This window comes from Netta rufina, assembly GCF_964035555.1.
Source record: "Netta rufina genome assembly, chromosome: 1".
Taxonomy (NCBI): domain Eukaryota; kingdom Metazoa; phylum Chordata; class Aves; order Anseriformes; family Anatidae; genus Netta; species Netta rufina.
The window spans coordinates 110,857,565-110,916,669 of NC_140123.1; the positions used below are offsets into that span (position 1 = coordinate 110,857,565).

General features: G+C 41.8%; 3 protein-coding genes across 4 annotated transcripts; 2 read left to right on the forward strand and 1 right to left on the reverse strand.

Moving 5' to 3' along the window:
* Positions 1–2,481: 2,481 nt before the first annotated feature.
* On the forward strand, positions 2,482–13,153 carry MAEL (maelstrom spermatogenic transposon silencer; the record flags this gene model as incomplete). Its single annotated transcript, XM_084293074.1, is given in 12 exon segments — positions 2,482–2,613; positions 3,254–3,337; positions 5,367–5,469; positions 7,316–7,471; positions 7,984–8,025; positions 8,613–8,740; positions 9,727–9,781; positions 10,309–10,450; positions 11,641–11,703; positions 12,560–12,692; positions 12,958–13,067; positions 13,069–13,153. Coding segments are annotated over 12 exon segments (1,233 nt in total).
* Positions 13,154–24,894: 11,741 nt separating this feature from the next.
* On the reverse strand, positions 24,895–36,741 carry GPA33 (glycoprotein A33; the record flags this gene model as incomplete). The annotated part of the gene is made up of 6 exons (XM_084282328.1): positions 24,895–25,022; positions 27,847–27,960; positions 30,297–30,455; positions 31,023–31,233; positions 32,116–32,267; positions 36,708–36,741. 6 exons carry the CDS (start codon positions 36,739–36,741, stop codon positions 24,895–24,897), a joined length of 798 nt encoding a protein of 265 aa, XP_084138454.1.
* A 2,058-nt stretch (positions 36,742–38,799) lies between these two features.
* On the forward strand, positions 38,800–55,148 carry STYXL2 (serine/threonine/tyrosine interacting like 2). Of its 2 annotated transcripts, none has more exons than XM_084306463.1 (6): positions 38,800–38,937; positions 39,512–39,641; positions 41,772–41,866; positions 42,437–42,668; positions 43,391–43,608; positions 45,772–55,148. In XM_084306463.1, the coding sequence occupies exons 2-6, from the start codon at positions 39,529–39,531 to the stop codon at positions 48,597–48,599; spliced, it is 3,486 nt and encodes a 1,161-aa protein (XP_084162589.1). In that variant the 5' UTR covers positions 38,800–38,937; positions 39,512–39,528; the 3' UTR covers positions 48,600–55,148. The 2 variants fall into 2 exon arrangements, with proteins under 2 accessions (XP_084162589.1, XP_084162590.1); XM_084306464.1 differs by having other exon boundaries at positions 38,823–38,937; positions 39,509–39,641.
* The last annotated feature ends 3,957 nt before the right edge of the window (positions 55,149–59,105 follow it).

Consider the following 59,105-nt stretch of genomic DNA (forward strand, 5'->3'; position numbering starts at 1 on the left):
CATTGACTTTACCTTATGACTTCATATGTTTTTAACAATGTGATTGGCTCCTCCTGTAAATTTAACAGCAAATTCAGTAAGTAAGTGCTTCATAGGCAGCATAAAACAAATTGTTTCATTGGATTTGAGCAAGACAGAAAAGCCTCCAGAAGACTAAACTGCACCAGCATTTTTTAACCTTCAGAGGAAACCAGCCACCAGTAAGATGCAAGAGCTATGTGATCTGACCTTACCTGCCAGTGGTTCCAGCAGTGACAAACATAATTAGCTGAGCCAAAGATCTAAGCCTACACAGCAGCTACCTCCTTTGGAGATAAAGACTCACAGTTACGTAACCAGAAGATGACGAAGGCAGACAGACTGAAGGGAAAAAGCAGTTTTCCAATGAAATGCATTGAAGTCTTTGTCACTGTTTTATATCCTCATGTCCAAATTTACAGTAAATTCAAAAGGACTCTGGAATAGGGGATGGGAAAGAATCTTCCAAGTCAAGGCTGTACCATCCATCTTTATTGCGATTGCTGGGGTAAATTCACTGAAGTTAGCTGAATAAGCGTAGTGTGCTGGTTCATGTTCTGCTACATCATGCAGGCTCTGTAGGAACTGCAACCACATACTGAAGATGGTCCCCCATCAAGATGGCCCCCAAAGACAAAAGGAACAGTGAGGAATGTGGGAGATATCACACACCTGGGGCAAGAAAAACCTGGCCAAAATTTAATCTGAGCCTTTGCTGACACTGACACATTGGCAACCCTGCTTCAGGTTGAATTTTGGGTCCTCTGCTGCAGGCAACCACATTTCACAATCCCTTCTGTAAACTGATTAAACTATCTTCTGTGGCCAGTTATGGATACATATACATATAAAATTAACACACTAAGACAAGTCACGATCACTTACTTTTTGAGAGAGATTGATAGAAAGCTTAAGGAGGGAAGCAACTCACCCTGCCTATCAAGATGATGCAGATCACCCTTTATTTTATGTGAACTGTGGCTCAGTATGCAAACTTTCAGTGAAGGAAATGTCAATTATGTCAATGAGATAGATGAAAGTCTGGACAGCTTTCACAGTTTTGCAAAATATGCGCTCCCAAAGTATTTTTTAATAAGCAAGTGCAAGTCTGCCTTTCCAAACATATGCATGCTCCCTCACCTCCTCCACTCTTCTGCTATGTATCTCAAAACTAAACCCAGGCCTCTGGTGTGAAGCCGGTCTTCACTTCTCCCCAACTCCCTCCTGTATCCCTCCTGTGAGGGCCTCCACTCCTGTTATCTGTCACCCCGTATTCTCACCCAGAAATCCGGGCCCTGGCAGAACTTTGAGCACTACTGGATGTGTCAGAGCAGGCACATCACCCTGATCCTGTCTCATGGAGCACCAGCTCCTCCTGAGGTCACTGTCAGGGAGCAGCAAGAGCCAGGCTGCTCCAGAAGGAAAGGCAAGGCAGGAGCTCAGGGTGATCATGGAGGCTGCACGGCAAGCACCTTGTCAGCAGTGCCCATCCCTACAGGACAAGCTGGTGTTCAATGGCAGCAATAGCTTGCACCAAGTTCTTGCAAAAATTCCAAAGGCAGGCTCCCCACCCTCACAAAGTGGCAATATACTGATTTTTCAAATTAAAAATATACCCCTATACCTTCCCACTCTGAATAATGTTACATATTAAATTTAGTAAAATCCTTACAGAGTCACTACGCTCACTTATGAATACAGATGTTTGTACATGTAAACAAATAAAAGAAATAGAAGACTTGAATTACATATCTACAATGCGTGGCACCAGATGTATGTGGGACAGGGTAATATGCAGAGATCATTGCTTACTACTGGTTGCAGGTACTTCCCCCAGGCCACAACAGGCCTCTTACTACACCGTGCTGCCAGGAGCAGCAAGAGTACAGCTCCTCCAGGGGAGTTTGAGCCAAGAGCAGGGGGTGACCCCAGCCCAGGCAGAGCAAAGTGCATCCCGGGGAAGCCTTCGTTTCCACGCAGGAACGCAGTGCCAGGACCAGCCGAGGACCACATGTGGTCACTGGCAATAACAGACTGCATTTTTATTGTGTTTCCATCTCGGCAGATGCCGGAAGACCTATTGAACCGGACATTAGGGAGAGGAATGCTTGCAACCCCAAACAATGCAGCAGAAAACATAACAAAACACACCAAAACGCCACCTGCCACTCTCTGCTGCTGTGGCAAGTCACTAACCCCCATGCTCGCTCCTCGCCCGCTGCCGGCCATCCCGGGGCTGTCACCGCCTCCCGGGGGAGCGGCTGGGCATGACGGCCACCTCCCCTGCCCACCGCCCCCAGGCGGCGCCCACCGCCCCTATAAAACGTGTGTTAGGAACCCAGCCCACTCCCCCAGCAAACGCCGGTTGCCAGCAGCAAGGGCAGGCTAGGAGGACAAGGATAGGCCAGGAGGATAAGGCGAGGCTAGGAGGAGGAGGAGGAGGCCAGGCAGGTGGCGGCGGCCATGTCGTGCTCCAGGGGCTTCCGCAGCCCCTACTACTTGTTTGCCCGTGACCAGCTGCCCAAGCTGCAGCAGTGTGGGCTGCCTGTGGCATGCGTGGCCGACGCCATCCCACATTGCGCCAAGGACTGGGCGGTGAGGGCAAAGGAGCTGGGCCGAGCCCTATTTTTAGGAGAGAAGGGCTTTGGGTTAACGCTGCTTTGTTGGAAGGGGGTAGGAGGGAGGGCAACTGTATGAATTTTGCCCCAGCACCTCTTGGTGGTGGCAAACTGACAGCTATGAGTTGATCGTGGCATGTGTGGTGGTAAAACACTGAGATGGTGCTTGTGAGAGGGGGAGTTAGGTGGTGTCCCAGCTGCTGTCTGCTTAGCACAGCCTTACCTCTTCAGCCTTGAGCAGCTCTATCTGATTTTGGTTAAGAATTACTCCCACCCTGTCCTCCGCAGCTGCAGGGGAGGACATCTGTCTTGTGGGCAATGGGTGGTGGCACCCCTGGCTGGTGAGAGGAGCTTCAGGAGACCTCCATGCTGTGACAGAGCCAGCTTGCCCTCTTCTGAAGGTGCTCTAAGTGCATGTGCTTACCAGGTGCTCTGAATCAAAGCTTAATGGCTTTGTAAGAGACAGAGCTGCCCAAAATGCTTGATTTGATGATACCAGTTAGCAATTTTTGCAAAGTATTGATAGCTTCCTTTTGAAAAACAGTGTAAAACACTTGATTTGTGTAACTACTAGAAGGAAGTAGTAAAAACTTATTAATAATTGGCTTTCTTTCAAGTTGCTGACAGAAGAGGAAAAGATGGCATATAATGAGAGGGCTCAAAAGTGGAAGAAAAAGAAATCACAGAAGACAAAAAAGGAGGTAAATGCTCAGAAATTAACACCTTTTGGGAAGTGAAGTGTTGCTTGGGTTTGGCAAGGTGGGACACTATAGGAGATTACCTGTACTCCTAACCTCAGACTTCTGGAAATTATGGCTTATGTGGTAGCCCTAAGTATTGTGAAATTTAAACAGAAAATTGTTCTGGTATGACTTGCTGGTGGGAGTACTCTGTACCTCTTTAAATAACCACAGCTTGTTCTTCTTACTCTTTTAGCTACTAAAATGTTGTTCTCTAATGGCTTAGTTTTATGTTTAGCAGTATTTTGCAGTGTCTGAGTTAAAATGTGTTTTATTTATAATATGGTAAATTAGCATGGTTTTTAGTCACAGGTTTGTGTTACCTTTGCTTTGTGGATGTCCTTAATTTAGGTCATTCTTGTCTGATAGCCTGAAAGTCAGTACATTTTACAAGCAGCTGATTTGGTGTTCTTGAGTGAGGGGCTTGGTGGTAGACCAGGTCAATGAAATGTTACAGCCTGCACACACACAAAAAAAAAAAATTGCTTGCCATTAGTTTTAGATTGGTTTGATTATGGAGAAAATAGTGGTGAAGGACAAAATCTCAATGTAGGAGTTAGTAGTTAGTTTTCTGACTACACCAATGTTCAGTTTATAGCACTCTCCCAGCAGGTCCCTAAAGTTTTCCTTGGAGTTTGAATTATGTAAGGTGGCACAAAGCTTATTTTATTCCTGTCTTGGTTGTCAGCATAAAAACTTCTATGTCAAAGCAAAGAGCCTGATTCAGTATGTGGATAATAATGCATTTACTTCTTCATTCTGTATTACTGTATACAGGCCATGACTTACTGGTGAGGGTAAGTCTTGGGACATGAAAGTGCTAATGTGACAGAGAGAATGGTAGGATGACTGTAGTTTGGAGTAACTAGTAAATCTGGATTAGTTGAGTTAATTAATTTGGACTAGTAAGAACATGTTAGGCAGTGTCTTCTGATTTGGGGGCCTGCATATATAGGAAAAGACTTAAAATATGATTGTGTTATTTTTAGCAGGTGAGGGGTGTATAATTAATGAAGTTAAATGTTCATACATAATGGAGAGCAACACGAAACAACCACTAAGTCATAAATGGAGATGCATATTTTGTTCAACACGAGGTAGCATTTTAGAATGCTTTAATCAGGAAAAGAATAATTGCTTTACTAAAATAAAGCATATCATCCTCATTGCCTGCCAGTGGAAATACAGGACTGTGCATTTGAAACTGTGATCTTATTTTATTACTTGTACTTGGGTACACAGGAAACTACAGTTATTTTGCATAGTGAAAGGTCTTGGTCAACTTTTGAAGATGACCAAAGCTAACATGGGTGGGACTAATTCCTCCTTTTAAATAGCGTAAACTGATAACTATGAGAGCTTGTCAGGCAAAGATGATTATCTGGAATTTGTGTACCTAGATGTGGATGTTATTCACAATTTGGGCCTTGAATGATTGAATCCTGTAAGCCTGTCATGTGTCTAGGCAGATGCCCAAATCTCCCTGCCTTCTTAAAAGCATGCATGAATGTGCAATATTTTACTTAACAGGCCTGTGAGCCCCTCTTACTTGCTATGTACCAGTCTGATGAATTGAGGCTTTACCAGGTTTTCATGAATGCCATTCCTAGTCAAAGACAAATAATATTTGTGGCAAACTTTTTCATCAAGTTTATGTATTGTTTGAAATTCCAGTTGGAAGACTTCCTCCTGTGCAACAAGTAGTTGAACCTAACAAAATTAAAACTTTTATACTTTTATTAGATTTTAACTAAATAGCTGTGGTTCTTTCCAGTTGTGAGTTAGCCAAGGTATTAAGACAACTATCCTTTGTTGGAAGAGAAATCTTGCCGTCCCAGTCTGCAAGTACATAGGCACTTGTACATAAATGATAGATTTGTTCCACCTAGCCACGACTAGTAATGGACATAAGATCTTCCTCTAATAGAACGAGGTGAGGGATTTTACTGGCAGTTAGTAGACTGATTTTTAATTATTTTATCTTTTCCAGATGCCTAATCTGGATCATCCAGCACCTGGCTGTCTGACCACTGTGGTACACAGAGTTACTTTTTTTCCTGATGCCTCTGCTATGTCGTGGAAGAGTGATCAGGGTATACTAATCTTACAGTAGTTGATTCTGTTTGATAAAAGCTTGCTTTTTATAGATATTCTGAGTGGTACCTATACAAAGGACATTTTAATTTTTTTCAATAGCTCTCCATGTCAAGTGTGTGTTTGTTCTTAAAGTAATGGTGTAGGCCTGCAGAAAAAAATAAAAACTTTTTCATTGCACTGAGAGAAGTCAGTGCAAATGTCCTTCTGCCTTGCCTGAAATAATTCTATCCTCTGGTGTTTTTTTTTTCTTTAGCTTAATGGTTGTATAGCTACTAATACTTTCTTTACAATTCTTTCAAGGCTTTTAAGAAAAAGATCATTCTGACATTTGTAACTTACAAGGGTAACCCAACTTCAGAATGAAGGAATGCTTCTGCCAAGTTCAAAGAGTGAGAAATTGTACAAAGTTTGAGCTTTGATATCTAACAAGTGTTAGAGAAAATGATGACCTGGCCTCTTTGGGAGAAAAAGAGTGGATATGTACTTGGTCAATGCTTTTATAACATTCTGGCTTATTGAAAGAACTCTTGAAACCTAAACTTTTCCTATATTTACCTTGTCTTGAAGTGGATGTTTTGATTGGAATTGAGTAATGAACACATCTGCAATATTTCCCCCAACAAATAATCATTTTTTTCCTCAAAAATGGTAAAATGGTAGTGCTTACAAGGTAAGTTAATCAGCCACTTAATGTAAGCTATTTCTGTACTGTTTGCTTATGTCTCTGCTCAAGCTTTTTACTTAAGAAGCCCCTTGAACTGTTCTCAATATTTTCATGGTTATAGAGGGTCAGGGAAGAGTAGCTCAATTTAAAAAGTATAACACCTGTTAGTTTGCTCTCTGCCAGAATCCATGCTTAATATATATAAGAGCATCCATATATATATATATATATATATATATATATATATTATATATAAATAATATATAAGAGCATAACTGCTCTTATTCAGTTGAAAGTTAAGGGACAACTGAGATGCATTTTATGATGATGCTCCGTAATATTTCTCAGTAAAAATTCTGCATGGTTGTCCATACCTATATCCGTTTTTTCAGAAGGAAAGCAGTTGCACCTAAGAGGTATCTCTCCTGGAGCTTGCAGAGATTAAGACCCATGCAAGAGAGCACCAGAATTCAAATTTAGGACAGATGGTGTCGAATTCCATAAAATCTGACCCACAATATCATTTCTGTGTTTAAAAACACAGATACCTCACTATGATACCTCACTATGTAGTTCTCCCTATATAGTAGAATAAATAACCTTTTTTGGTAAGGGCAGAACGTAAGCGTAGGGATGAAATAAATATTTTAAAAGTTCATTGGGAATGTTACGTGGCATTCATTGAACATTAAGCTTTAGGGTGTATAGTATTTTTCACAGTAGATTATAAATTTTTTCTTATGCTTTCCTCGGGTATTTTTACCTTCTTCAGGAGTTCATGTAGTGAGAAGTGATCCTTAGTAGAATTCTTCCCATCTCCTTGTACTGTAGGTTAGTACCAGCTCACTTAACTGATCTAACTTAATGAATTGAGCTTGCAATGCTGCTTTCCAGTTAGCAACATGATTTTAGGTCTCCTCACCCTGTAGGACAAGAAGACTATCATAAAAAGGAATAGACTACCGATATGCCCAACTCTTGCATAAGTATCAGTTACCTTGTCATCTCACGTGTCTTTCTCCATCTGTGTGCTTCACTTGGTCATTACCGTACTTTACTCAGTTCTATGACAAAGTGCACAAAAGTTTTCACTGGATGAGGTGACTCCAGGATGGCTTGCTGTAACCTCTAGTTACTCTTCTGAAAATGTTTTTTTTTTTTTTTTTTCTTCCTATCAGCTGTGGTTGCAGACATCTTCTATTTCCTGAACATTTACAGTCATGGCAAGCTGCCATCCCACTGTGAGCAGCGCTTCCTTCCTTGTGAGATTGGGTGTGTCAAGTACTCCCTGCAGGACGGCATAATGGCTGACTTCCATCACTTCATAGATCCAGGTGATTTCCAAAGAAGGGTAGACAACAAAGTTCATCTTCTGCATTAAGAGGGAGGCTATTTAATGTCGGTTGCTGCTGCCCAGATTAGATTTCTGGTATTAAGACAGGTTTATTTATTTGACTGTAAGTGATTGGACTTCTACTCACAATATCTGAGCAGTGCTGCTTTTTTCTGAAGATGTACTTAAGTGCTAGGACTGCATGAAGCTTCAAGGAGGGTAGAGTAAATCCATAAGGCACTTCTGATATTTGTGCTCTGTATTTCATGCAAGGAACGTATGTCTTGGACCTAAACATAAATGCTATACAATATATACTTTTTTCTCAGATACGTACAACTGAAAATATTTTTTTCTAAAATAGCTGTGGTACTTGTACAATGCCACAGGGGAAGATGAAGCTGTTCCATTCTCTAAATCAAAATGCGGTGCATAGTTTGGAGTTAAGGATCTGTCATGGTGGTGCTGGATGATGGTTGTTCTTTTTCTCCCCTCCCTTATGCTTTTCTGCAGAAGTACCACCACGTGGTTTTCGGTACCACTGCCAGACTGCTAGTGAGTATCAACAGAGGAAGAGTGGTATGCAAGAGTGTTCAGTTTGAGACTTGGCTTATCTGATCTATATCTACTTGTTTTGTACATCTTCTTCTGGGAGGTTCTTTCCTGGTTTCTCTTTCTGGGAACTTCATCTCAAGTTTTGACAAAAAAGGGGTGATAGAACAGCTTGTTGCAGTCACTTTGCAAGTTTCTTGTATCCACAAATGGCAGAGCTCTTGACTGCCTTGTTTCCCTTGTGCTCTTAAGCAGTGTTTATACATTCCAGGTTGTTTCTGTTAGTACACTTCCTCCCCTTTTGTGCAGAAGGAACAAACTTGGCCCATGTTACCCTATGTCAAATATTTAGATAATGGCCTTTTAAGAGGGAGTAAATGTGCATGTCTGCTCACAGCCCAGACCAACTAGTCTTTTGCTGTTGGAAGCAAGGTTTTGATAGTTTAATCACGGATATCACAGATGCTGCCTGTAGAGAAGAGGTGTGTGTGTGTACATGCATGTATATAAAAAGATACAAAGGGAGGTTGGGTGGGACTGTATCATTTAAAGAATTTCTCGTAACTTCCCCCCCCTTCTACCTTCATTAGGTGATGCCACTCATAAGATCCCTATATCTGGATTTCATCTTTCACGTACCTGTTACCCAGTTGTCTTACGTGAACTTCTCGAGTTTGCCCAGCCAGATGGAGGTGGTTGGCCTCGCTTTTTCTGCAGGGTATGGTCAAGGTCAAAGTAAGGCACTCTAAATTGAAATCTGTAAATTTTCTTCCACTGGACAATCAAGGGAGAGATTTCGCTCTAAACCATAATCAGCTTGTTGGGGCAGGGAGGGGGATTTCCGAGTTCTAGTAGAGGAAGAAGCAGTCCCATTTTAAAAGTTGAGTGATTTTTAACTTTCTTTTAGTGATTCCGGCTTTTTTCATTAACAAAAAGCAATAGGGAGCCTGAATAAGCAGAATTCCTTTTTTGTTTTTTCTCCCACACCCACCCACTCACATGTACTCCCACCCTGTTTAGGAAAAGAAACTAGTGGTTTTATAAATTAGACTGAGTTTTTTGCCTTGTTATTTTCAGCCTACATGTCTGGCTCTAGTGTAGTCTAATGTTTTGACTTAGGTTAAGGGTTTTTAAGACTGTACTTAAATTGATTGTGCTGAATATTAGTCAAATAATCCGGCTTTTCTAGGGCTGTTTTCACATTTTAATGTCTTTTTTTTTTTTGCCATGAGAATACCATAAATCTTAATTTACTTGTTTCACTGAGTTGCCAGTGTGTGAAACAAAACATTGGGGTTCAGAGGAGTTCAAGCTTCATGATGACTATTTTCATTCTATTGAAGCCTGATGCTAATTCATAACAGGAGAAGAGGATCAAGATCTCGGATTCCATCCATAAATACAGGACTCTGAAGAAATGTGCATGCAAAAATACTATACAGCAGTTAGTGGAAATAGCTGTAGCATGGGTTAACTGTTAACTTGTTCCCAGATGTCGGTCAAATTTCTCCTAAGGTTTGGTTGTAAGTCTGCCTTGCTATTAGATTCCAAGTCAAGGGAATTTTCAGGAAGGTTGTACACAAACACGGTCTTTTGTTTTGGAGGTGACTACTTAAGGTGCAGCCAGAGGTGTTGCAGATGTCAAAATTCTATACTTTACTTGTATATACTTCTTGAAAGTGACTGAAATTTTCTTTTCTCTAGTCTGATGACAGATTCCGAATAACCTGGTGTCTTGAACGAATGGCTAGTGTAGCAGGTGGGAAATCAACCTGTTTGGGCCTTATTATGTAATCATGGATTAGGAGTTCAGGTCTCAAAGGTTTCATAAAAGCTGGTACTGATAGCTAGAACTACTTGGTGTGCTACTCCTTCTTTTCCTCCAAATAACTACTGTGTGGTCAGTCAGCTAACTGGGTAATGAGCACATCCACAGAACAATGCACTATTTCTTGCTCAGCCAGTTAAAGGAGCAGCAGTGACAGTGAGATTACTGTGAAGATGTGTGTGGTAATAGATGGGAAAGCTAACAGCTTCTGAGGAAAGATGGCCTGTAGGTAGGCTATATAATTACTGAGGAAGAGAAAATTGTGGGAATACAGGACCTGCTTTGCTAGGAAGCCAAATGTTACTAATACAACTGGTGGAATGAATAATTTGTTGAGGTTTACATTAGCTTTGAGGTTCAGTGAAGAGGCTGAATAGTGAACAAGGACTAGCTGAAAAGTGTGAACATTCTGCTCAGCTGGCTTTTCTGTTCTGACCTGGATCTCCTCTGAGCTACAGGCATTGAGAGCCATCTGGAGCTTCTTACTGTGGAAGACCTGGTAATAAAACTGTACCAGAAGAAATATCAAAAAGAGCCATCCAAGACTTGGGTGTGTAGAGAGCTAGATGCTGTCTTGTGGGATTTTTCCAGTAATACCAGGTATGTTGGCTTTTTTTTTTTTTGTGGAAATGGGTATTACTCTGACATGTCTTGGTGTCCTACATACAGTTTATGCACTACTAGGCTAAAATCTCCAGCAAACTTCTAATCAGAAATGCTTTTTATCACAGTGTGACTGCAATAGGAAATGTGAAATCCATGTTTTTCAAAAAAAAAAAAAAGTGTGAAGATTGATGGCTTTCACATGCTGAGTCTGGGGCCTGGTTAAAAAAGGGAATTAAATATATTGTGATACTTAACTGGAAATCATGGAAGTGAGAATATTCAGAATCTAAATTGTAATTAGGATGGGACGCTAGCTGTTACTACGTACCTCATGCTGCAACTGTGATGAAGGCCTAGGTATGCATGCTAGTGGTAGTAATCAAATTCTTAAGCTTAAGAGTTAAGTGGGATCTTTTCTCCTGAAGGAATGCTCTTTGTACAGCTCTGGAATGCACTTACTTTGTCAGATTGGTGTTTTGTTTCTTTCCCTACATGTCTTGAACAGAATTTTTGCTCCTTTCAGATCCTTGTGTTTCTACGAAGAAACAATATGTAGTTAGTGGTGTTGCAGGGGAATATTTAGCACTGATTTCGTTTACTAAGATACATACCTGAACTTTTTACTCTTACTGTTTTAAGTAAGAACTAGTAATATGATCTTTTTTTTAAACCAACTAAAACTTATTCATAGTCTGTTTACGGTGTGGATTTTGAGATCACTTGTAAATCAGTGTCACTCTTTACATCTGTATTGTCAGGCATTTTTCCATTTCCATGAGTATCATCACAGTAGTGGGAGACCTTTTCAAGAATGGAATGGAAAAGTGTACTTTAAAACATTCATTTGCAGGGGGAGGTGGGGTTGCTCATACTAAGAGGAGCTATCCCACTTTAATGGGAGGCTTCTAATTGTTACTTTTAAATTCCATTTATCTCATAGGATTCTCTCTTCTTCCTTTTCCCTCCCACCCCAGTGTAAAAAGCCACTTAAGCACAGTTCTTGGCTTTACATAAACCAAATCTTTGTTACTGAGTGCTGATCCTACGTGAAATTTAAACTGTATATTTTCACTGAGAGAAAAGATAACATCTTGAATGTTGGCTCCTGTTCCTTCTGACCATACCAACTATTTGCATTGATTAATGGTACTTCTGTAATAGACCTGAACTTCATTTTTATGTAGGTGCAAGTGGCATGAAGAAAATGGTATACTTTTCTGTGCTTTGGCATCTTGTAAGAAAATTGCGTGAGTATTGTACAGGAGTTACCTACAGTATGACAATTCTTCATTTTGTTATAGACATGTGCTTCTTGGCTCTGGCTTTTGTGACTGCTTTGAGCACCATGGTTCTAAATCTCAAGCTTTATTTAATCCTTCTGCCTCCAGGTCTTTTCTATTTGTGGCTTTAATTTTTGTTTGTATGTTTTATGCTGTATTAGCATTTAAATGTAGTGTAATGTCTGTGATAGTAATGTCTATCACTTGGTTTGTATTTGTCCTATCGCTACCTCCACTTACTACTGGAGAATTGGGAGAGATGCTATTAATGTTAAAACTTGCTATTTTTCTTCAGATGTTTAATAAACTTGTTTGGTGGGAAATTCTCAGTTTATTTTAGTCCATCTCTACTTCTGATATTTTCATACTGTTCTACATATAATGTAGAGGTAAGCATAAGCTTACCTAATCTGTTAGGTGGAAGAGGGAAAAGCAAGTAAGTAATTGTGGAAACAAATGCAATTAAAGATCTTGATCAATAGTAATAACACTATTTGTAAGAAATAGTAATAAGTAGTCTTTCATTTAAAAAACCCTCCTGTTATGTATTACTGTGCCTTGCCAGAAACTTTATTTTCACATTAAGTGGCTACATTTGATAGTGTAGGGAAACAGTTGTGTTAATTTCAGGTGTAGTTGTAGAATAGGCTGGTGGTCTTAGAAGGATGCAGGGTCACTATCTAGCTTCTGTGACAACACCCTGCCCTCTGTCATCTCCATACATCAGTCTGTGGCTGTGATGAACTAAGAATGCTGTGCTTCTGTTAAGCACTACATCCCTCTTAACAAAACTTCTCTTGATTTCTTTATTTTCTTGGTCAAGTTATTGCATCAGTAAATCTTTAGCTGGTGTGTATGGAGTCCCACTGACAGCCACTCACCTACCTCTTCAAGACTGCGATTCCAGTGGAAATAGAAATATCAGTAGGGTAATACTGGATGCTGGACGTTTTCAGGTCAGTTTCTTTAAATTAGTTTCCTGTGTTATTTCTAGTTAACTTGGGTGTTTTAGACAGAACAAACTGGCTGATTTCAGAAGATCTGTTTTCATTTTGGATGCTGTCTTCTGTGTAGTGTACTAGGCAGACTGAGAAAACAATCTGTAGGTGGGCTATTTTTTGTGGTCAATTTTGACTGTAACCCCTAGGTATCATGAATAGCTGGGCATATTTCATTTTGGAAGACAAATCTATTGTTTTACATGTTTATTTCTTCATACAGAAAATGAAGGCTGAGAGTTCTCAATATGACAGATACGCTGTTTCTCCAAGTCAGGATCAAGAACATGTCCCTTCTAGTTGTGAGTTTGAGATTTCTCCATTTATAAAGGGAAAGGGTATTTAAACTTAATCCAATTGCTGCTTTTTCAAATTTATGGGTAGAGAAGATGTCTGTCAGTGATGTAAAGGTTATTTAGCTCTGCATGAGCTTACTATAGAGAGTATACAGTTGCAGATATCATTCAACTTCTGAAGATGAAAGAACTGCCCTTTTCTTACTGGACAGAAACTTATGGTCAGAAAGTCTATCTAAACTTAGTTTTCTTTAAAAATGTTGTTACTGACTTAAACTCTCATTTTCCTGTTATGTGAAGTCCCTTCTTACATGCATAGGCGCTTTGCGGCAGGGCCATCTTTAAAACACTCTTTTGCTCCTAAGTCATGTGCAAATTCAGCTGGTATCTGTTGTAAGTATTCTGTTACAACAGGGCTTTTAAAAACTGCTTATTTAAGGTCATCTTTTTAGAGCTAAGATGTTCCTAATAAAAAGCATGTGCACTCAGTTCATTTGGGCAATTCATGGTTAATCTTCAGAGAGGAACAGAATAGAGTTTAAGACAAGTAAGAATTCTGAGTTTGCAGCTTATTTTCTGCATGGAAAATACATACTGAATTAAATGCTGAAACTGTTCCAATTATAAATTGTGAGATCGTGGACTTGATGTTTTCAGAGGACAGAACATGGCTCTCATTTCTTGCATTAGGACTCTTGAATACATTCAGCTTTACAGCATATGAAGGATAATTACATTAGTTTATGCAAGCTTTGAGGGCTTATTTCTTTTGTAAGCTTTATTTAATTTAATAGGTGATTCTCCATGTGATGTGAAGACTTCTTTTTATGGAGCAAGTACCACCCGAGGAAGAGGGGTTACTCGATTGCTGGAAAACACATGTGATCTATACAAGTCCTTCAACAATTGAAAATCTTCTTTACATCCAGGACAGCTGCACATTGTTTTTTTCTCGTTTCCCTAACACAACCAGCAGTTTCTCCCGACTGCAGTTAGTCATCTTATGTGCAACCCTTGATGGTTCATGTTCTTGTTAGAATGATAAAGCTGTTATTGAATGTATTTTAAAAAGATCTTGTTTATTATATACAGCAAGACATTCTGAAAGAACCTGGCAGTTTCATGTTCTAAAAATAAATACCATGCTAGTTGTGTTTCTTAATGGATGGAGTGCAAATTCAAGATTAAATACACAATGTCATTGGATTAGAAGAACTCTGTAGTGGCAAGTGTGACTTGCTTTATTTCTTCTTTAATAACCTCCTTTTCCTCTTCTGTATGTGGAAGATAAAGTTTCAGTGTATGAGTCCCTCTTCAAAATATGGTGGAGGGGAGCAGTGGGGGTATGACAGGATGCTCTAAGGGAATTAAGTGTAATGGTCTCAAATGATTGTGCTTCATCTCTCTTCCACCCATTAAGAATTTGAGTGTTCATTCAAATTAAAGCAAAAAAAGCAGATTTTCTATGAAGTGTCTTGGAAAGTATGGTGGCAATTCTATTGATTTGATAGTTCTTCTGTAGGCACAGTGTATATATCAGGAACATGGCTATTTTCCCCTTTGCAGTGGTTTTCAGCAGTTAAAAAAATGTCCCTTAAACTCAGAAGGAATGTAGGTGTTAATGGCTGGGTTTAGTGGGTTTATTTTATGTGCACAGTTTTGAGTTTTAAGGAATGTCAAAATCAAACATTGATCTGCAGATGTAATCTTGTATGTTTAATAGGGCTGGGACGGATACCAGTCATAATTATTTGAGCGGCCATAAAAACTGGGAGACTGACATATCATTGGGAAGTTAGATGTCCCATTTCATGGAGATTCAAGCCTTGGACAAGCCCCTAAGAAGTTGTCTACTACCTTTCAGCAACTGATTCTTAAAAATAAGAGATCATTTTCTAAGTTGTTTTTACATCTTGTTCCAATGGAGGTCCAGTTGTGAAGTACTATTTCCATAGCAACTAACTGTAAGAGGAAATGATTTCATTCCTTGTAGGAACTGAAAATTAGTAGCTCATCTTTTTGGATGATAGGCAAAAAAAAAGTCAACACATTTATGAATAAGCTTAAGCATGCTAATCAGTATGTTAAAAAGGCCAATTGCTGGTTTAGTTGGAAACGCGTTAAAGTTGCTCTAAGGCCATTTGAGGGCTGCCTTCCAGTATTACAGGATCACTGAGCCATTTTGATGTCCCCTACTTAAGAATTGGTTGTATCATTGAATTTTCTTGTATGATTCTGTATTTCCTTGCTTTGAGGTGGTTGTTCTACCTCCCAAACTTCAGCAAATTAAGGACAATAAACCTTGAAGACTGAGATTTACCAATCTTAGAGGCATCTGTAAGCCTTGTAACAGGGTCAGAGTGTCTACTTATTAGTGGTAAAGGCTTCTCTGCAGTGGAATATGGTTGAGTTTAAGTTTCATAATTGACAGCCATTCCTGCATTGATACATCAAAATGTACAAAACTGTAATTTGGGGATTATTTTCAGATGTCAGTGTTTCGGTTTCCTGTTTCAGTTCTTAAGAAGAGAATCTTAAAATACTTGATCAGTATCGTACAAGTACACAGACCTATAAAGGCTTTGGCTACTGTGCTTCAAGACTGAGATGATGAATCTGACCAGAAATGGAGAGAGAATGTCTGTGGGTTCCATGGTGTCTATACCTTATCACCTGTAACATAAAATAATAAAATTATAATAATAACCAACAATCTGTGGTGTTTTTGTAATGAAAACTAAAATCTGCATAATGAGACTAGATGTAGCCTGTTTACTATCCATCTTCCTGTGTATATTGAGGGGAACCCTAACAGCTACTGGAAAATGATAGCAAGTTCTTTCATTTTGGAACTGTACTTCTCTGGCTGTTGAACAATTTGAAACTTCATCTTCGTTTTCTTGAAAAATAAAAGCTTGTTTAATAAATACAGTGCAGTAGTACTTCTCTCCTTTAATAGAAAAGTAAGGATTATGGAAAGATGATGATTTAGACCTTAGCATGCTCCTTATGTCAGACATAGTTGATTCCAGCTGGCTTCAACAGCTCTACTGCAGGGCACAGCTGTGCCTCTGGGAAAACATACTCGGAAAAGCAAAATGCTGCACAGCAGACGAGGGTCAGGGGAAACACGAGAAACAATCCTGCAGTCACCACAGTCAGAAAAGGAGGAGAGGGAGAAGATGTTTGAGGTGCTGGAACAGAGGTTCCCTGCCAGCTTGTGGAGAAGGCCATGGTGAAGCAAGCTTGCTGAAGGTGCACTCCAACCCAGTGTCTAGATTGTAAATGAAAAGGTAAATATTATTGGGGTCAGTAGGAGCCCTCTATGGGTTGGCCTTCATCTGGACTTAGTGCCTGTGAGCCTGGCAGTTCAGCTTGTTTTCTGTCCACATCATAGTACATTTATCTGCTCTGTACTTCATCCATTTGTCTGTGAGGATATAAGGACAGTGTTGAAGGCCTCACTAAAGTCAAGATAAACATCCACTGCTTTCCCCTTGTCCACCAAATTCTTAATGCCACTGTAGAAGGGAAGGCTGCCAGGTTGGTCAGATGAGATTTCCAATTTCCACTTTGTAAATCTATGTTAACTACTCCTAGTTACCTTCTTGATTTTCACGTTTGAAAATGGTTTCCAGGATTACTTGCCTGATCACTTTCTCAGGGATCAATGTGGGGCTGACCAGCCTGTCATCCCCCCATCTTCCTTTCCCTTCCTGAAGATGGGAACAATACTTGCTTTCTTCCGGTTATCAAGAACCTCTCTTGATCACAACAGCCTTTCAGAGATGTTTCAGAGTGGCTTTGCAACAACATTGGCCAGCTCCTTCAGCACTTATGGGTGCATCCTATGCAATTTGTTTAATTGTACCCTACCATGAACCTCCTCTACTGAAGGTAAGTCTTCCTTTCTCCAGAGTCTTGCACTATTTCACAGACCTGGGATTGCTGGAGTTGTCTTACCAGTAAACATGAAGGCAAAGGTGTCCAGTACCTTGTCCTTTATGACCAGGTCCCCTTTTCCATTCAGATGTACCAACAGAAGCTCAATGTGTATATTTCTCCCAAGTCATGTCTCTGCTTCTACCTCTTCTATGTTGTTTGTTTTTGTCAGGGTCTCTTTGGTCAACCTTTGTTTGTTTTGCTGTTCATCTTGGAGGAGGTGATACTTGAAAACTCAACAAGCTCACCTGGACTGCTCTTCTCTCCAGGACTATTTCCTATAAGAGTCTTCCAAGCTGATCCCTGAACATGCTGAAATCTGCTCTCCTGAGATCCAGGTTTGTGATCCCACTTTTTGCTTTTTTAATTCTTCTTAGGATCCCGAACTCTGTAATTATGGTTATAAGTTTGCCTCCAGAGTTTGCATTCCTGGCCAGTTCTTTTGTGTTTGTAAGTATGGTCCAGCAGGGAGTACCTCCCCTCCTTGGCCCCTCACTCACTTCTAGCATGAGGCTTCTTCCAGTTGTCTGAAGAAAGTCTAATCTACTTCTTCCTGATCAGACTGTTCACAGAAGACACCCACTAGAACATCAACCATGTTGGTCTGCCTACTAATCCTAACCCAAGAGCTCCCAACTGGCTCATTGTCCATCCCCAGACAAAGCTCCATGCATTCTAGTTGCTCTCCTACATAAAGGGCAACTCCTTGCCTTCAAAGTGAGAAAACACACTAGGCAGTAAGAGATGTGTAGGTTCAACACTTGTGCCCACTTCAGCGTCTACATTATAACAAATTATGTTATCCAAGAGAGTGTTTGCTGTATCTAAAGTAAGATTGCTCTTTTTTATGCCTTTATCAATACGTCAGTCTTCAAAATCTTAAAAGGTAGAAGGAGGGTTGTAACTTGGTGGGGACCATCTGGGTGTAGAGTCTGTCAAGTGTCAGGTACTGGCTTTTGCTGTTCAGGCAGATGTCAGACTGGAGGAAGCAGTGCTGTAGTCATTCAAATGCCATGGTTCATAATCATTCCATGGGGCACGTTTTTTGTCAGCTACCCAGAGTTAGGACACAGAATTTCTAGGTTGGAAGAGACCTCAAGGTCATCGAGTCCAACCTCCAACCTAACGCTAACAGTCCCCACTAAACCATATCCCTAAGCTCTACATCTAAACGTCTTTTGAAGACTTCCAGGGATGGTGACTCCACCACTTCCCTGGGCAGCCTGTTCCAGTGCCTCACAACCCTTTCAGTGAAGAAGTTCTTCCTAACATCTAACCTAAAACTCCCCTGGCTCAACTTAAGCCCATTCCCCCTCGTCCTGTCACCAGGCACGTGGGAGAACAGGCCAACCCCCACCTCGCTACAGCCTCCCTTGAGGTACCTATAGAGAGCGATAAGGTCACCCCTGAGCCTCCTCTTCTCCAGGCTGAACAAGCCCAGCTCCCTCAGCCGCTCCTCGTAGGACTTGTTCTCCAGGCCCCTCACCAGCTTCGTCGCCCTTCTCTGCACCCGCTCAAGCACCTCGATGTCCTTCTTGTAGCGAGGGGCCCAAAACTGAACACAGTACTCGAGGTGTGGCCTCACCAGAGCTGAGTACAGGGGGACGATCACCTCCCTAGCCCTGCTGGTCACGCTGTTCCTGATACAAGCCAGGATGCCGTTGGCCTTCTTGGCCACCTGAGCACACTGCTGGCTCATATTCAGCCGACTATCCACCATCACTCCCAGGTCCTTCTCTGCCTGGCAGCTTTCCAACCATTCCTCTCCCAGCCTGTAGCTCTGCTTGGGGTTATTGCGCCCCAGGTGCAGGACCCGGCACTTGGCCTTGTTAAACTTCATGCAGTTGACCTCAGCCCATCGGTGCAGCCTATCCAGATCCTCCTGCAGAGCTTTCCTACCCTCAAGCAGATCGACACACGCACCTAACTTGGTGTCATCTGCGAACTTACTGAGGGTGCACTCGATGCCCTCGTCCAGATCATCGATGAAGATATTAAAGAGGACCGGCCCCAGCACCGAGCCCTGGGGGACGCCACTAGTGACTGGCCTCCAACTGGACTTGGCTCCATTCACCACGACTCTTTGGGCCCGGCTATCCAGCCAGTTTCTAACCCAACGAAGCGTGCACCAGTCCAAGCCAAGAGCAGCCAGTTTCTCGAGGAGAATGCTGTGGGAGACAGTGTCAAAAGCCTTGCTGAAGTCAAGGTAGACCACATCCACAGCCTTTCCCTCGTCCACCCAGCGCGTCACTCTGTCATAGAAGGAGATCAGGTTCGTCAGGCATGACCTGCCTTTCATAAAGCCATGCTGACTGGGCCTGATCGCCTGCTTGCCCTGCAAGTGCTGCGTGATGACTCTCAGGAGGATCTGCTCCATGAGCTTCCCTGGCACTGAGGTCAAACTGACAGGCCTGTAGTTTCCCGGGTCTGCCCTCCGGCCCTTCTTGTAGATGGGCGTCACATTTGCTAGCTGCCAGTCAACTGGGACCTCCCCCGATTGCCAGGACTGCTGATAAATGATGGACAGTGGCTTGGCCAGCTCCTCTGCCAGTTCTCTCAGTACCCTTGGGTGGATCCCATCCGGCCCCATCGACTTGTGCACATCTAAGTGCCGTAGCAGGTCACCAACCAGTTCTTCATGGATAATGAGGGCCGCATCCTGCTCCCCATCCCCTTCCACCAGCTCAGGGTACTGGGTATCCAGAGAACAACCAGTATTGCCGCTAAAGACTGAGGCAAAGAAGGACCATACTAAGAGACACAAATCAAAAACTTGCATGCGTTGCCAGGACTCTGGTTCTTGAGCCATCGAAGTCAGATAGAGTTGTGCTGAAGGCCAGACTCTTGCAAATAAAAACTTGTGTTGGGTGAATGAAAACCTGTATTCAAAGAAGCCTTGTCTGTGTTTCTTTGCAAACTGGTTGTAGTTGTCTGTTCCTGATTTTTTTAATGAAGAATTAATATGGAGAAGCTGTGTTTTTGACCTCTTAGTTGAATTAGAAAATGCTAATCCTTTTCCCCATCAAGAATTACAAATTTTTCTAAAAATGTAAGTGACTAAAGTATGTGAAACTGAGTTCTTAGTTTCTGGCTGATAGAGGTAGATGCAGCTGACAGTGAAGGCTTTAACAGTATCTTTCTATTTGGCAGAGAAAATGCAATGCAGCGGGACAGGGGAATAACAAATTTGCTATCTAGTTTCTGCCCTCTTAGTGTCTTCTGTAGGTTTACCATCCTTTACTTCTACCCTATAATGAGCTGCTGATTAATTTTTATTGCACTGACTCAAGTAAAATGAAGAAATCAGCAAACGCTGTTATTAGTCTAACCCTGTATTATCTCTGTTCCCTCATTTTTTCCTTGGTTCTGTCTTAGAAGCTCCCACAAGCTTCTCTAATTACAATTTTCAAATAATTCCCCATATTCCCTAGTGAACAGGTGAAAGGCAGGAGAGAGAAGTTACAAATTCCCTTATGTTGGGCTATAATAAATTTAGTACTAATCCCAACGCATCCAAAATTAATCTTGACAGTTTTCTCATTGTACTGTGAACTTCTTCAGATAGAAGGCTGCCTCAGTGTCTTTCCTGGAACCGATGATACAAATAAATAGAAAAGAAGTGCTGTTACTCTAGCAACAAGAATTGTGAGATAATTAACTCTTGTCTATCTGATCAGTTCTGGGTTGTGCGCCATTCTGAATCTTGTAATAGGCAGTGGCAGCTCTGCTTTTGTGACCGTGTAATACTGGAGTTCAAGATCTTGAGCAGAGTGAGGAAGGCACTGTGAGGTATGCAGGAAATGAGTAGGTGTAATCCCTGGGAGACAGCTCTAAAGAATAAAGGAGTCCAGGAAGACTGGCAGATCACTGAGGATAGCATCTTCCAAGTCCAAGAACAGTTCAAGAATATGTACTTTAGCAAGGCTTTCAATATGGTATGCTTGTGTCCAAGTTGGGATGTTACATCTTGGTCGACAATAGATGACTAAAAATCTGTTTGAGCTCTGAAGGTGGTGATTAAGACGTCATACTCTGTGTGGAGGCCAGTAACAAGTTTAGTACTGCAGGCATCTATCCAGAAGCCTATTTAATGTCTTTAGTAGTGACCTGGGGGAGGTGATGGAGTGCACTCTTACCTGTTGAAGACACCAAACTGGAAAAAACAGCTGATATGCTCAAGGGCAGGACTGCCATACAGAGGGACCTAAGCAGGCTGAAGGAATGGGCTAATAAGGAACCTTGTGAAATGCAGCAAAGTTCAGCACCCAGGGAGGAAGAACCCCTTGCAACAGTATAGTCAGGACTGGTAGGAGAGCATCTCTGCTGAGAAGAATGCCCAAAACTGAGGGGAACAAACAAAAAGGGTGTTTGGAAGGTGAAAGGGAAATAGGAACAAGGGTGTTGATGAGAATACTTGCCTTGCAGGGTGTATCAAAGGACTGGGAATATTGATTCCTTATCTCCATGCTTCTTCTATGTTGTGGTCATCTGTGTCTCCTGGCAGATCACTTAACTTTTGTCCCATCTTTTTGCCACTCATAAATCATAGCATTTTACTTGCCACATTTAGTAGACCTTTGAGTTACCTGGAGCAGTTCTATTAATCAGTAGCAGTTTTCTGAGACAGTGCTCACTTTTAGAAGAGAAAATGTGATAAAGTTCTGGTTAGTTTAATTGCTCTGGGAAGTGCAGGGTGATCCAATTTTTCAAATTGCATATGAGGTTTCTCTCCTACCTAGTTTTCATTGCATTGCTAAACTGTTGGAGTGGACTTGCTTGCTCCCTTCATACACTTCATTATACAATAAATTGCTTGTTGCAGATTGCTGAGGTAATGTAAGGAGGAAGAAAAAAAAATCATAACTTTTAAATATCTTCTGAGTATTCTTGCTGAAATAAATCTTGCTAAGCAGTGATGTATCCATATCTTACTGTGGCTGTTCTTCCCACTGGGGGTAACAAATTTCAGCAGTCTTGCAGATGATTTGGGAGCACTTATATTCTTGTATTTTGTTGTGTTTGTGTTTTTTTCTTTTTTCTTTTTCATGCACAGATAAAGCATATACATTCATATTCTTCCATGTGCAATTTGAACACAAATAAATGGTAATATACTATAGACTGTGTGGATTGTCTCTCTTTTTCTGCCTAACTCCAAACTTTTGAGGGATGTCAGTATCAAAGTTGAGTATGCATACATTAATTCTTGGAAATTCATTAAATGCTGATCACTTTCCAAATCATTTCCATAAATATGTTAGCGCTGCTTTAATTTTCTTTAAAGTTCTGGGTATACTAGAGGCTCTTAGAGATATTCCTACTTCAAAAGACATGTAAGTCACAGAAAACTGTGGAGTAAATTAGGAATTTGAGTATGTGTATTTTTGGCTGACTGAATTTAACAAATCAGTAGCATTCTGATAAATACACAACTTTCAAGATACTAGTCTTTAAAAAAAAGTATGAAAAGCAGTGAAATATCTTAGCCCTCTCTATGTGCTTTTAGTTTGTCAGGGAAGAACTGAGCTTAACATTGCAGAACATAAGTAGCTCTGCTTTAATGATTGTAATGGTTAACTCTCATTTTTTCATTGCTGATTCTTATGGAACCTACTCAGGATTGAATTCATTCTTTTGGGACGTCTTCTTATATCTATTCTGTATTTTGAAACTTTGTTTTTCTAAATAGCTTAATGCAGGTTTGTTAATCTGTATTGATCAATGTGCAAATGTTATTTCAAGACAATTAAGCTTAACATATCCTGTGAAAAATACGGGATAGGTAACACAGTGTTAAAATGTTCTAGAGGCCAGAGCCAGGTTCTGGCTACAAATACTATTGATAACTGTCATGTCTGTTTGCTGGACTTCCCAGTTAAGATGCTTGATGAGAATCCATCCTATTATCCTTCAGCAGAAGCGTTCTTCAGCTCAAGGATATAGGATATAGGTGTTTGTGAGGGAACACAGAGTGGTGATTAATGTCTGTAACAACTAGAAAAGAAATAGTTTTTGTTTCACAGAAAAAACCTGTTACAATGCTAATTAGATTATTCATACTACCCTTTCACATTGTAAAACAGAATAAAATATGTATCATTGTTTTTTATTTGTTCCTCTATTTCTGAGCTATGCACCTTGTTGTTTTTTTTTTTACCTGCCTCCAGCTTCCATGTGAAAAATTTGTTGGGTTTCTTTGGTAATCCATATTTGAAATGTTGAGTCATACATCTACACTGAGCACAGGAAAAAGTTCTCAGAATGTTTTGCTGAGTTGTGCTTCAGATTGTTCATTGCCAGAGAGATTTGGTTTCGTATGTACTTTGTAAAGAATAGACTTTCCATATACATGTTCTCACACTAACATTTTTTTCAGAAGAAGCCACAGGCACAACAGACCACTTGACTCACCAATACAACAGTCAGGAGAAAAGGGTAATGTGATGAGAATTAATATTTAGGAATTCTCTGAGCTGGAATTCGTAAGTTCAAAAATCTGAAAGTATGCAGGCTCATAGACTGTTTCCAGATCTTTTCATCTGTCTGTTCTGAGTCCATCTAACTTTTTTGAAACTCTGCAGCTTATTTCTGTTACCTTATCCATGCCATTAGTATATATTGTTGCTTTGAACAGACTTTGATCGGTCATCTGCTTTTTCCCCATATTTTTATTCATATGTGGGTGTATAATATATACAAAGAACACACTTAATAAAATGTCTTCAAAAATCAGCTTGCTTCAATCTCACATAAAATCATTTCTGTACCAGATGATGCTGCAAGCTGTGAAACTTACATAACAGCATAAACAAGGCCACCCTTTCTTGATAACTTGCAATTTGTGACCTTCTGTGTCTTCTGTGGCTCTAGGGATAAAGTGGCAACTCTGTATCCAAATAGACTTAACTGACTTCCTTTACAGAAAGGGGGAAGTCAAGGAGACCGGTGATTTTTGCATGAGTGGGTGAAGCAGTTCTTCATATGCGTTATTCTGCTGTGAGGTTATATATTATTACCCATGGTATTTTAAATACTCCTTTCCAGGGAGATAAGGATATTCTCTCCCAGGAACTAGAAGACAAAGACATTATTAGCTTTTACTTAATTATTCTAAAACAAAACCTTCTTGCAGTAAGAGAGAGGAATTTGCTTGCTTTTCTACAGTGATGTCTGTGCCTCAGAAAAAAATGAAGATGGCATCGGCCTCCCTCTTCTTTCTTCATTCATCTTCATTATCATCTTTTGCTGTCTGATTCTTTGTAGGATTCCTCTGAGAGAATTCATCTGCATCTTTTGTCTCCCTAAAACATTATTCAGGAATAGAGATGTTAGTTAAAGGCAGGCAGAAATTTTACTGAAGAGATTTTGCATTAAAATGGTTTTAGATTGCTCTAAGCTGATCTAGAAGTGTAACAAACCAAACTCCATAAATTGTCTTGCTGATGATGCAAAAGGTGTGTGAGCTACTGTTTTTTTTATTAAATATGTATAGAGAAATGATGACTGGTGTATCTTTTCTCATGCCATTCTTCTTACAGCATTCTTACTCTCATAAAGGATAAGTTTCTATCAGAGTGATATTTCTGAATACAGAGCATTATGGTGATTTAGGCTAGCAAGGACAGAAACAGCTATCGGGACTAGGGGAAATGAGAGACAATCATGATTTTGTTTACCAAGTGGCTGTGCATGCCAAGGTTTGAGTGTTTGAATTCTACCCCAGAGACTACAAAGGCATCTGGTGATAAGGGCATATTCTGTGAGAAGAGATGGGAGTCACTAGTGTAGAAACAGAAAGGAGGAAAGTAGTGCATACTTTCCTTGGTGACTTCATTTCTACTGTGCTCTCCACTCCATAGGCTGATAGCAGAGCGAGAATGTGTACCAGTGTATGTTCCATTCACTTTTCTAGCAAAAGGTACTTACGTCATCTCATAGTCGGTGTTCTTTTCCCCCCGACAGCAGCAGCAATAGGCTATAATACCAATAACTACAATTGCAGCAACAGCTCCTCCAATGATGCCAGCATAAAGGGCAATGTTCATGGATGCTATAAAGGAGGAGAAATAGAATCACTGCATAGTCTGAGTTGGAAGGGATACACAAGGATAAGGATAACTGAGTCCAACTCGTCTCTCTAGATGGGTCTACTGAAAAATCAAACCCTATGTCTGAGAGCATTGTCCAAACACTTCTTGAACTCTGGCAGGCTTAGGGCTGTGACCACTGCCCTGGGGAGCCTGTCCCAGTGCCCGACCATCCTCTGGGCACAGAACCTTTCCCTAACCCCCAGCCTGACCCTCCCCTGTCCCAGCTCCATGCCGTCCCCTCGGGTCCTGTTGCTGTCCCCAGAGAGCAGAGCCTGTCCCTCCGCTCCCCTCTTGAGGGAGCTGCAGGCCGCCATGAGGCCTCCCCTCAGCCTGCGCTGCTCTGGGCTGAGCAAGCCAAGGGACCTCAGCTGCTCCTCATACATCTTGTCCTCTAGGCCCTTCACCATCTTTGTAGCCTTTTCTGGACACTAATAGTTTTATGTCCTCCTTATATTGTGGTGCCTGAAACTGCATGCAGTACTTGAGGTGAGGCCACACCAGAGCAGAGCAGGACAATCCCTTCCCTTGACTGGCTAGCAAGGCTGTGCCTGATGCACCCCAGGGTATGGTTGGCCCTTTTGGCTGCCAGGGCACACTGCTGGCTTCTACTTGTTAACCAGAACCTCCAGATGCCTCGCCATGGGGCTGCTCTCCAGCCTCTCATCCCCTGGTCTGTATGTATATTCAGGGTTGTCCCTTTCCAGGTGCAGGATCCCGCACTTGCTCTTGTTAAACTTATTACCTGATGTAACCGCATCTACTATAAACCTTTGAGCCCAACCCATTAGCCAGTTGTTCACCCACCACATTATGTATTTGTCTAGCTGTATGCTGGATATTTTGTCCAGAAGGATACTGTGAGAAACAGCATGGAAAGCTTTGCTGAAATCCAAAAAGATTACATCAGTGGGCTTCCCTCAGTCATCTAGGTGGGTAATCTTGTCATAAAAGGAAATTAAGTTCCTTAAGCAAGACTTTCCCCTAATGAACCCATGCTGACTGTGACCAATGACTGCATTGTCTTTCAGGTGTTTTTCAGTAACTCCCAGAACACTCTTCTCCGTAATTTTATAAGGTACTGAAGTGAGACTAACAGGTCTGTAATTATCAGGACTTTTCTTTTTTGACCTTCTTGAAAATTGGAACAGCTTTTGCCAGCTTCAAATTGACTGGGACCTTGCCAGATTCCCAAGACCACTGAAAAAAAGTTGAGGGAGGTTTCACAATGACATCAGCCAGCTCTCTGAGTACCCTGGTATTAATCCCATCAGGCCCCATAGATTTAAATGCATCTAGTTGCAGCAGCAAATCCTGCACAGATTCAGGGTTGGTTGGGAGTTTATCATTACCACAGTCACGGTTCTCCAACTCAGGACTTCGAGGGTCCCAGGGACCATCATCAGTGGTGAAGACAGAGGTGAAGAAGGCATTAAACATATCTGCTTTGTCTGTGTTCCTGTTTGTGAGGTGACCATCCTCATCAAGTAACAGACCAGTGTTATCTCTGGACCTCCTTTTGCTTTTAACGTATTTAAAAAAAAATATGTCCCCCCAGCACTGGCCAGCTGCAACTATAATTGGGCTTTGGATGCACAAATTTTCTCCCTACAATGGCGAACAGCATCTCTGTAGTCCTCCTGTGTTGCCTGACCTTGCTTCTAGCATCCATATGCTTTCTTTTTCCACCTAATCTCTAGAACAAGATCCAGGCTTAGGCAAGCCCACCTTCTGCCCCACCTGCTTGATATTTTGGAATTGCATGCACCTGTGCTCTTAAGAGGTGGTACTTTAAAACTGACCAGTATTGATGGACAAAACACTTTCAAGAGCAGTTTTTCAGGGGATTTTACCAAGTTCCCTGAGCAGCTTGAGTTATGCTGACCCAAATCTAAGGTTGAAGTTTTGGTGGCAGTTCTCCTCCTACCACCAAAGATTTTAAATTTGACTACCTCATGGTCACTATGGCCAAGAGAGCCACCAATCACCATTCCACCCATGACAGCCTCTCTGTTTACAAACAATGAACCTAGACGGACACCTTTCCTAGTCGGCTGCCTTAGTACCTGTATCAAGAATTTATCACTAATGTGTTTTAGAAATCTCCGGTACCTGTTTGCATCAGCTGTGTGGTATTCCCAGTTTACGCTTGGCAAGTTGAAGTCACCCATAAAGACAAGGGTGGCTGATCTAGAGGTATCTCTTAGATCCTTAAAGAGTAATTCATTGGTGTCCTCATCCTGGCTAGGAGGTCTATAGTAGGCTCCCACAATGACATCCCCTTTATCTGCTTGTCCCTTAATCCTTACTCGAAGGCTTTCAACTGTGTCATCGCCAACTGCAAGCTCCATACAGCCCAGCCTCACCATTATATACAGCACCACCACCCTGCCTCACCTGCTCTGCCAATCCCTTGTGAAGAGTCTGTAACCATCCTTCATTAACACCCCAGCCACAGGACTTTTCCCACGAGGCTTTGCTTATGCCAATGATGTCGTAGTTCTGGACTGGGCCAAGGTTTCTGGCTCCTCTTGCTTGCTCCTCATGCTGCATGCATTGGTGTAGAACCAAGTGGTGTTTCCCTCTTCAAAACTAGTTTAAAGCTCTGTCAATAAGCCCCATTAGCCCACCCTGGTCATTAGCACTCCTTAGGGCTGCCTTTTAGGATCTCCCCTCAAGAAAGCATAATTTTATAATTTTGTTTATGCTGTCTTTGCTAAAGCTTTCACATTTAGATTGGATATATCCTCTGGCACTATTATTCCAATAAGCAACTTAGTCTCTTACGTGGCACAACGCTGACCGTCATGTTGCAAGATTCCTTTCCCACAATGTTTGTTGAAGTGCAGATGTAAAAGCCAGATGTATCCGCTGAGATGTTCTTCAGAGTTATTTGCTCCCCTGTTGTGAAACACAAACCCAGTCAGGAAAAGAATTACAACAGGGAAAGGAAATGGGAACAGCAACCCTTCAATTCTAGCACAGGAAGGTAGGAGCGATGAGAAGTTATTAAAGCTGACGGATTGCTCCATCTTGCTCAGGAGTTTCCACGCTAGTGGAATTTCGTGTGATTTGTGGAAGGACAAAGTGTGCTGTTTTGATCACAGGGAATGTGGCATTTGAACATTGCTTTTAGAAAGAAAACTGTAGGTGGAGGGGAAAGAAGTATGTATGCTTAGTGAAAGCTTTTTTTTCAGTGGGAAAATGGCCAGCAGCCCTCTTTGCCTACAAACATAAGACTGCACAAACCAGTGGTTTGTCTTTAAGAAGTGGTCATCTGATGAATTAACTTGTAAAATGGCAAAAAGTTATTCAATCCTCCAGCTCTTAGGATTTCTGATTTAAATTATCTAGCAGTTTTTTAGTCTGAGAGAAGACATACAGGCTGTGAAAATAAATGAAGAAATACAGTGACATGGAAATGCTGTGATGCTAGACATTTCCTATCCAACCTAACAGAGCACAGAACCATATATTAAAGTTTAGCTCCATCTGTCAGAGCAGTCAGTGTTTGCTTGTTACATCTCTAGCTGACACTTGTGCAGAGTCCATGTTTTTTCCTTGGGATCTACTGATAAAGGTCCAGATTCCTGCTGTAAAACCTAAAGGCTCCAAAAACTTTTGAGGGGCTTTCCAATTATTTTCTGTGTAATCCTTGGTTCTTTCCAGCTCATGAGAGGGACTGGGATTCTGTTTAGTCTTTGCTGACGCCTAGTGCCAGATAGTAAAAGAGCAAGCAGACCAAGAAATAACAGACTCCACGTGCTTCATTTCTTAAAGTCTCAGCTTGCTGCCGAGCTTGCATCACTTTTTTTTTTTTTTTTTTTTTTTTTCAGTGTGATGTTTATAGCTCTCAGAATTGCAGTCTATTAATGGGCTGTAAATCCTCTTATATTAAATCACAAGTAATTGACTGGTGAGTTGATTTTGGAAAATGCATGTCAGATACTGTCAATTTTGGAGTGGCTCCTGAGGGAATTCTGGACAATGTGCAGCACTAGGACTTGCTTAGCACAAAGTCTTAGCATATTGCTTGTAGTGACAGTAGGGCATCCAGCCAGTAGGGGGGCAGGAGACAGCAGGCATGCTTACTGGACAGCAGTGCTCTGATGAAAACAGAAATAGTGTGGAAATGGCTCAGAACAGGCTCCTGCCCCAGGAAAGCACAGAACGAATGGGCAGACAGCTGTTGCTTTGAGACAACAAATCACGGTGTGTTCAGGGCTGTGCACGATGCATTAGCACCGCTTAGTGGCCAGTCAAGTGAATAAGGTTTGTGTTTCTGTGTATGTTTCATATTTTGCATAATTTATGCAAGAATCACCTAGTGAGAGTTGAATAGTCTATAGTCTGATCATATTTAGTTTACCTCCTTAGCAGTGCTACAATAACTAAAACCAGCAATGGCAGGTTCAGACACATACTCCGTCCTTCTGACATTGTATGTATCAGGAAGAAAGGAAGTGGCTTGAATTAATAAATCTGAGTCCTGTGACACTGCTACACTTTAAAGGCTATTAAACCCTTATTACTGTATGAATAGTTCTACCAAAGGTTCTGTTATGGAAATTCATATACTTTTTTTCCAGATTCTGACTTAAACCAAAATGCAAATAAAACATTAAGGCTTGTCTGACAGTCCTAAAGACTTGGAAGCCTCTTTTATTCTCAAAGCAGAAATGGTGCAACTGTTTCTCATGACCCGTTCCTCTACGTGAGGAGTTATCTCTGAAAGGAAAGCAGATTTCAGAGCAAACTTTTGTTTGCCTTCACACTAGAAAGTGTGAAAGAATGGCTAGAAAGTCATTGTCAAGAGAGGAGATATAAAAACCAGTTAGAAAACTGGTTGTTATTTCTCATACTATCCCACCCTTACGTCCAGCAATTGAGAAGTAATTATTTCTGTTCAGTGCCAAAATGAGACATCTTTCTTGCCAGGTAAGAGCTGAAATGAAAATCTTAGTGACTGCTGTTATTTCAAGTAACAGTCCTTTTTGCCCTGCTAAGTTACTTAGGAGTATATGCTGCCAAAAGGACGACTTCTTAAAATCCTGGTCAGAGAACTTCCTAGAAAATGAATTGAAGTGTGGTTTTATTATTATTATTATTATTATTATTATTATTATTATTATTATTATTATTATTATTATTATTATTATTATTATTTGCATTTCAAAGTCTTTCCAGTCCTGAACTACAGAGGACTCAAAGACTTGGCGACTTAGAAATTCCCATACCTTTTGTTGTTTGTAGTACACGGGGCTCATGCTGTACATTGAAGCTTTCCCAGCTGTATGTGGGTTTTGGGGAGCCCTCATGAGAAATGCAGGTTAGATTGATCGTTTGGCCATATTCTGCTGTGCCCACAATCTTGCATTCTGGCTTGGATGGTGCAACTGAAGGAAGGAAAAACCAGAAACTTTGTTACTCAGACATAGCATTTTGTTTCAACCCATCTCCTGCAACTTTTTTTTTTTTTTTTCCAATTCTTGATGATCAGAAGCTGGCCATGCACCTACCACTTTCTCAAAGGAACTGAAGTGAACTCTTGTCCCTAAGTTTTTTTGTCCCTCCTTGACACCTGTCAGCCAAGAAGAAGTTGTAAGATGTTTTCTGAGATATCTCTAATAATGCTGGGCAATTCACCCTTTGATAACTTGAGTGTGACAAGCCACAGGGGGAGTGGGGAATGACCTGTAATGAGGCAAGGATTATTAGGAAAGTGAACTATATAACTCTAAAAACTGTATTTTTTGCAGTCAAGTATTTAAGGGAGTCAGGTGCTTTAAGCCTTCCAACCCACTACTGTAGTAGTAGGAAAAGACCAAAGAGAATTGCAGATTATGATTTACTGGGAAAGGTTTTTTTCTGTTAGAAAATCTGTGGTCTAAGAAACAGTACGGACATTAGGAGAAGGATAGTGGATTATCTAATGGATCTGTTTTTGCCTCCATTATGCTTACTGAGGACGTAAAGACTCGTGGTTGCAGACTGCCGAGGAGGGTCATTCCGTAGACGAACACTGCATACATACGTCCCATTGTCTTCCATGGTTACTTCATTGATGGTGATACTGATGTCCCCACTCCCTAAGTTACCAGTAAATTGTATTCGGTTTTCGTAGCCCTTGCCATACTGTACAAGTCCATCAAAATACCTAGTGACAGCATCATCCTGTCAGAGAGGGAGGGAAGCTAGTCAATGTTAGTTTCTTCTGTGCAAGTCTACAGCCTAAATCCATGGATTAGCCTGCTCTTAAGATAAGAACAACTTGGAAAAGAGCACCTTAAAACTGCCCCAGGCCAAGAGAACCTTAGGAGTTCAAAAGAGTCGAGCTTCCTGTCTGGAATCTCCTTCTACTTTATCTGTCAGAAACAACTGATTTCTTTTGCGGGGTCATATTTACTTTCCTCTCCATGACAGGACACCCCGAGACTTTTCTGACATCCATATGTCAATCAAATCCCCCTATGATTACATATACTCCCTTGCTTTCTTCCAGCAAGGATCTTTGGTGAATAAACCCTTAGCAGTTACTGAAAGGAGAGCTCCAAGTTCTGCTTCTCCTCTCACTAATTCCCAAGAAGGTGAGGAGAACTTTAGAGGTGTTCTTATCTTCAAATACTCCCTGTGAAAGTAAGAGATCAAGGATCTCTCCATGTACTATTATCAATACAAGTATTTATAAAATATCAAAGATATATATGTATGTATACTACATATGCAAAAATATACATAGCTTTTTCTAAAGCATCTGAACATTTCATATATGTTAACAGATGTAAACCCAAGGTATATAGAGTGATGTATCCTCCATATACAGTTGCAAGACCAAGACAGATGGAAAAGAAAGGTATGCGTTTGCCTAATATCGCACAATAGATTTGTATTAAATTGAATCAAGATTCAGAGTTTCTGATTGTATAGTGCTGAGATTAAAAAGTCATGAAGGAATCCTTTACTTCCAACACATATTCCCACAGTCCTGTTTCCATCTCTTCTCACACCCCACTATTAGATACTCTATCATATATTTCTTTATACAACTTGATTTACCGCAGTATTGATTTTCTTCCAGACAACAAAATCTCCTGCGGTGATGGAAGCATCAGTATTAAACTGACAGCGGAGAGTAGCGTTGCTCCCTCGTGCCACCTGTAATTCCTTGGCAGGTGTTTCCACAGTAAGGGTATGAGCAGTCACCAGAACTAGGAAGAGAATACATACTTTAGTCAGCAAAATTAATGGCATCTGATTTTCATGTTTTGTCTATTTGGCTTTCTTACATGCCACAGTAACCCACAACCTCCCCTCTGACACCCATGACATTGCCCACTGAGCAGGAGGCAACATATGCTGAGGCTGATTGACTATAGGAAGCTGCCTCACAGGATGGTTAAGAGCTAAACTCTGCTTTTTTTTTTTTTTTTTTTTTCTCCCTTCCCTCTTCTTTACCTGTGGAGTTATAAAGATGTAATTTTTTATGAGCCCACTTTCAGCATGACTGACATGGTTTGACAGGTCCTAAATGTACAGAGGGAGACAGATAAACCGATAATACAGGTGCATCAGCACTCTTAAGGATTCAGGCTAAACTAACAAATTGATACTGTCAAATTTCAGGGAGCAGGAAAACTGACAAATAACTTCCACCAAACCAAGTCCATAGAGAAGTGACATTTTGTGCTAGAGAACCAGAACGTATTCATGAAATGCCCTGAAACAAAACAAAGCAAAACCCAAGAAAGCAAAGAGAACTTGAAAGGAAAAAAAAAAAAAAAAAAAAAAAAAAAAAAAAAAAAAGAAACATTAGTTATTTGTGTTTAAAAATGAGTAGGGTGATAGCCACCTTTCTCCAAAAACCATAGCTCCTGCCTGTGGAGTACAGGAATAGCAGAGTTGCATAGAACAGAAATCCCTCTGGGCCCTGGTGAAGCACGCAGGGTGCAGTCTAGGCGTTTCTTGTATGCTGTATTCCTTTTGCCTTGATGCTTAATTCATCATACCTGAGCATTAGGTAGTGTCAGCTCTTAGCTATTCTCAGAACTTTGCCGGAGGTTTTCCTCTGTCCTGGCCTAGATTACCTTTATGTCTGTGGGAACCTATGTTTAAAAACACCTGCTTTGTCCTCACAGTTTGTAGTGGTTTGTTTTTTTGTTTGTTTGTTTGTTTTTGTTTGTTTGTTTTTTTGTGGGGCATTAAAATGAATCATCTGAAAACTCTAAGCCTGCAACTAGTTAGGGAGGGGGGAGGGAAAGGGAACGCTGCTCAGAGGCACTCCCATGACAAGGAGGAGCAAGGTCCAGCAGAGAGGAAGGTGGAGGAGGGCAGAGATGCATGCACCCTTAAAGAGGGGCACGCTGTGGTGGTGATGGTTTGCTTCTGGAAGAACCAGGCGGAGTCAGTGTTCCCCAGAGAGGAAGTGACTGAAAAGTCACCAGCAAGACTTGGGTTCACTCAGCCATGTCTCTGTCCAGATTAGATCCATGAGGAAACGTGTGTGAAGGAAAGAACAAAGGACGTCTGGATTCCACTTTGAGCTGCCCATGGATTGTAAATACATGCTTTTTTACAAAAAGTGATCACAGACATGCCTTAGTTCAACAGCAGCAAGCCATCAGCAAACTGAACACTACAGATCCTTGACTACAGCAGCAGTGAACTATAGTTCCCCTTAAAAAATAACAGTGTAGGCACCCCAAAGATTTTGTTATCACTGTTCTAGAGCAACATAGGACAGTTGGCTCTGGGACCTGCTCCCCCTCAGAAGGGCAAGAGCTTCTGTAACAGCTACCTGTATCCAGTCTGTTCCCCATGGCGAATGGCCCTTCAAGGGCCCTCTTAGAAGTGGCCTATCCTGTCAGAACTGCTGCACCTTCCCTCTCCCGAGGCGGGTGGATGGGAATTACCACAGCAGCCAGATTCTGTGGTGCCCTGGTAAGAAAAGATCTGGCCACTCGGCCAGGATGCCTCTAGCTGAAGTTGCCACCTTTGTGTGTTCTCAGCTCTCTAATCGAGTTGTTGTGTGGGTTCACGCAGTTAATTATTAAATGTTCATTTTAATTTCTTCCTCTGTGACATGGCAGAAGTAGTTTCTGCCCTCTCAGGGACTGATTCATCTATAGCTGTTGACAGCTATACAGGAGAACCAGCAGGGCAAAGTATTTCCAGTGTTCCTTTATTGCAGCCACTCCCAGGTTCTCATCTGCTCTGGAGCAGCCAGTACAAGGGCCGTGTTTCCATAGCCCCAGGGCTTTTTCTTACTGTTTCTAGTGATTCTCTCTGCATGAGAGACACCTATAAAAGCCATCTTGTCGCCTGTTGCGACTGGATAGAGATGTTCTCCTGCGTTTGGGTGGGAAGTATCATAGCCTGTCCTATGAGATGGAGCAAAACCCATTTCCTGATCCTTTTGTCACAAACTGACTCCAGTAGGCCAGGGTTCACTGACAGGTCATTAACTCAGCCCTGAGGCAGAAGAGAAACTGCCCAGCCCTAAGGCTTCAGTCAGAAGTGCTTTGCCTTTGTCAAGTTGGCTGACCAAAATCCTACAATAAATTAATTTGGTTGGTTTTGTTTGTTTTTATCCCCAAACATCTTCAGTGCAGAGTCGGGGAACGTCGATGTACTGGAGAAGCAGCTGATAACAAGCAAGATGACTTATTTGTGTGTTGCTGTCATCCTCATGCCTGACATCTTCTGATGCTCTCCCATTTTTCATCCATTACATCTCTTTCCTGCTCCCATGTTGCCGTTGTTACAACTCCTTTTGGCTCTCAGGTTTCATGGTTTCGTTCTGGAGTGCCACTTACTCACACTGATTTCTCTCCATCCCCCTTCTCACCACATTTTACTCCTTCACAAAGTCACCAACAGCCATCTAGTTATAGTTAGCATATCTAAAAATTGAGGTTTATTTATCAAAGTTTGATTTTTTTTTTCCTGAGCTAAAACAGAATCTATTCAAAATACAGTGGAAGGAACGGGATGGTCAATTCTGAAAGAACTTCAGGAAAGGAGAGGGGACCAATAACCAATATATTGTTGGATGGCATCATCTAGATTTAAGATGAATTACTTTTTACTGTTATTTATTAGTATGTTTATAAAACTTCTCAATTCTTTAAAATGGTTATTTCCCTCTGCTCAACTTAAAGCATCAGTATTAGTGCAAAGGAAGAAGACAATCAAAGCAACGTGTTTACTTTCACATTCGTTGTTGAATAAATATTAATACAGAGTATAAAAACAGACTGAAGGGCAACTAGTAGAGCTGAAAACAATTAAAGGAAAAAAAATGAGATTCTAACCAAACAAACTTATTTTCACCGAGTTGCCTTGATTGATTAGACTAGTGAGGAACTTAGGAAAAACTGAAATGTTTCACTTTCAAGAGGAAATGCTCCGATTTTTAATTTCTACTGAGAAACTTAGCTGGAATTTAACTCCGAAGTGGGAGAGTAGAAACCTCTTCAATGTGAAATTCGCAGTAAAATTAAGTATTTTGTTTGATTCAAAATGACCATTTGGGATTTTTCATCCAGCAAGAAGGACACAGTATCAGTTATTCACACAATTGCAGTGAGAAGTTCAGCAGAAGTCAACCTGCACTGAGAGCCTGACATAGGTAGTTCAAGTATCCCAACACCACACTGCAAAGTGCTTTGTAGTTTCTCTGCTCTGGTCCACTGCAAGAATCTACTATACCTTGTCCAAAAATTCTTCACAGGCCAGTATTTTAACAGTGAATTTTTGTTTGAATCCTGCCCAAACAGACAAAAAGAGCCTCACACACCATACATATTTTTGCACCAAAAAGTTTACCATCTGTAGTTTAGATCGTATGAAAGGTGAGAATAATTAAAAAGGAGAATGAATACCAATGGTGTTATGCAATTTACATATTGATCGCCAAATAATTACTCAAGTCATGTTTGTTATATATGGAACACAGCCACCTTTTCTAATTATGTTAAGCCTCATGAATTTATTTTCTTGTGGGTTTATTTGTTGAAGCACAGTTTTCAGGATTTTTGATTTCCAAGTGAGTAGGTTTTTTTAAAGTCTGCAGGATGGCGTATAAGCATTTGTATGAGAAGACAACAGGTCAAAAGCAGTGGAACTTAGAGTGCAGGTTCTGCAAGGCAGGATGAGAAAGGGCGAGTCTGGCTGATTTATATGCGTAGGTAGGGGTCGTTGTGAATCCCCTTGAGATGTATAATATAGAGAGATCACAAGTCACATCAGAGTATATATAAGCAGTAGGATTTAAACTTATGGAGGCATATATTACATGCAGATTTACATACAAAAAATTAATACCCAAGGCCTTTTCCAATTCTGGTTGAGGAAGTGCCTTCTTCAGAAAGAAATGCTGTATTTGACAGAAGCAATTAAAATTCATTTCAAAAACATGTTTTCCAGCCTCCTGAAGAACAGCATTCTTTTCGTGTTCCTGAAATTATCTTGCAGCTTAAAGAGATGCCTGCAAGTCTGGACATTCAGCATAGAGAAAGTAAATAGACCCACCTAATCATAAACATGCAGAAACTTTTACTAAACAAAGCCAAGTCCCCAACACTGCTCAGACTTTGTGGTGCTGTTTCCTTCTACCTAACCCTTGAGGACATAACCAAATTAGTACTCACCTGCACTGAAAACAAACAGCTGAAGCCCTTTCATTGCTCTCCTCCTCCTCCTTTCCCCTTTGTTTCACCTCAAGATGCTCTTCCTTCTAACTTGCAGGTGGCTAGAGAAGCAGTTGCGTTTACCTGAAGGTTTCTTCACAGTGGCATCATAGGTTTGCTTTCTCCTTCTCTTGTAAAGTGCTATTCTACTACGCCACTCCTCCTGGCCAGACTGACAAGGCAGATTGCCAGTAAGCTTTGACATCTGTTGTTGCTCTCTGCCCCTTCCCCTCTTGTGACAGTCCTTCCTCAATTAAACTGCCTTTACGAGTCTCTCCTATCACGTGGATACAGAAAGCGAGAGAGGAGGCAGCCCAAAGGGTGCAATTATTGGGAGTGTACAACACAGCTGAAGTAATGCGTGGTTTGACATGGGGGACAATAAGCCTCATTCAGCTTAAATATCTATGCATAGGTAGCATAATGCTAACACCAGCTCCTGTTTAAGACAGAGGAAGAACCTTCCATCAAGATCCTATCTCTCCCACCTAAGAGGGTAGCCCCCAGCCATGTTCAGTGTGAGTGCATCTATGAATGGGTGTAGTAATCTCCGATGATAGATGCCAAACCTCTTACAGCTTGTTACTTTTTGCTATGTTTGCATGTACATACACTCATTAGCAAAGATTTCTAGCATCCTTGTCTCTTTTCTGCATGGCCACCGTAATCCCATAAGGCAACAATTTGTAGCAAATTGTAAGGAACAGCTTCCAGGCTGCATGCTGTTTGCGTGTTCTCCACAAGTCTGTAACTTAGGCAGGTCCTATCTGCATGTCTACATGGGAATGGTCGTGGTGGATTTTCAGGTCTGGCTATAATCCCCTGTTGCAGTTATATTCTAACGAATCATGAACAGGATTTTCAGAAGCAATTCAGTGACTTAAAAGCACCACTTTTTATTGGGTGTCAATGGGGTATGTGCTCCTGCAACATTTAGGTCATTTAAAAGCTCTGTTCTCCAATAATATGGAAGTCCATAAGCAAACGTCTTCAGATCACTTCCTGCCTCATTTAGCAGTAATTAACAAGAACACATGTGATACTGCTTTTGAGAAGTGGCTAACAATTGCATTGCACTGAGAAGACAGCTGTAGGATCAATACAGTTCATCCTCTTTTGGTACATGAAACCATTAGGATCTGTTCAAACTTGTAATCCGAAATCCATTTTCCCCTTGGTGTGACATGCAAGATTAAATCTATCACTTTTTCTTGTTCTTGCTTGCCCGCCCCAGTAACTGTTTAAAGACAAGTCTGGGCTATGAGTACACAAAGACTTGAGTTCCTGTTTCATGGCTTTTGCCTGTTGTGATGTGGTGTCCCTGCAGATGTGGCCCCATCCCCATGTAGGGATGCAGCACTCAAGTAAGAAGCAAGGGGGAGAGGCACCCCCTGCCCAGAATGATGCAGCAGCAGTGGTATCTGTGGTATGAGGTAGATCCGTGTCCTTTTCTACATCCTTTCTTCCTTGCTTGTTTGTTTGCAAAATGAATCAACAGTGGGATGTTACTGCATGACTCAGAACTGGAGTCACCGGTACAAGTAAATAACACTTCAGCTGTCATCATGTTCTGCCCCATCTGAGCCTGGCCCACAAGCTTTGCTGGGAAGTCAGTGAGTTGGAAGGGGAGGTTTCCTCTTTGAATTGGCATCAAGGGAAGATGCAGTGTACCCAAGTCCTTGCCCTTCCAAAATGGAAATTCCACTTGCTTCTAGTGAGCCTGGAGTGGCTCACCCTGCACTGTGTTTCCCAAGGACATCAGAGGTCGTACCAGCTTCTCAGGTTGTGCTCGGCAAGGTCCCAGTTGTGTGGAGGCTCCCTGAAGGCAGAGACTGGGCCTCACTGGTTCTGTGCTCTTCTCCATGTGCCTCCTGTAAGGAGGAAATGTGGGGAGGCCCGTCCCACAGCAGGGAAGGAGTTAAACACTTGACCAGCTGCCGTCTGTGAGGCACTGAATTCTTTCCCCCTGCAGTCCAGCAGCCAGTGCTGGGACAAGGCTATATTTAGAGAGCTGATAAAGGTTTGGTGCTGACAGTTGTCCTGCCCCTTAATGAAGAAGCCACAGAGTGAGAGAGGGGGCAGCTGGTTTCTCTCTCCCTCGTACTATTCCCTGCCAGGTTTCCTACCCTACTCTCTGGGCTCCTTTGCTGTGCCCCTAACCAGGACCTATCCCTTCATCCAGGCGCAGGCGGTAAGTGCCATTTCTTTGCTCCCGGCCTCCCCGCTTGCTGCCCTGTCAGCAGCAGCTGCTCCCACCCAGGGGGGTGGCAGTGGCTCCATTTTCATGGCCCCCGGGTGGGCATGGCAGCCTCCTAGCTCCAAGGACAAAGTCTCGAGGGCTAAAGCTGGCCGAAGCCGTGGCATTGGCCTGAAGCTTGAGGAGCGTTTCATGCTGGGGAGGCGAGGTCTCATGTTTCTTTCCCCTGATGCTCTTTGCGGTCCCGGTCTGGCAGTGTACAGCTCTGTCCAGAGACCGTGCATGGAGGGTATAGAGTTTCTGCCCCACCACCCCTTCCCTCCCGGCTTCCCTGCGTGCTTACTCACAGGCAAGAAGAGCTCCGGCACTTGCTGGGCACCAGCCAGGGAGCCTCACGAGGACACGGGATCGGCAGGTGCCCTGGCAGAGAAGTCATTACAGCTGGCTCACCACCTCCTCGCTCAGAAAGAGCCTTGAGCCCCCACTGCCTGCCCCAGTGGCCGGGGGACACCGCTAGCCTCGTGCCGCCCATAACGGTGCCGCGTTGCGTTGTGACTCCTTCCAGCAGATCCTCCCTCAGCCGCCATGGCCAGCAGCGGAGACTTGGACAGCGAGCAGGTGGTGCCCGATGAGGAGGAGGAAGGCCCGGACGTGAGGGCGGTGCAGGCCCACTATCTCCGCAGCCCCTCGCCCAGCCGGTGAGTGTGTGTGGTGGTGGGCCGCCTGCCTTTCTGTCCTGCTCTCCACGGAGGCACTTGGGTCAAGCGCGTAGTCTGTCTTTCTGCCCGTCGTAAGGACCTGTGGGTGTTTTATGTCCATGTTGGGCCTTCCCTGCCCCAGAAAGTCTGAGGGTCTCAGGATCTGCGTTTGGTTCACAGCCATCTTTAGCTACAGGCTTTGGGCACTGAACAGGAGGCCGACACTGCATGAGCAGGAATAGAGTTACTGCAAGAAAAACAAGCATGATTAGATGTGTTTTTCCTAACATGAGGAAAGAAATCAAAGAAATCAAAGAAAGAAAGAAAATAAAGACAAAATCCTTATTTCATTTAACTACACATATTCAAAAATTGTTTAGGAAGTTCACTGAGCTCACATAAAGTAAAATTAGTTGTTGATCCTCATAAATCACTCTCCTCCTGATGACCAGTCACTCAAAATGAGCAGAAGCACCTCTCCAGTTTATTCCCTTCCCTTCCCTTCCCTTCCCTTCCCTTCCCTTCCCTTCCCTTCCCTTCCCTTCCCTTCCCTTCCCTTCCCTTCCCTTCCCTTCCCTTCCCTTCCCTTCCCTTCCCTTCCCTTCCCTTCCCTTCCCTTCCCTTCCCTTCCCTTCCCTTCCCTTCCCTTCCCTTCCCTTCCCTTCCCTTCCTTTCCCTTCCCTTCCCTTCCCTTCCCCCTTTTTTTTTCCTTGCTGTTAGTACCAAATACAGTGATGAAAATGCCAAGGTCTTCTCCAAAGTGAAACCGTTGAAGCATCCAGCTGTTTTGCAGCCCCATGGATGCTTCAGGCAGCTACTGGTAAAATCTGTGGCTGTGGTGGCAGATTATCGCGGACTGTTATCTTTATATTGAGCTTTGAAGAACCCTTTATAGTAAATGAAATTGAGCGCTGCAAATTTGTCTCAGCTCTTGTAAACAAGACTCCCTGTGCTCATCTCATAAACTGCCTAAAAGAGGTACGAAAGGACTACTTTCGGTCATGGTTGACAAGTGCTGGAGCCCAGCAAGCCAACATGGATGAGCCCACTGAGCGGTTTCCAGTGGTGGTGTCTTCCACTTTGAGTATGCAGCATGAAAGCAGTTTAGCTGCCTTGCTGCATCCTGATTGCACATTAATCATCCTCCTTCTCCTGCATTAATTAAACACAAACAGTGCATTGCAAGTACAGAAAGGCTGCATTTCCAGATAGCTTCTCTGATGGCAGCAACCTTGTACTAACGAACAATATAATCTTTGTGGAAGAAAACATAGAGGGCGTACCTCAGGGAAAATGCTGGGGCAAAATATTTTGTTAAGATGGTCTAAATAAGGGCAGAAGGTTTGCTTGGACTGTATGGACCCAGATGGGAATATATGTGTTTTCAAGACTGTGGCCCATTTTTTCTTAACAAAGATTTGTGTAAATCACTCTGTGTGCCAAAAAAAATATCCTCAAAGGTATTTGTGGGCTTCATAGTTGTTTCTGACCCCCAGTTAGGCAGCACTGTGTGACTGAAGAGCCTTAGCACAGGTTCATGCTGTGAAGTAACCAGTGTACTGAATACTCAGGTAGAGATTCATAGCCTTCAATCACACTGCTTGTATTGCAGTTTGAGATAACTCAAAGGGTGTTTGAGATAACTCAAAGGGTGCTTGCAGAAAATTAAATAACAGAAAAAAATGCTGGTTTTGTATCATAATTAGTTTTGAATTGCTTAATAAATTCTAAGTAGGACAATGTTTGTATCTGTCTGTCAAGGTGGAAGCTACTTGTGAGTTTATTCCCTATGGTCTCCCTGTCTCAAAACCAGACATTGATCCTCTCTACCCAAAACCTTCTCCACCAGTCTATTCACTTGCACCCTCTGCCCACTGTAGCTCCTCTCACCTGAGACCTGTCTTATCCTGCAAGCACTGGATAACAGGGCATATTTAAAGCCTATAGTATCCCTCTGGAGAGCAGTATGAGGGCTGGGAGAAAAGCTGGGGCTCCCCTTCTATCATCAGTGGATCCTTTCTGCTCCAGTTCCCTCTTGCTCTCCTCTGGAATGGGTAAAAGGACTAAAGTCGCAGAGATGGGATCCCAGTGGAGGGCATTTACCTAATAGGAAGTGTGGTCGGTTGGCAGGTATTCGATAATATCGGACACTGATACAGAGAGCATCTTCATGGATCCTATCCATCTGTCATCTGCTGTGGCTGCCAAACAAATAATCAATGAAGGTAAGAGAAGGAAGTGTGAAAGAAAGAAGTAAGTAAGAGACTTGAGTTGAAGTTGTTTTGCCTTTTTCATCCAGAGACCTCAAAATGACAAAAAAAAAAGTGCCTTTATGAGCAAAATCATGCTTGAGGCAGAGGTGAAAATCACAAAAAAAAAAAATACAGAAAGGTTTGGTGATTTCCTTTGAAGTTGTGCACTGAATCTGTGGCAGAATCATGTACTATGGTAGTGAATACAATTTGAACGCTTGTTGCTTGCTGCAACAAGCTGTCCTCTTCCATTCTTTTGGGGCTAAAATGAGTGTGCACTTAACTCCCGAGTCTTTGGCCGGGTCTGTGGACTGAGAGGAGAGTGAGCTATGCTTTTCTCATAACTAGCTATCTTGAGGCTATTGTATAAGCATGCACATGCATACATTGCAGACAGGATGGTGTAAAGTCATTGGGGAAAAAAAAAAAAAAAAAAAAAAGAAGTCTCCAAGGGTTGTTCCGGAAACAAAGAATGTCTGGTCATCTGGTCATAGATTTGCTTTGTTTTTACATGTTTTTAGTTACATTGTCAATTTATTCCAGAACTGAAGACGAAGGACATCAAGGTAGATGCAGTGTGTCCCAGGATGTTAGAGTCTGCACAGCAGTTGATGGTGGAAGACCTGTACAACCGAGTTAAGGAAAAGATTGATGACACCAGCTTGTTTAACACACCGTGTGTGATGGACTTGCAGAGGGCACTTGTGAAGGACAGGCTGGAGACCCCCAGAGACGCTGTGGATGAAGTCTGGCCTAATGTCTTTATAGCAGAAAAGTGAGCATCAGCTTCTGTCATCCTGTTGCGTGAGATTCCCAGTGAAGGGTCAGATGGAACCACTGAAGGCATAGCATATATTACATGTATCTAATACCTTTCATCCCCAGACAGCCCCAAAATGTTTTTTAAAACATTCTCACAAAGATCTCTGAGTGCTGGAAAGTAAATACTTGTAGAATACAGTTCAGCAGCTTTCCTATGCTAGTTTGATGCTTCAGACAGTTTAGGAAAGGTAAAGGGAAATGAGCCCAAATTAAACTCTTCTGATTGGAATTTGGCCCTGAAATTGAGACTAAAGTCCTTCTTATGTGAAGAGAATTAAAAAAGAAATTCCATAGCAAATACTGAGTGGAAATGGCTAGAAGGGGATAAGGGGATATAGTTTAAAACATCAATTATAGGGTGATAAAAATGGAGAAATAAGTAAACAACCTGAACCTAAGATGGCAGGATAATTTTACAATCAAGCTGGAGTTGAAACTGAGCATGCTGTGAGTGAGTGTGATACTGGTGAGTGCAGGTTTTTCATTTGCTTTTCCTGGCAAGTATTGGAGAGAAATATCTGCAGAACCCTCAAAGGATCTTAAGGTCTGAGAGGAGCTGCGTATTGGATGAGTGACGCAGATTGGGAATTGGGTAGCACTTGCAGCAGACAGCTTCTTTCCCACCTGTAATAGGTGCACTGATATCTAACATAATTATTTTTTTCTTTTCTGAAGAAGTGTCGCAGTGAACAAAAGCCGTCTGAAGAGACTGGGGATCACACATGTCTTGAATGCAGCTCATGGCACAGGTGTATACACAGGACCAGGCTTCTACAATGGTCTGAATATCCAATACATGGGCATTGAAGTGGATGATTTTCCAGATATGGATATCTCCAAACACTTCCGTCCAGCTGCAGAGTTCCTGGATGAAGCACTGCTGACTTACAGGGGTAAGAGGAAAAGATTAAACTGATTCAGAGTGCTTGGGAATTAATGGGTGGAAGTATTACTCTGATAAACAGCTGATGCCACAACTGTAATTGGGTAGAGGACAGATTGATTGTTTTTTGCATACAGTTACGGTGAACACTTCTTGCCCATTTCTGCCATTCCTCATACAAAACAGAAAGGGGACAGACCAGTGAGAGGAGGCAGCCTGGCAATCCCTGCTGCAAGCCCCTTTTCTTTGGAATCAAACTGGGTGCAAGCCACTTGCCTCAGCAGCTTTGAAATCACCCTGCTATTGCAATGAGATGAAGCACTGCTCCAAGTTGTTATATTACTCTACGCTCTGAGTCTCAATTTTGCAAGGATGCTTCCTACAAAAGAACAGGCTGGCTTACTAGAACAAAACAAAAAAGAATGGGTTGAACCCCTGGGTGTCTGCACCCAGGCTATTTTATAATTTGCTGGATGCCACTTCTATGGCAAATGATACTTCTGTGGGCCTCCAGTGTAGACTGGTCATTTTGTAGCAACTTCAGGAGACAGTTAGGAAAATCTTTATTAAACCCAATATGAGAATGAACACCAGAATCAGTGATACTACTGTTGTGGTTTTTTATATGTATTAAATGCATTTAATTTCTGTAGAGAACAACAGGTTCCATCTTAGTAGAAGTGACAAGAAGAAAAATGAAAAGTTTTGTTAGTTAAATTAGGATGTAGTTGCATAAGACAAGTTGAGCCAATTTTTATAGCTCACCACTACCAACAAGGGGAGGGACGCTCTACTCTTCTATGTTATTACTCATAACTCCCATTTCTTCTCCGGGCATATTACTGATTCTTACTCTGTGCCACTGCTGACATTCATCAACCATTCAACTCACTAATACAGCAAAACCAACTGCCCAACAGGGAACAGAGGGTTTTTACTGGGCTAGTGAGTTAATCGGATCATCAAAGGGCCCAGTGAGTACCAGAGACAACACAGGGGAGGATGCAGGGAGAGAGGAAAGTGTAGAAAGAAAGCAGAGGAATGAGATCTCCCCCTTTTGGTGAGCTGTTAGGCTTTACTGGCTGTTAAAACACTGGGGAGGCATCTAGGGCTTTTGGTATGAAGGTACAAAAGACATGTTGAGATTGTAGGAATAGGTACATTAAGTAAATACTTATGGTAACACATCATCAGTCAGGAAGTGGTGTTTAAACTGGCTTCATTAAGCTCCTGTGCAAACAGCACGTTGATAAATTGGTGTTTATCACACATCTGGGAACAGTAATTTCAGTTATTTGCAGTCTAGCAAAGCCTCATTTATGCTCTCTTCATATTTACAAGCTTTTCTTTAACTATAGTTTGCTATAAAACTAACTTTAAAAGACAATTCTTTTGTGCCAAAGCTTAGTTTTCTGCAAGAGATGATTTCTGTGTAAATGGCCATGAAAAACAACAGATCCTCAGATTTAATTCTAGCTCTTCCAGTCACTATTGACAGAACAGTGGGTCCCAGAAATACGGAGCATCTGTATTGTTTTGTCAGAGTCAAAATCAGCTCTCTTCTGCTAGTTGTTTGGTCATCCTGTTCCAAGATATGTTCTGGCTCTGGCCACCAGCCAGTCTACATATAACTGTCTGAGTGTACCTTCCAAACAGCAGATCTGGAAAAAATACGATTAATTTAATATAAAATTGTATTTACATCCTATAATGTGCCTTATAGATATTAACTTATTTGCTTATCCTCCCAATACCTTCCTGGAGGCTAGTGCTAATATCTCCTTTTTCACTTATAGGGAAACTGAAGCTTGGAAAGCTTAAATGTCTTGCCCCAAGTCAGCCAGGAAGTCAAGAATACTGCATTGCTTGTCATTCTAATACCTGTTATAAGATTTTGATTATCTGGGGAAGTGTATAGGTGAAAATATATTGTTTAGCTTGTTTTAAAATCTGCATGACCACAGCTTTTGAGACTAATATTTTTTGTTCTCGTGTATGTAGATTTCTACTGAGATAAAACTAACAATAAATATTTACTTTTGGTTTCAGGCAACAAAACATATAATCTATCTAATTTTTAACAGTATTCAGAGAATGTGTTTGTGCTGCATAACAGAGCAACCTCTCTCTATTACTGGAAATAGTTAATTACTTTTATATTCAATGTCTGTAGGAAAAATCCTTGTCAGCAGTGAAATGGGAATCAGTCGCTCAGCTGTGCTGGTGGCTGCTTACCTGATGATCTACCACCATATGACCATTCTGGAAGCTCTGATGACTCTGAGAAAGAAGCGTGCCATTTACCCCAACGATGGCTTTCTCAAACAGCTAAGGGAGCTCAATGAGCAGTTGTTGGAGGAACGAGAGTTGGATCATACTGGAGATGAAGATGTCACTCCTAGTCAAAGTCCTGTTGCCCATGCAGGGACATCTTCCCGGCTGTCTGGAGTTGGGGATTCAGAAAGCATCATAGGAGCAAAAGCCCACTCCATCACAGTAGAAGAAGAGGACACCAGCAGCATGCTAGGTAGTCTTAGGAGCTCTTCATCAGTGGGAAAAACCAGCTGGGCCTCAAAACACTCCACCTTCATCAGCGAGGAGGAAGAGGAACGGTTATATGAGGAATGGAGGAAGAAAGAAGGCCTGTCTGTAAAGGAATCAACAATTAACCATGGAAGAAGAACATTACCAACATTTCTGGCTCAGGAAGGGGAACAATCTGAGGAGGATGTAGAACAGAGAATCCACGACTGGCAGCGCAGAAATGAGAAATACCAAATGGGGGATCCACCCAGGGAGGAGGATGGAGATTCCAGAATGGGAGGAAGACCTTCCCCATCAGGTGAATTTAGTGATGTTGAGAGTGTGAGCAGTTTTGAGGTCCGAACCCTAAAACAACAGCTGGAAGCCAGTAGCTTTAGCAGGATGAGGAGGAGCCGCACAGACTCTGTGTCTTCCGAGAGCACTTGGGACATGTGGAACCAGAGGCTCCTGGAGATTGAGAAGGAAGCTGCTCAAAGGTACCATTCTAAGCATAAAAATACGGGGGAGAGGCGATCCTCAGAAACAGGAAGAGAGGAGAGGGATGTGGATGAGGAAAGTGTATTTTCAGACAGCAGTTCCTTTTATAATTTCTGCCAAAAGAACAAAGAGAAGTTGACTCCTCTAGAAAGGTGGAAAGTCAAGAGGATCCAGTTTGGCTTTCACAAGAAGGATTTAGCATCATCCTCATCTTCTGCACCATCTCCAACTGAAGATGGCAGACAAGCAGATGGAGAGGAGACTGAAGGAAAGAGTTTGTCAGATATTAACCTGAGTGCTTACCAAGCTTGGAAAATGAAGCGGCAGAAGAAAGTGGGCAGTGAAAGCAAGGAAGAATTTGTGGAGTTTGCCAAAAGTGAAGATTCTGCTTCAGCTAAAAAGAAGCAGAGGCGTATAGAGCTACTTGAACATTCAAAGAAAATCTTAGAAGAAAGCCAGTCCATGTGTAGCTGGGAGACAGACAGTACAATGAGTGGGAATATCCCACTGTCAGCTTTCTGGAGCTCAGCACCTTCTGCAAACGGTACTGAGGATGCAGCTTCTACACTGAGCATGCAGACAAATCATTCATCTTTATCCCAGACCAGGAGCAGCAATGGGGCAATGCAGCCGAGTACACCCCTTCCCAATCTCCAAGTTGGCCCAGGTGACACAATATCCATGGCAAGCATTCAGAACTGGATTGCTAATGTGGTCAGTGAAACCATTGCTCAAAAGCAAAATGAGATAATGATGCTGTCCCGTCCATCGTCTGCAATGGCCTCCAGCATAATGTCAGGAGACTTTGGCAGGCGTACAGATGATGATAAGGTTTCCCTTCTCAGTGCTCAGAGTGGCTCATCTCTTGCTGCCTCTCAGCTCCGCCAGCAGGACATGCAGAGGGCTGAGTCTCAGTCTGTCCTGTCTTGCAATTCCTCAACAAGTGCAAGGACAGACAGGACTAGTTCAAACATGAAGACTACTCAGACAAGCAAACCACTGTACAGCCTCTTTGCTGATGATGTTGACCTAAAGAAGATCAGGAGGAAGGAGAAGGAAATGCAAATGGAAATGAGAGAGAAAATGTCAGATTATCAAATTGAAAAGGTGGTCAGAGACAATAAACGCAGCACTTTGTTTAAAAAAAAGGTGGCCAAAGGAGAGGAAAATGAAATAGAAGATGACACAGAGAGTACAAGAAATAGCCACAGGCACCCTTTGCAAGCAGATCTTGATAGAAATGATACAACCTTTGCTCTGTCCAGTCAATCTGCAAACACAGGTGCACAAAAGTCAGAACTAGAGACTGATATTACAAAGTGGCTCAGTGGCCTGAAAGCAGAGAAAGAATCATCATATCATGATCGAAGTGAGAAGTCTAGAGAGAAATATAGCAGGTCATCCAAAGTTAGAGAGATGGATTCTGAAACATCCAGTTACAGATTTTCAAGATCCCAAAGAGAAGAGCTAGACAGCTGTTCCTCCTATGAGTCAAAAGGAGATTCACTGAGAACCATGTCAAGATTTTCCTCTGCTTCTGCAAAAGAGGATAAAAAGATGTATACATTCACAAGGTCAAGGGTCAGCGAGACAAGTTCTGGAGAAAAGAGCCCGGAGCTGCATGGTTTCAGCCAAACACCTGAACCCTCCTTTGACTCTGAATCCCCTGAACCATCTACACAGAGTCGAGTCAGATCTCATCACGTGGAGGCGTGTGAAGAGGAGGCCAGGTCAGACGTGTCAGAATTTGGAGCTAAGAGAAAGTTCACCCAGAGCTTTTCAAAGTCTGAAGAGGATGGAAAGAAAGAGGCAAAAGTGGAACTAAGCGAAGAAAGATTTGCATCTAGACAGTTCTCTCAGTACAGGAGAAACATGCGGAAAGAGGAGGAAGAAGAAATGGATGATGATGCTATTATTGCTGCTTGGAGAAGCCGACTAGAAGAAACTACTGCAAAGCTCCGGCAGAGAAAGGAAGAGTGACCAAGAATCAGATTAGAGGAACACAAGCAAAGTCCCAGAGTCCCAGAATCACTCATCATTATATTTCTGATAATCCTTTGTGGTTTGTAGGGCATTTCCTGCAGATAGTTCTCTTCTTAATCAAAAGCGATAAAGGGAAGAGGTCAAGTTTTGGAAGTGTTTGTGGTTTTCAGAAAGAAGATGCTAGTATTAAATGATCAATGTAGGTAGGAACACAATGTTAGAAGCCATTAGGAGCCAGACGATGTTTCAGCAGTAAAGTCATGGTAGCATCTCAATTCAAAAGACCAATCAAATCCCATTTTGATTATTTCAATTTCCTAGTCTCGTTACAGACGGACATATTTTTTTTCTAGGATTTTTTTGATCATAAAAAGTAGAAGCCAACAGCCTTTTCTAGGAACTTGAAGAATGTTCCTCTCTTAATCAGTTTTACTTTATACCGCTGAGAAGATATTGCTAGGTAGGCTCCATTTCCTACACCAGTCTTATGAATGTCTACAGAAATAAGATTGTTCTGGGGAATACACATACTGTTTTCTTTAACTGAGTAGCTGAAGCAAAGTGAAATACTAGAAAAAAGAAAATGCCTCCTTCTTTTCAGAAGTTCAGTGCAGTAATGAATGTATTCCTGTGGTACCATTGTTCTCATTAGACGGAGTCGTCTTTGCTCCAGTATGATTGGTTCCTGCTAATAACTTTGGGTCAACAAAGCAAAAATGAAGTAGTACTACCATCTCTCTAAAAATTGTGCTCTGATCTAGTTCCAGATTCAGAGTTAGGGCTAGGACTAGTGTTGGGTTAGGCTGGGTTTCTGGAGTACCGGCTTCAGTTTGTTGTATGTATGCAGCTCAGCTGAGTCTGCTTTTATGTCTATAGTCAGATTGTCATGTCTTGATTTTCAACACGTTTGCCTTGAAAGAAGAGAGTGATACACAAACTGACCTCATAATAAAATGATGCATAGCTGAAGTGTTGGTTGAAGGCACTGTGCAAAGACGTACCTAAGGACAAAATGTATGCCTACTGAATGTGGTACTTTGAAGCCTGCTTTTAGGAGGTGGTAGGTTTAGTTGCTGTGTGACAGTTAATGTGCTCTTTGCATCGTGCGAGCTACAGAGTCCATTTTTCAGAGCGAGGGAAGGAAGGCAGCTGAATAGGCTGCGGGAACGGCCTCGGGTCTTCCGTGCCCTGCAGAGCCTCGTGCACGTGAGAACTGATGGCTCTGCTGGGGCTGCCACAGTGTCATTTGCGAGGCTCATATCAAGACACTCTGTCTTTGACATGTCAAAGCACCCAACTCTTTGTCACCAGACAACTTCCTCCACCTCTCTCTTATAAACACCTAAGCCAGTTTCTCCTCTGGAGATATATGTTTGCTTTTCTGTACAGACCGTGCTTGGAAACAACAAAACCCTCCGGCAGAGCTGAATATAAAACAACAATGGAGGGATGATGCTACAGTGCGGCATTGCTCTCTCACGGGTAGTTTTGTCTTTCGCTTTCTCGTCATCTCTTCTCCCCCTCACTGTGAAGCTTAGAGCTCGCTATTAGCATTATGCTAGCACCTCTCACTGGTTTAATTGTGTAATATAGACAGTAATCTCCACAGGGCAAGGGCCTGGTCTTTATCCTTCTCTATACGATGCTATGCACATCAGCAATGCTATCTAAATAATAGTTACTGATAACAAAATGCAGCTGCCAATTTTCCTAAACTTAGAATCGTTTCTCTCAACTATAACTCACTGATTGGACATTATCCCTGCTTCTCTAAAGATAAAGATGACTTTCTGACAGCCAGGACTAGGCAAATGATAGCTGCTTATTGTCAAGTGAAAGGAGTCTCGAAATCAGGTGATTGAACAATAACAGGGCTAGAAAAATAAGAAAAAGAACATATTTTACTCGTGTCAGGATTTTTTTTAGTAAACTCAGATTACATTTTTGCAGTACATAAGGAACACTGTCTTGTTAATGTTTCGGGTATCCAGAGGTGCTGCAAGGCTTATAATGCACTTCTACTATGATATAATATATAATACAATATATCCCTTACTTCTGCATACTTCCATGAGGTTTTTCTTTAAAGTAGTGACATTTCTGGCTTTGATCCACATTCTGAGATTTTATATTGAATTTCTGCAATGTGCTAGGATAGGCATTTTCTGCCTTTCTTTACCTCTGGTAAAGTTGTTCTGTGCAAAACAATTTAATGCTTATGCATAACTGGAGCTTGCTTTAATTTCAATCTAGAAAAGGTCTTAAGTATAACCACGTGATCCGTCCTCTGTCTTCTCACAACAGTAAGCAGTTACTTAAGTTTTGACGGATCAAAGTGAAAGTGCGCAATACCTTCTGGCAGTGAATTTACTTTTTTATCAAGGCTGGTTCCCTCTGAAAATCTCTCTCCTGCTTCCTAAGGCTGGCTGCTGCTCTCAACAGAAATGTCTGTCCTCTGCAGGTACTGTAGGGGGCATCTCACACTGTAAAAGATGAGCATCATATGATGTAGTAATTGGTTTCATTTTGCACTGCACAGCACAGCCTTTGTTTGGGTAGCATTTTGATTTAAACAGTAATCCAGGTCTGCCGCACAAATAAATTATTCAAGACCGAAGGGCAGAATATGGTTCTGTAACAAGGCTGAGCCAAACCATCCTGATAGCAAGCTTTGACCCTTCTGGGAAAGGGTTAAGTGGGTTCTGCTGACTCACTGAGGTAGGTGGCTTATTAGTTCGCTTGTCTAAAAGGGAGATAAAAATGGTTTGCCGGGGAGAAGCCATCTAGGATGCTGGCTGAGCAGTCATGAGGGAGAAGCCTTAGAAACAGCTGAACTTTATTTTCTTATTGCTTATATCCTTGTTAATAAAGCCAAACCCCCAAAGCAATAAGGGGGTGGGGATAATTTTGGACTCCATTCACTGTATGGCCTGTGCTTGAAAGCGAGTTGGGAAAGGCTCCAGCTCACAGGTATAAATTACATGAAACAGTGACATAAAGACCTTGCATGGTGAAAATATTAAAGCATTCAGTCATAAGACCAATAACCAGGAGAGACAGAAACGAAGAGGTTGAAGGCAGGCTAGAAAGTCAGGTTTTAAGATGAGAATTTAGAAGGAGGTAGGGAATCACTGAAAGAGGAGAGGTCTGCACAGATTGTTTCAGGTGACCAGAGCTGCAGAGGGAATGGTTTTTCAGCAATGACACTAGTCTAACATTAGACTAAAAGAGTAGGTAAGTATCCAAATTTATCTGGGAAGAATTTTTCAGCAAAGATGCACTGGGACAGATATTATTGCTCAGCCTCGCTCTGCTGCTGTAGGCAGGAGGGTGGTTTTGTTTTTTTTTTTTTTTAGCATTGTGTAGTGGAAGGTGAAAGTGCAAGGAGCATCCATACAGTCAGTTAAGAATATAAACACGGGAACATCAGAAAGGCTATATGGGGTCAGACCAAAGGTCCATCTGGCTCAATATCCTGTGTCTGGTGGAGACCAACAGTGAATATCTAGGGAAGAATATAAGAGCAGTGATATAAGTGATATTTCCCCAGGATGATCTCCCAGCTTCCAATCATTTGCAACTCAAGGACTTCCTGAGCCAGATGTGATATTTTTGTATTTAATAGCCCTTGACAGATTTTCCTTCCATGGAGGTGCCTAATCATTTTTGAGTTATAGCCATTATAGCCTTGTACCTGTTAGCCTCCATGATCTCTCATGGCAAGAAGTCCTGTACTTACTATGCACTGAATGCTAAACCATCTCCTTTTTTCTTTCTGTTCTGAACCTGCTGCCCACCAGCCTCCTTCAATGCCAAGATATTAATCCCTGTTTAGTACCTACATGCTCCACAAGACTTTACCCACCTCTATCATTATGCCCCATCCTTACCTCACCCACCTCTATCGTTATGCCCCATCCAACCCATCCTTAGTTGTCTGTTTTTCAGCCTAATTAAATTTCTCATTCCTCATTTGAGAGTTGGTCTATGTCTACGACTACCCTCACCATTCTTCTTTGAACCCTTTCCAGTTCTACTTTATCTTATTTGAGATGAGGGACCAAATCCTCACACAGTATTCATGGTGCAGGTGCAGCAGGGATTTATCCTGTGGCATAATTGCCTTCTTTTTTTTTTTTTTTTTTTCCCTCTCTGTTCCTTCCCTGTTAACCCCTAACAGTTTGCGTAGTTTTTGGCTATTACTGAGCAGCAAGGTGACATTTTCATGGAACTATTCATTATATCCTCAAAATCTTGTTGCAGGGTGGAAATGGTCAGCTCTGAGATCATCATTTTCTAGATTAATTTTTCTTATGTGCAATGCCTCGCTTTTATTAACCTTGAACTTCACCTGCCATTTTAGTGCTCGGTCTCCCAGTCTCATTAAGTCCTGCATTTTTTCACACCTGGCCTCTCATTTATAGTATTCTGTTTCCTAAATGTCCTTTGAACAATGTAGAAACTTAGGGTATATGGGAAGCAAAGAAGTTAAGGAGGGATATATGAGTGAGAAACACATTTGATGTTGATCCAAGTGAAGTAAGAAGTAAGAAAATGATGAAAGCTGGAGAGCTTGGAGATATGAAGAATCAGAAAAGAGATGTAAAGACAATAGGCCAATTAAGGAGCAGGTCCACAGTGGATGGAGAAAGCAAGAAATGTATGGAAGCCAAAGAGGCTAATGCAAAATATTCATTTGTTTGGATGTGTAAAAATTTAGTGGGAAAGGTTATGGGGCAACCTCTTTGGGAAGGAAGGAGATGGTAGGATTTACAGAAACTACAAGTTTGTAGGAAATAGGAAGAGGACTGTGAGAAATGGTGACAGACATCAGTGGGACTTAAATGATAAAATGGCATCTGCGCTACATTGGGAATTCAAGTGTGGAAGAAGCAAGTTTGTAAGGAAGTGGAAATGTTTCCAGAAAGAATTATTCCTAATGTATCGGCTGCATTCTGCATGGTAGTACTGATAGGGGTAGGGCCGTGGCCCACTTCCCCCCCTCCACTCTAGGATTTTCAGGGCAATTTGATTTATTGCATGTGGCATTAGTTTAGACTGGGTGATTTTAAAAGGCGTTTAGCACCATTTTCTTTTTATACAGTTCCTTGAGAAATGCTTACACATTAGCTGTAGTGGAGAGCTAGCTGAATTGTAAGATAAAAAGTTTTAGCTGGGCATGGTTATGTTGTATTGTCTGTCTTTTCTTAAAGCATTTCACCAGAATATATTGGATATATACATTATAACATGAAAACATAGCATCCATGACCTTCCTAAATTTATAGACAATCCAGCAGAGATGCAGAAAGCATGGGATTAATATGGTTTAGGGCTTGGAAACAGAAATTGTATGCTCATATGTTCCTGCAAAATCTCTTTGAGAGCTACCTACCTATTCTATGGAATTTCACTTGTCATTTAGAAAAGTAAAAATGTGTTAAATTTCTGGCTGTTTTAGTTGTGAAGGAACCTTCAAAAATGTGAACAATGTGTAACAAATAAACAGTTCTTTAGAGAGATGGGATCATAGCTCTGAATGGTGTGTGTATTGCCCCAGTCATCTCACCAACGCTTTAAGTTGTTTGCCTGGGAGTAATAAGTTAAATATCAACAAGTTTTGTTATATTGTTCTTCATGTAAAAAGTGGAGAGAGGTTTAAAGTAGGTTGTACTAAGGTTGTTCATTAGGCAACTAGCATTGCCAGTACCAGCATAAACAACCTAAATGAACACCCTGTCACTTTGCCTAACCCTATGAACATAAATTTTTTGGACATGGAAGAATTGTATCTTTTTTTTTTTTTTTTTTCTTCAGGACTGCCTTTTGTTCTTTGGTACATTTTATTGTGTTCAAGAGCTGATTTCATGTCACTTCCATCTATACCTCTGTCACAACCTTTTAGTAGCTTCTGAGCTCAGTGTTTTTCTGTGACTGCTGCTCCTCTACCAAAGGGTGTGCACACACAGACACAAAGGGAGAACATCATCTGTGAGTCACAAAAGCAAGTAACAATATGGTTTCAGTCCTTCACAGGACCAACAAGTTAATTTTGGAATGTCCATGGCAAAGTATCTAGGTGTAGTGGTGCCAAAATCACCTTAGGGTTAGGAGAAGGTACAGCCTGTCTGTGCTTTGAGCCTTTCCCTATGAATTGTGTTTCAAGGGGTTTTATTTGCATGGATCTTTAAAATAGATAAACTTAATCCTTACACAAAAAAATGTAACTGCTCCCACAGATGATTCATACCTGGGAAATTTCAGACAGAATGGTTAACTTTTAGTTGTGACCTGGAAAACACAAATGAGTATAATGGAAAACTAGCTTCATTGTTAACTGTGGAGAGAACAATGTCTTTCCATAATCAATCAATCAATCACTTAGTTTTTTCCAGTGCACCCTTCATGCCAACATGCCTGAATGCTTTACGGTCATTAAATTAAATCAAAGAACACACCACAAAATGGACAAGGCCAGATCAATAAATCTTAAAACCTGATTCAAACTTACCAAGGACTCTGAACAAGTAACCATGAAAGGAAGAATGATTCCATTCAGAAGGGCATGTGTGCGGGTGTAAAACCGAACCAAGATGTAGGTGATGCTAGCCAGAAAACAAAAACATTTAAAGGAAATGATCATTCTTACAGCATCACCCAACTACCACGCACTCTACCCAGAACACATGGTCTTAGAGCCTTTTTGGACTTCTGAGTGACATTACAGAATAACTGTGGTGGTGAGGACTATTTACAACTGACCAGACAGCTATATGCTTCAGGTTACATAATGCCTAACTTCAGATATTCACCTGTTCCTGTTCTCTGCATTTGATTATTGCAGGACACAGTATCAAAGAAAGATGCAGCACACGCCATCTGGTATTAAACATCGTGTGACTCCACACATCTTCATGGACCATCCTAGCAATTTGATCTATGTAATCACTCTGTACTGGATGCAGATCCAGGCCAAGGCCTTCAGCTAGTTTGGCAGAACCTCTCTCTCTCCTTGTTTCAGAGAAGAGCTTTATGAAACCACAACAGCCTTTATGAAACTACCAATTAACGGGAAGCTTTGTACATTTTGCTTGTACAAATTTCTCAGTAGCTGCCACAAGCTATGAAGGTTCATTCACAGAGCAGATAAAATGACCACGGGCCTAACTACATCCCAAACCAAATGCAAAACCCAGTTCTTCAACTTAAACTTGCCTCCCTCCATAATTTTGCAAGGCATGTGCTCCTTAGTCTGTGAATTGGATCAAAAGTATTGCCTAGAGGCAAAGGGTCAGAGGAGATTCCACACATGAAAAGCAGGAGGCCCTCAAGAGGGTGCAACCTCAGTTGCTGAACAGACACCACAAATAGCATGGATAAAAGCCCACATGAGACTCTGGTGTGTGAGCAAGCAGAAGCTGACAGTTGCCCCTCAGGAATACAGTATAAAGCTCTCACTTCTGCAGGAGACGTGATCTGAAAGTCTGCTTCCTGGGAGCAAACAGACCTGACCTGTTGCATGGTGCTGCAGTTGCATAATTTAGTAGTTGTCACGATTCATCCCAAGGTGAGTGTTCTTGGTCGGCGGTAGTAGACAGATAAAATTTGTAAGTCATTAGGGATAAAAGGGCCTATGCAAGAAGAGGTCAGACATTATCCTCATGACTGGCAGAAGGGGTCCATATTAAAACAAAGAAGGTATTTGATTTTCTTTTGAACGTGGGCAGATGATTCCGACCCACCTGCCCTTCACATGCTCTGTCTCTCCCCTTCTCATCTCCTCTCTTTTGAAACAGATTTAAGTCCATCTACTTTTATATTTTCAAACAAAACTCATAAAAGGGCCATAAATATCATGACTCGCTAAAATGAAAGCTGTTTTCTTCTCCTCCCAGGAGACTCCTGCCAGAGAGAGAGAGAAAGAGTTCACCTCTTTGAAAATTCCCCCCTCAGTTGAAGTAAAGCTGGTATCTAAGAGCAGTCTTCAAGGCTTTGTTCTTATCATCTTGACCCGGCTTTGTACCGGCTTCTCTCTGTGTTGCTGGTGGAAGTGTGAAGGACGGGGTGAGGGGAAGGAATTTTGGCTATCACCGGCAGAGCAAGGGTCATGCTTGGAGAGGGATCTCATTGTGGCTTCAGAAAGTGTTATAAACTCAGTGCACCAGCAGAAAGAATGAAGAAACTCATTCCCCTGCTGGATCAGACCAGCAATCCACCCCTTCTCTCTCTGATGTTGGCCAGAACCAGATGCATCTTAGAAGGTACAAAGAAAGCTTAAGTGGGCAATTATGGGATAACCTGCCCTGAGTCAAATTTTCTCCCCGCCTGGCCCAAAGCCCTCCTTCATCTCTCTGCCTTGGTTAGAGTTCAAGTTTCTGCCCTGAAGCATGACGGCTTCTCTCCCTTCCAAACTGCTTTTCATCCTGGCCTGTCTAATGCAACTTCCCATGACAGTGTTGTGATGGGATGTATAGGTCTTGTCCATTGAGAGTCCGTGACAGATCACAGCCTTATTGGAAAGCAAGGCAGAGAGGTGAAGAGAAGGCAAGGGAGAAGAGCATAAACTCAGATGAAATATCCATCAGGAAGATGGAAGGAAGAGTGAGTGGCTGAGAAACTAATTGTTGCCTGCTGACCTGGGCTGTGGAGATAGCTTGCAAGTGAGCATTTTTGCTTTTCAGAAATTTCAGCCTGGAGCGCACTAGGAAATTCAGCTCTTGGTTGAAGCTAGTGTTCATCAATACTTCCCCTTTTATATATATTTTTTATTACAGCTGTAGAAGTATTAGAGTAGTGCTGAGAAAACTATTCTGTTACATTCTGAGGGAGCTTTTTCCTCCACTGCAGTTCATTACTCATTTCTGAAAAGGAGTATTGGAGTAATTGGGAGCTACTAGACATTGAACGCCAATGAAAAACAGGTTGTTTTTCTACTGCCTGAAAAGGATTCGGGAACCTAAAGTCAGGCATTCCTCTGTAGGACCTCGTCACCTTCGTATGAACAGGGATGGCTGCTCATATATCCCAGGTAGAGCAGAAAGCTTATCTGACAGGTCAGGGTCTCAAATGAAAGAAAAAGAAACAGGAGGGTCATTAGTAAGATAATCTAAACCAATGTGTATTTTCTCATTCAAGCTCATTTCTTCCTCACAACAAAAAGGAATCCCAGTTGTGAGATAGCATCATATTGTAAACAATAGAAAAAAAAGTCTGTCTCTTGGAAAGCATCTCCTTTGCTAAATCCTAGGGATCAGCTTAGTAAAGTGTTCTTTTTGTTTGTTTCTGTATTCGTCCTTCTTAACACTGGAAGCAATATTATTTTTCCTACAGGCTCCCTGGAGAGGTGGCTGGGATGTTTCTTTCCAGCAGTAGACCTCTGGCAGAGCTTTGCGTTTTCTGCTTCCTTGGGTGACCCATGCCCAGGCTTTCTCCGTGCTAGCTAAAAGATTTCCCCCCCCCCACTGGCTACAAGGGATGCTAGAAATGTAGGATTTTAGTGCTGGCTATTTCTCATGCCAGATTTTCTCTGCTGAGCAGATACGTGGGTGAGCCTTTTACTTGAACAATCTAACAGGCAATCTGTAGCACAACAGAGCTGTTACCCTTTTAAGCTGCCATTTACAAGTTCAAACAACTAAGTATTTTCTTCTAATCCCATAACACAGTGCCACTGCCTGGTATGGATGGGGTGATAGGAATATTATTTCTCTGGACTGATCTCATACATGTGTCCACAGCTCGGTCTGATGACAGCTATATACCATAAAATAACCCCTCACGTCATCTGCAATCTCTCTCCTCTATCCACAACTAAGTCCCCTTTATAACTCCATTTCTGCCATGATGACAACAATGCAGCTATTTCAAGTGCATAGAAATTGTGAATAACTTGCCTATTATTTTTCCTAGTCACCTTTCTCCTCATCTCTCCTTCAGTTATGAATGCCTTGGATAAGAGAGCATCCTTGCTTAGCACCTGGAAATTCCTTAGCTCTTTGGGGGAGCTGCAGTAAATAAAAAATGATGCTAGATTCTATTTTCACTCAAAAAAAAAAAAAAAAGAGCCATGTTATGACCTGATTCGGTGTGATTATACTGTAAACAGGCCATAAACAGTCAAAGGGAAAATAACCCATAGTATTCACACCATTTAGAGACTGTGTATTGGTAATCAGTTTTCCTCCCCGCTGTTCAAAATATTTTCCAAGTATCCCTGAAACTGCATTGGCAGCAAAATGTGGCCCAATTCAAGGGCTTTAATGCTATTGCTAAGTGGAAATGATTTTTCTCCTAGAAATTTTCAGTGAAATAGTCTCTGTTTTGCAAAAAGGAAATCACAGCTATTCCACTACAAAAGCATTAGAAACAGGCAGAGACCATCAGAAGTATTTCTGAGAAGTCAGACCCGTGTTTTCAAAAAATTTGTCCAATTAAGAAAAAAGTAGTGATGTTGAATTTCAAAGATAGAGTGGCGTTTGCTACGTGATGATGTCAAATATTTTT

Coding starts and splice junctions, on each gene's coding strand:
- STYXL2 (XM_084306463.1), top strand. CDS start 39,529: ATGGCCAGCAGCGGAGACTTGGACAGCGAGCAGGTGGTGCCCGATGAG. Junction 42,669..43,390: donor AATGTCTTTATAGCAGAAAA/GTGAGCATCAGC, acceptor TCTTTTCTGAAG/AAGTGTCGCAGTGAACAAAA. Junction 43,609..45,771: donor AGCACTGCTGACTTACAGGG/GTAAGAGGAAAA, acceptor CAATGTCTGTAG/GAAAAATCCTTGTCAGCAGT.